This window comes from Talpa europaea (genome assembly GCF_964194135.1).
Source record: "Talpa europaea genome assembly, chromosome: 4".
NCBI lineage: Eukaryota > Metazoa > Chordata > Mammalia > Eulipotyphla > Talpidae > Talpa > Talpa europaea.
This window is the reverse complement of record NC_140070.1, coordinates 24669411-24741499: the sequence shown is the minus strand read 5'-3', so window position 1 is coordinate 24741499 and position 72089 is coordinate 24669411. Positions and strand designations below refer to the sequence as shown.

At 34.6% G+C, this 72089-nt stretch overlaps 1 protein-coding gene across 1 annotated transcript; it reads left to right on the top strand.

Moving 5' to 3' along the window:
- Positions 1-24592: 24592 nt before the first annotated feature.
- On the top strand, positions 24593-68114 carry GPR149 (G protein-coupled receptor 149; the record flags this gene model as incomplete). Its single annotated transcript, XM_084231239.1, has 4 exons — positions 24593-25606; positions 26359-26551; positions 32207-32664; positions 67412-68114. The coding sequence occupies 4 exons, from the start codon at positions 24593-24595 to the stop codon at positions 67982-67984; spliced, it is 2238 nt and encodes a 745-aa protein (XP_084087365.1). The 3' UTR covers positions 67985-68114.
- Between the last annotated feature and the right edge of the window lie 3975 nt (positions 68115-72089).

The following is a 72089-nucleotide window of genomic DNA, read 5'->3' as shown; positions in this document are numbered from 1 at the left end:
TCTTGGGTCCTTCTGCAGATACAATGTTAAGGGGAGGAAATTGAAGGGGAGAATCTGTAAATTAAAACCAAATAAAATTATAAAAGACAAAACTAAACCATATTTTCTTTTTTTAATATCTCAAATATACAAGAAAAATATAATTAGATGAATCAATATCCAACAAACTTTTTTTCTTTTTTTATATTAATTTTTTTAACGTTTTTACATCACTGTTCATTTGTAAACATTATTTGGTTCCCTCTACCCCCTCAGGAGTAGTGCCCATAGTTTCCTTTCCCAATGCACCCGTGCACCATCACCTCAGTCCCCTGTGCTCCGACCTCCCACCCTCCCTCTAATCCCTCTCCCTCCTCCTCCCCAGCAGTATGTCTCTGATTTATAATTGTCTGTTTTGCTTTGTTGTACTTTGTACTATTATTATTTTTTTTACACTGATGTCTTATTTGGTTCCCCTATATTCCTGCTATAAGTGATCCATACAATATTTTTCTTTTTCCTTCTGGCTTATTTCACTGAGCATATTTCCTTCTAGCTCCATCCACGTTGCTGTGAATGGCATGAGTTTATCTTTTTTAATTGCTGAGTAATAGTCCATCATGTATATGCACCACATCATCTTGATCCAGTCATTTATTTTTGGGCATTTGGGTTGTTTCCAGGACTAAACCATATTTTCTAAGGATTTCACACTTTGAAGCCACCAGAGGGGGATTTGGGGAGTGGGGACCAAAGGGAGGAGGGAGCAAGATGGACTATGTTGGAGGATTATGGGTGCTGTGCATGGTGTGGTAACATATACCTAAAAATGAGTGCTCCTATACCCCTAATTCATATGCAGTATTGCAAACCAATGTTACCTCAACATAAAATAGTGCCATTTAAAACATAAAATAATCTATAGAGGGAGGAAATGATCACTCTGGAGTTGGGACAGTGGTAATTTTGGGATGGCTTAATAAATGGAGGGACATCTGAGGGAACTGGCAAAGTTCTATGTCTTGATCAGCTGGTGACTATAGGAATGTTCAACTTCAATGTATCAATAAGCTATCCATCTATTTGTGAACATTTCCTATATATTTCACTTTTAAATACAATCATTTTATAAAAACTCAATATATGTAGCTGATCTAGGAGAAAATAACACTTGTTACTGTAAGCATTTAAATGACTTTTACAATGAAACCATGATTCATATGACTCAGAGACCTCTAAGATCTAGTTTTGAGATAACACATTATCTGACAGTTGATTACCACTTTAATGAGTCAGTACTTCCCCCTTTGGTGATATCCTACTTTGTAGTCCTACAAAATGATATTCCTACAGACTGGCATGTAGTAAACAGTCGATAATATTCATTGAAAGAGTAATGGCTCCTTTTCAGAGTGCACATTTAGTCATGAATTTTAAATCATCTTGAAATAGAGACTTGTTCATTTGCCAACATTCTTCAGAGAACACTAGTATGGTAACAGAAAGTCAGGTCATTCTCACCATTAATCTGGGGACAATTCTATTTTTGGTAAGAAATGCTAATAATTTGAATAAAAAGTGTTAAACTTGTTTTCCTAGAAAAACAAAAACACTTACGTTACTATTTCAAGCACTCCAGAAACATAAATAAATATGTGACTTTGCATGTTTCTCACAAGTACAATGTTCATGACACCAGATATTTAAAAAGTTAAATTTTAGTTGGAAAATAGGAAGTACAATAGGAGTAATTTTTCCATTTGTCACCAGAAAATATGCATTAAGAATTTATAAGGTAGAAAAATTATAACCAATATGAAGCTTTTAAGGAAAATGATGCATGTATATGGTGTTTTAGTTTGGTGATCAAACCTTAAGATCATTTCACATACAGATTCATTTTTAATTATGACCTCAGTTCCTCCTAGTAACTTTCATCACAGTTATTTAGCTGTTTTTCTACACTTTTTTCTCTCCCTTTGTTCTTTCTCTTTAGAACTCTTGATTTCATTTTTAAAAGTGAAAAATCTATCTCTAGTTCTAAAATGTAACAATTACATTAGCTTTCTCTTAAGGGAGAGCTATTTTGAGCTATTGAATTTACTTTCTAAAACCATTACCTTTGTCTTGGACAGAGAAACTTCAGAATAGTCAAGTACTTAGAAAGTAATTATCCTTGAATACTTTCCCTAAGCATTTAAAGTTAGTTTTATCCAATACCTTAGATAATGTCTCCCTGATCAATTTTACTTTGCTGTTTCTAGCACTAAGAATTGGGAAATTTAGGCTATTCTTTTCAGAAATAGCATGACATTACAAAAATACACAGGTAATTTCAGCTTAAGTTTTTAACCACAGTCTTTTTGTTTTGAGTGCAAATTTTGCCAATAAGATCGTTTTTCATACCCTTGTGTTTGTGATCTCAGAATATTATCCCATGCAGAACTCAATAAGCAGTGGTCAATTCAGAATAGGCAAGACATTTACTAACTTTGCAATTATTAGCTTTGAAAGTAAAGCTATTAATTATATTCAACCATGAAAATTACATAAATCTAGAATTTAGGAACACAGAATTTTTGTCTATTTAATATGTTTACTTTGTTTCAATATTTGGCATTATATAGATAAGGGTGATGGAGAGGAAGCAATTCTGTACATTAGAGCATATCAAATGGAAAAAAAAACTCAGAAGTTTTAGTGTTTCAATGCAAATGTAAACACTGATCAGAGGTACAAAGACCTTTAGTCAATGTTCACTTAAGGAGAGTATTTAGTACAATGGCAAGAGCGTCAGCAGTTTCCATGCTAACATTCAGTGCTGCTGTTTTGAACCCTGTGCAAGTGTCTAACCAAAGAGACAAAGAGAACTAAAGCCACCCCATACTCTGAATGAAAATATATAGTGATATAGGAGTATATCACTTTTTATTTTAAAAATTCCTCTAGTGATTCCTAATACTTCCCATGGCTAAGGGTAGTTTTAGACAAAGCACTATTGCACTATTTCTTGTACAACAGCCTTTCAATACACAGTAAACGGTGTAAGTTGTGAGGTGTTTTCCAAGTTGAGTGCTGCCTGTTATTACAAAGAAGCCCCTTGCACTTTGGTTGTCTTTATTGTCTTTGTTATTAAATGTCCCAGAAGGACAACATTGAGCCTGTCCTGCATTGAATCCACATTGCCTAGTATAGTGCTTGGCATGGATTCAGTAGGAAATTCTGAATGAGTGTATATGTGTAAGTAAATAGATGTATGAGTAGATAGATGGAGGAATGAATAAGGGAATGAATGAATATGTTCAGCTGAACCAGAGGTTTTATATTAAACTTTTATTGTCATAATTTAACTCATACAAGTTAAATCTAGGTAGCACAAAATCAACCCAATGAGAGTTTAAAAATCTATTTATTAGCTATACATATTAAACAGATAATTTGGTGTTCCTCTATAGTTTCATAATAAATTTGGCATTTTGATATCATATAGAAACAATTTAAGTTATAAGTTGACAGAAATTATAACATTCTGAGAGGAATGACAGAAAGGAAAGGAAGAAACAGATATCTTTAAAATACACTTAAGAGAGGGAAATTTGGGGTATATTTTATATAAATAGCCTCAAAATTACTTAAAACTAAGATTATTGGTTTAGGAAAGATAGACACAGAAATATTAAGTGTCAGCTGATTCAATCAACTGTGGCAAAATTAAATTATTTTATGTTTTCCTCTTATTTAACAACATAAGTGAACTTCTCCAGCAAGTCATCAACAATCACCATTAGACTTGTACATAAATATATCCTACAAAGGATGGTAAGATAGGACTTCTGGTTAAGGTAACAGCATGAGAAAATCAAGGATTTACAATCTAATCTTTTTTAAAATTCCAGCTCCATCAGACGCTACTTGAATTACATTAATCTTTTTGATTTCCTTCTTCAACTTCAGCTTATTATCTATATTTTATGAGATTATGTGTAAAATACACAAAACGTTGCCTAATAAAGCAGAACACATTGCTAACACAAAGTATATATTACTTCTCAGCCATTGGGTTACGAATTGGCTACTCCATAATAGCATGTCTAGAATACTGAAGAACAAACTGACTTTCCATCTTCACTGATAATCAGAGGGAGAGAAGATGATGAGAATGTGCCAGTAGGATCAGGTATGGACACTTCAGGAAAAGAGTGTCTAGAAAAGAGGTGGTGATTTTAGTGTCAAAATTTCAGTTATAAATTTAAAAACACCCCAAAATAATCACTTTATTCTCACTCCCTTGAAGTATAATTTGTGTTAATATGGGTTTTTCTTGGGTCTCCCCGGTGGTGCAGCGGTTGAGCGCTGGGTTGTGAAGCTGCCCACAGCCTCTGCAGCGCCGGTTCGATCCCCGGCTGCTCCCCGGCCACCAGAGGAGGGTCCCACATGGGGCGCAGACCTCTCCTGGCGCCCGCTGCTCCCCTCAGCAGTGTACTTTGGTCCTTCTGCCTGCTCTGCTCCCCTCTCTGGCTCTGCTGAATTCTCTCACCCTCCCGCGCTTCTGACTGTACCTAGTGCTTGTATGTATAAATAAATAAATAAATCTTTTAAAAAAAATGGGTTTTTCTTTTTCATTCTGTCGCAAATCAATGCCCTTCCTCTCCAGTTTATTTTCTGGAATGTCATCAACTACAACTTCATGCACTAAATCCCATCCATTGATTTTTACCACTGACCATTAAACCTGTTTGTGTTCTCACTTCCCTCTTTATCCAGATGAGCATTGGGACTCTGTCTCTAACAGTACTTCTCTGTAGAGATCATTCATTCCTTGCTCCTTACCCCTACCCCTATTTTGGGGGAAAATCCTAATTCTGATTAAATCAACTCTTTCCTCCTGAGATGAACAGAACAGGAGGATTCATGATTGAGATTTCCCTTTAAATTTGAAAATACAAGTGGACACTTAGCACTGCCCTGCAATCTAGCTACATTCTCCCAGTAAATTAACTTTCTTCTTCTCTTAGAAAACTAATTCACACCTCCTTTCTTATACTCAAATTTCGATTATCTCCTACTTCCTTTCTCACTCTTTACCAATGACCTTGACTCCTGTGTTATTTTTAAAATTAGAAGCAATTGCAAAAAAAAACACAAACCTCCAATACCAAATCTGCTAAACTACGTTTTTGTATCCATATATTCTGCTTTCCCTCCTGATACAATATGCTTTGTTAACCTTTATTTTTGTGCCACGAGACCCTTTAGCAGTCTGGTGAAATCTGTGGACTCTTTTCAGAATAATATTTGTTAAAAACATAAAATGAAATGTCTATGAATACAAAGAAATCAATTAACTATCAAAATGTTTAAAAACTCGTGACATAGGAATATGTGGCTCCTTATTAATGTGTTACATAAGATGATCTAGTAACTACCCTAATAACTAGCATATTTTAATGTAGGGAGGGAAGAAAATAATATTTGAAGATATTCTTAACAGTTCATATTTAATTTGAAAATATCTTCATTGCAGCCAACTCTGATTTGTTGATTACTTTCATTATTGAAGGAAATATTAAATTCCAATTACAGTTTGGTAAAAATAAGCATTCAGGTTTTTGCCTATTTAAGTTCACAGACTTTCTGAATTCTTAAAAGTAAATAGACACAAGATTTAAAAGTATTTTTAAAATGTAAGATAAAGCCAACCCCTCCACTTGTATAAAAATATGACCATATCCTGGAACAAAAAGCAATTTTTAAATTTTGTTGAAACTTTTTTGCTTCACTATATCAAGAAGCCTGTGTAGCTCAAAATTAAGGCCCCAAACCATGGGGGTTTCCTTTCAAATTTAGCATTTTTGTGTTCTTTTGGTAGATTCCTAGGAGATGAATAGCTGGGTCATATGGCAGATCCATTTTTAGTGTTTTAAGGACCTTCTGCATAACTTTTCATAGTGAAGCCAGCATTTGATCTCACAATTTTCAGTTCCCAAAACTATTTTGAACTCAGAACATAAATATGAGCAAAGCTGGAATAGTGGGTTAATAGGTGACCCCCAAATGACATGTCTACATCTTAAATCTTGGAGTCTGTGTAGATCATTTTTTTGTGAAAAGTGTCTTTGCAGAAAGTAATAAATTAAGGATATCAAAATGCAATTATCCTGGATGATCCAGGTAGGCCCTAAACCCAGTAACAATTCTTCTAAGAGACAAACAGGAAAAATAGGAGAAAGCCATGTGAAGATGGAGCCATGTGTCAATATGCATGTTTTCATTGATAGGCCACCAAAGATAATACAGGTTCTTTCCCGAAAGTATCTTATAGGCATCACTGTACTCATTCACCAAATTCATAAAGGATTAATGATACTGCATTGTATATATAACTTAATTTCCTTTCATATTTGACATTATGACACATCCTGATTTTAAGCACCATAATTCACTCAACATAATTATGCCATATTTGATAGCTTGTTACATTATATTTGAAAATTACATTATTCAGTGTGGTCTGAAGACATTCTTGGGGTTAATGTGAATGTATTCATTTACTTACCAATGCTTCAAGCGAAGTACACATAATATTAAAATTGATGTTTTGACTGCTAGCAACACATATATTATGGAAAATACAAAAGAAATTATTTATTTTGGAATTAGTCATGTTATATTAGTGCCCAAAAAGTAGTGAGAGAAATATCAGAAATGCAATTTTATTTTAATGCAAACTAAACTAAAAAAGAATAAGAGATGGGTTTAGCACTTGAAAAATAAGTATATTTCTACCTTCTTAAGGCAATTTTAAGATAGTGTAGTGGCAAGAGTAAGACTATAAACCCTATACTCAAGCAGATTTGATTTTCAGCTTCTGTTCTACTACTAAGTAGCTGAGTGATGCAGTTTATAGTAATTTACTTTGATGAGACTTTGTTATCTGCATAATGGGAGAGTAGCTATTAAATCTGGAAATTGTGAAAAATACTAATTAAGTGAGCAAGATATCATATAGTGACTAACAGTGACTTATCATTACATGTCTGATGTTTTTGCTACTGTTGAATCTACATTTAGAATTTGAAGTATTGAAAAGACAACTGCAAAATTTGTAAATCTTCCTAGAGATGATATCACTCATTGTATCAACATCTCAAATTCTGCTACAATTTATTTGTAAATTGACTCCATGGCTTATGAGTCTGCATCCTAATAATACCTGAAATTTCTCTCAAAATAATATGGAAGAACATGGTGAGGGCAAAGATCAAAAAAATTTGGCCATGAGTTGGTCTTTACCAAAGCTACGAGTGTTGGGGATTGCATTGTCTCTAATTTTTATGTATAAAATTCTCTAAAAAATGACTGAAAAAAATTCTTGACCATAATGACATTCTTTTTGGATGAATTTTTGTGGTTAGAATCTCATTAAATTATGTTAAAAGTTATTAAAAGGAAGTATGTTGCTTTGACCCCCACTTTTCAGTTTTGATATGAGGTTACAGATTATTATTATTATTAATTCATTTATTTTTTACATCATACATCATGGCTCTTTTTTTTAAAGATTTATTTATTTATTTATTTATGCATACAAGAACCAGGGTACAGACCAGAGGTATGGGGGAACAGTGAGAGGATTCACCAGAGACAGAGTGGGGAACAGAACAGGCAGACTGACTAAAGTACACTGCTGAGGGGAGCAGCAGGAGAGTCAGGAAAGGTCTGCTGTGCCATGTGGATTTCTCCCTGGCTGGCCAGGGGATCGAACTCGTGCTCCAGTGTCTGTGGACAGCTTCGTAGGTTGTGTCTTAACCCCTTGCACCACCAGGGAGGCCCACATCATTGTTCATTTTTAAACAATATTTGCTTCCCCCCAACCCCAGGTGTAGTCCCCATAGAATTTCCTTCACCAATGCACCCATGCACCATCACCACAGTACTCTGTGCTCTAACACACAAAAAGTGCCTTGCAAATCAGCTATCAATAAATAATGGTTACTATAATTATCATCTTTATTGTGATCATTATCCTTATTATTTTTTTTAAGATTTATTCAATTATACATACAAGAACTGGGGCACAGGCCAGAGGTGTGGGGAGTGAGAGGATTCACCAGAGACAGAGTGGGGAAAAGAACAGGCAGATTAACTGAAGTACACTGCTGAGGGGAGCAATGGGCGAGTCAGGAGAGGTCTGCTATGCCATGTGGGCTGCTCCCTGGCAGGCCGGGGATAGAACTCATGCTGCAGTGGCTGCGGATAGCTTCATAGGTTGTGTCTTAACCCCTTGCGCCAAGAGGGAGGCCATATCCTTATTATTATTATATGCTTGACTACTCTAGCATCTAAAATGATTACTGCTGAAAAAACAGTGGAATCTTCCAGGAAACTTGGTAAATGGAGATCACTCCAGAAGCTCTACTCTCTGCTCCCACCTCTGCCATAGCTAAGAAAGCTTGTCAATATGTCCTGAGAGTTTAATCTGTGCCAGAAACTGTTCTAAATACTTTCCATACATTTATTCATATTACCTGGTCAAGAAAACTGTGAGTTAGTACAATTATGATACCCTATCTACAGAGTAGGTAAAATTAAGTTGTGTTAACAAATGCAGAGTGAGGATATGGACAAAGAGTTTGTGTTATTCACCTCAGGGTACATTGTTTCACCTAGGAGAATAAAACTAAAAAAAAAAAAACCCTATAAAATAGCTGAATTAAAAAATAAATTATTTTATCAGTGTGTGATAAATTTGAATATTTTCCCAACAAAGAAGATACATAACAAAACATGCTGAGACTATGGTAGAATCATGTGTTGGGTGATGTCAAATGAAGCCTATAATGGCAATCCCCCTAGTGTTTCCTATGACTGATTTAGAAATAAACCTATAAGGCAATTCTGGCCATAAAATGGGAGGGGAAAAAAATCAAATGGTATGACTCTGTGAAAGGTGTTCTTTGGTCTTATAAAAAAAACTTCACATTTCTGTATTTAGACATTACTTGTGATACCTGAATGTCTGACATCTACCTTGAGACCATGAGAGTAATCTGGCTACATGGAGAAGCCTACACATTGTTAATGATAGAGGTAATACAAGAATGATCTAGATCCTTGATGATATTGTTAAACCACTGATTAACCAACTCTAGATGTGGTCATTGCCATAAATTAGCAATGAAACAGAATTCAACCATTTTTTCCTCATTTTGTATTACTCAGGTTTCAGAATCATAGCAGAGAGTAGTCAATGGACTTAGGTTAGCCCATGTGGCCACCCTTTGGGTGATGGAGAGCGGTGTACCTTGATAATAATACTACCATCATCACTGCACTTTGTAAAAGAGAAATAATTCCATAATAGGAAAAAGAAAACTGAGTGTTTCATCACAGTTAGGAGGACAGATTCTGGAGAGCATATCAACAATTGTCTATAATATGGAAAAAACAGGAAGCTTCTGTTTTAAGTCTAGTATGTGGTCTTATATACAATAAGGATTCAGTATTGATAGGTAACATTGAACTTTACAAATTTGTTATATCCTAAGAGTATACGTAGTAGTGATTAATTTTAGTTAGATTTCACAACTATTAGAGTTTTAAGGTAAGTCTTAAAAATATACATCATTTTCTTCCTTCCAATGTCAATTCCAGAATATGTTGATTCCTCACAATAATATAAACTGAATAAAATTTCACCATCAAAATTACAGGATTTTTTTAAATTATGTACCTAATATTATCATAAATATATCCCATTTGTGAAAGATCAAATTTACTCTCCTATGTGAATATAAAATTTGTCTGACTACAGTGAAGAAAATCAAAACATAAATATTTTAACATCATGGTCGATTATGCTCCCTCCACCTCTCCCCTCTTAACTCCCTCTGGTAGCTTCAGTTCTACAGTCAGATTCCTAGAGTATGTTAATATTTTGGCTATATCTGACCATTTGTTTTGTTTCTCTATATTCCACATATAAGTGACACCATTGGTATTTGTCTTTTTTCCTTTTGATTTATTTCACTCAGTATAATCTCCTCCAGTTCCACCCATGTTGATGTAAATGCAAGATTTATATTTCTAATAGCTGATAAATATTCCATTTTGTATATATATATACCACAACTTTCTGGTCCATTTATCTGTTTTGGAGTACTTAGGCTGTTTCCATTGTTTGGCTATTGTCAGTAGTGCTTGAATACACAGACGAATGCATAGTTCCCTTTGAATTAATGTGTCGGTATTCTTTGGGTAGATACCTAGGAGTGGAATTGCTTGTTCATGTGGTAGACCCATTTTTAATATTTTGAGAAATCTTCATACTTTTTTGCATAAGGACTGGCCAACACTTGTTGTTTCTGGTCTTTTTGATATGGACCATACTTACAGGCATGAAGTGGTATTTCATTGTGGTTTTGTTTTGTTGTTTTTTTTTAAAGATTTATTTATTTTATTTGTACAAGCACCAGATACAGTCAGAAGCGCGGAAGGGTGAGAAAATTCACCAGAGTCAGAGCGGGGAACAGAACAGGCAGACTGACAAAGTACACTACTGAGGGGAGCAGCGGCAAGTCAGGAGAGGTCTGCGCGCCATGTGGGACCCTCTCCAGTGGCCGGGGATCGAACCGGCACTGCAGAGGCTGCGGGCAACTTCACAACCCAGTGCTCAACCGCTGCACCACCAGGGAGGCCCTCATTGTGATTTTGATTTGCACCTTCCATTTGTCTATTTTATAGCATTCTCCAAAATTTTTTATCTACTCTATTGAAGTTTTTACATCCTCCATCTCATTATTTTCTTATTTAAAGCCTCAATTTCCATTAATTTTATTTCTCAGAAGATTCATTTATCTGAGTTTTCTTGCATAACTTTGATCAACTTCTGTGTTTTCTTCCACTTCTTTGAATTTCTTTATCATGGTAATTTGAAATCTTGTATCTGACTGGGAGAAAAGATCTTCCATGTCTTTGTGGCTGGGTTATGGAGATTTGTTCTCTCTGTGTGGTGTAGTATTCCTCTATGGACTTGGATTGCTGTGGGTTATTTTTGTTGTTGTTTGTTTTTTCATCTCCCCAATATTTTCCTTCTGAATATTAAGGGTGCAGAGTTTGCATTTTTCCAGAAGGGGGTGCTGTATGTCTGGGAGAACTAATCTATAGCCAGATCTTTAGTGGATTGGAGAGAGTTTGGAGGGGTCTGTTGCTGCTGTATGCAGTAAGTGTTGACACTGCTCATGCCTGTGTTATCACTTCTAGCCCTCCTCTGTGGACTTCAGACCCTTACCTCTAAAGTTAGTTGGGCTTTTAGCGGAGCCTTTACACAGTCCAGCACTGCATCCTCTTGGTCCCTGTATCTGCCTGTTCCTGGGGGAAATTAGTGGGGTGAGTCATGCCTCTCAGAGATTTATCTTCCAACACTGGGCCCCCACCTTTGCTTGGCTTTCCACAGCACACTCACCCACATCGCCATGGTTAGATCAACAACAAGCAGTTTCACCCTCCCAGGATACAGAAACTCTAGAACTGCATTTTCTGCCCTAGTGGAAGCCTCTCCCTAATCATTTCCCTTCCTCAAATTTCTTCAGTGTCCCTTTAATCATGCGCAGTCAGTGTTGGTCCCTGATTTTGCCCCAAGTCACTGATGCCTAAGTTCATTGTCCCTGGTGAAAAGTAGGGCACTTCCTCTGAAGCTGTCTTTCCCAAATCAAATATCAGGAATTTTTCAGTCCCCCAGATGACACCAATGTGTGTCCAATTGCTTCAGAGCACTGGTTCTTGATCTCCAGCAATGGAGATAATGCTGTTATTCACCAAGAAAAGGGAGAAGGTTTAAGAGAAAATTTAGTCCCATTTTCGCAGGCTGTTTATTGTTTAATCCAAAAATAAGCACACCCAAACTTTAACTGGTTTTTCTACAGTGTACTATAGGCAGCAGCAAAAAAGTAACACTAATATCAAAACATGGGCATATTACAAAGGCATCAAATCTTCAAAAGTTCTCATAATACCATTCCTGAATATTTTTAAATCCAATATCTAGAATCTCTAATGTTCTTGTGCTACCATATCCCTTTTTATTAATAAAAATGGAGTTCATCAGTCCTTCTTTTTCACTTAGTCTAAATCCTTACACAATAGTTAAGCACACCAGCATAAATCCTAGCTTCGTCACTTGCCAGCTCTAGAGCTTATACAATTTACTTGACTTCTCTGTGCCTCAGTTTCCTCACCTTTAAGTGGGAATTACAATAAAATCTACATGTTAGGGTTGACTGAGAAAATAATTAGTTGTAAAATTCTTGGAACAGTGTTTGACATGTGATACATGCCATATGAGTTTATTAAATAAAAAAATTTAGATTAACATAGAACATTTGAAATGATCGAAGGGTCATTCAAGGGCCCCCTAGTATGAAGGAGGTAATTTGCATCAGGTCAACTTCATGTGCATTTCTAGGGGTAGCATAAAACATTATAAACCCTGCAACTAGATTGCCAAGTTCTTGAAGCAATGAACCATGTTTACTCATCTTTATATCCCTACTCCCAGTGCAAATGAACTTATGACGGATTATTCATTTGATTCACTGATTTTTACTATATATGAAAATAATTTCTCATGTGATATCTTCAAGGGGAAATAAACAGTTTGGGGATGATAATTCAAGCCAAAGTACCCCTAGATAGAAGGAGAAGATAAACAGGATTATACTGCACATTTTACCTCACTCAATTCTAGCCAGAAAATTGGTGGGTCTGGACCTATCAGAGAAGCTGGGAGAGGCAGAAACAGGAATATAAGGTTAGTACTGACACTATAAGGAGAAAAAGACTTAAGTACACCGGAAAGTTATTTCTGAAGCCATTTCCATTAGTCTAGCAGAAGAATAAGAAAATTTCATAATCTCAAAAATGCTGCCAAATAAAATAAAGCATTTAAGGCTTGAAGGACTTAGAATTCAGGGCCAGCTCTGCCATTAGCTATCTCCTGACCTTCAGTAAGGCACCTAATCTCTCTGAGCCTCAGTTTCCTCCTCTCCAAAATAAGTCATTGACTAATGATCTGAAGGGTCATTTGCATGCCTTTAGTTCTTTGATTCTAACAGCAAATTGAGAATTTAAGCTTTGCTAAGGAAAAATAAAATACCTTATTTTTAATTCATGGAGCTATAGCAGGGACCTTATATTAAGTTCTGTGTACAACAATATTGTCTATTCTTTTTTAAAAAAGATTTATTCATTTATGCATACAGGGACTAAGGTACAGGCCAGAGGTGTGGGAGGAGAGGATTCACCAGAGACAGAGTGGGGAACAGAACAGGTGGAGTGACTGAAATACACTGCTGAGGGGCACAGGAGAGGTCTGCTGTGCCATGTGGGTAGCTCCCTGGCCAGGGGTTGAACTCATGCTTCAGTGGCTGTGGGTAGCTTCATAGGTTGTGTTTTAACCCGTTGCACCACCAGGGAGGCCCCAATATTGTCTATTCTTAAAACTCAACATGTGTTTTTGACTTTTATTTGAAATTATATGGACTGAGATCCAGTTTAGGATAATTACCAAAACACAGAATTTAATTCATTAAACCAAATTTATAACTTTGTTTCACCCACCACAACTCTGTAATAGAAAAAGTGCTATAAAAATCCAGCAGCCTAGGGCCGCCCCGGTGGCGCAGTGGTAGAGCGCTGGGTTGCAAAGCTGTCTGCAGCCTCTGAGGCACCGGTTCGATCCCCGGCCTCTGGGCGGGGGTCCCACATGGCGTGCAGACCTCTCCGGCCGCCCGCTGCTCCCCTCAGCAGTGTACTTCATCAATCTGCCTGTTCTACTCTCCGCTCTGACTCTGGTGAATTCTCACCCTCCCGAGCTTCTGACTGTACCCAGTGCTTGTATGAATAAATAAATAAATCTTAAAAAAAAAAATCCAGCAGCCTCAAAATAATCTTTAAAAAAGGGAACCTGAAAATATTTCTGTATGTGTCTTGTTTTGAACAATTTGTGGGTAAAACTTAAAAAGCTGTACCCATCATACAGGTTATAGTTGTTTTCTAGATTTGCAAAAACAAACAAACAAAAATTCAACAGCTAACTCAGGTGAGTCACAATTCTAATACTTCATGTTTAGATGCAAATTGTACACAGCACACCTAGGTATTTGTGTCAAATTCAGGTTTAAGTGGTGGAAACTGCTTTATTTATTTACTTGGTTCACAAGAGCTCAATGCTTCTAGGCAATGAATCTAGCTCTTTGCAGTACTTGAAATCAGTTACTTGAAATTTTTACCATCAAATTAACTACATTTCCAATATGCTATCTCTGATTGTTCTTTTTTTTTTTTAAGATTTATTTACTTATGTATACAAGAACTGGGGTATAAGCCAGAGATGTGGGAAATGAGATGAATCACCAGAGACAGAGTGGGGAACAGAACAGGCAGATTGACTGAAATACACTGTTGAAGGTAGCAGCAGGCAAGTCAGGAGAGGTCTGCTGCGCCATGTGGTACCTTCCTGGCTGGGGATCGAACTAGTGCTGTAGTGGCTGTGGATAGCTTCATAGGTTGCATCTTAACCCTTTGCACTACCAGGGAGGCTTTATCTCTGATTGTTCCTAAATGAAATCTCAGTTGGCAGAAAAGACCACCATGTTAGAACTCTTGATAACTTCAAAGAAACACTTTATTAGACTCAAACTACTCAAGCCATCTCTCCAATGCACAGGCAAATGTCTAGAGTTTTCAAAATTTACTCACAGCCTAGCTGTAATGGGACTATAAAAGGCATAGACTCAGAACCAGAGCTAAGGCAGAAACTAGTTCTTTATTCTACTAATTCAATAAGAAGTATTTTCCATATTATTAAGCTCTGTAAAGCCCCATAAAATACCATGTTTCTGTCAACATCAACTTAAAATAAACACTCCAAATATGAAAGTAGTTCCTAGGAATTTTAAATTAGTTACTTATATGACACACCTAGGGCAATGCAATATTTATATTGCTGAGTATTTCTAGGAAATCCATAAGGTTCATACCATGTATTAATTTATCAACAATTTTGCCCAATTTGTACATGATAAATATTTAGCATCAGAATGAGCCACAGCTAGTGAATAAATCTAGCTGAATACAGAGCATCTCAAATTCCACAAGTTTTGCTTTATACTTATAATCATAAAAACTTTGTTCTTTATGAAAAATATCTTCTGAAAGAAGGCCAAATACTTATAATGGTGATTAAAATGCAGAGAATCATAAACTCTTCCAAAAGAGATAATTCCTGACCATAAAAAATTATATGGGGAAAATTATATACCATAGTAAATTATTTTACTGTATACAACAAAAATTTTGAAATACAGCTATATAGATATTAAAGGTCTATTATCATATGTGAGAATGCATACTGGTATTTATTAAACCAAATAAGCTGTAATGAGAAAAGAAATCACAAAGTAGGTGAACTTGCTTAGTAAACTTTAAATCACTTAAACTATGAATCTTATTAAGAACTATATAGAGAAAAATACTGAAATGCATCATCATTTATTTCTGGTTTTTAATAAAAGACAGAGACTGTTTCTGTAATCCTACGTAAATAAAAATTTCAAGTTATATTTTGCCTCTATGCCATTTATTTTCTTACAAATCCCACAAAGGAAAATTCTGTTTGTTTGGAAGAACTATGTGAAAATTCTGTTTGTTTGGAAGAACTATGTGAGAAATAGAAAAGAGATAGAGACAGGAAGAGGGAAGAATAGAGATAGAATCTAAAAAGCTAGGAGATTTTTATTTTGCATGTATTTTTCATTGACAAGTAGAACTATAAAAGAACATTTTATAGTTTTGTAGCTTGTTTATTGTCTTTTCAATAAATTGGTAGGAGTCGTATGTTGATTATTGGCTAAGTTAGCAATAGCTTGAAACTCCTGGGGACATATTAAAAAGAAACAAGTATATTTTGTTGACTTTATTAAATAAATAGTAAGTTGTCTACAATGGTATCCCAAAGTCTTACTATATTAAATTTAAGATAGGATAACTCAGTATCTCAATATTTAGTCTACATTTTTATTTCTAAAATTACATCACTTTATTTAATGAGATCCCAGAAGTAGATTCCAGAATCATGAACCTTCTTTAGAAGATGCTTTCTATGACATTCAGTCTAACCTTGATTTAAAATTATGAATTATCTCTAAAACTTCCCAGTTCTGTAGAAACCCAGGTGCTCTTGAACATTTTCAATGATAGAGAATCATTACTTCAGATCTTTATTTGAATTTCAAAGGGTTCAGTAGGTTCCTTTTAAAATTCATGTATTCACTTTAAATCTGTCTCTTTCTAATTTCAACAATTTAGACCTAATTTCTCCATTTGGAGAATCAAAGAATAAATCTAATTCCACTACTATTTGAAAACCTCATAAATGTTCAGAGATGGGTATCTTAAAAAGCACTTGGAAGAGACTCTAGCATGTAATACTTAATAATGCAAGCTGGTAATATATTATCAGCAAAATCCTAAAACAATTTCTTTCTCAGACTTTTCATGCCACGTTTCTTCAAGATCCCTTTATTTAGAATGTTTTAAAGACTCTCTCTGTCTCAACTTCAAGTGATATGTTCAGGCCACTCACATTCTTTTGAAGTGGGAATAGGGTGCAGAAATAAGGGGAGGGGGGAAACAAGAAAAATTCACTTTGTCTCAGTTTCTATGTATTTTTTACATATTCAGTTGTCTATGTATTTGCATAGAACTGAGCAAACCATTTTCTAATCAACATTGCACTTTTCCTGTATTCTGGTTATTTTTCTCTCTAAGTTCCATTCTGAATGTTTGTGTTTTGGCGTTTTTCTTTCTTGGTTAGGTCTTAGTGGGTAGTCTATTTCATTGCTTTGTTCAAATATCAGCTTCTAAGTTTATTTACCAATGTACTGCTTTTATTCTTTTAAACTCATTTATTTAAAAAAATTAATTTAGGGACTCCCTGGGACCCAAGGGGTTAGTCTCAGCACTAAGAAGCTATCGGCAGCCACTGCAACACAAGTTCCATCCAGCCAGGGAGCTAACCCACATGGCGCAGACGTCTCCTGTTTCACCAGCCTGCTGATCCCCTCAGCAGCATCTTTCTTTCTTTCTTTTTTGTTTTTTTAAAGATTTATTTATTTATTTATACAAGCACTGGGTACAGTCAGAAACATGGGAGGGTGAGAGAATTCACCAGAGCCAGAGTGGGGAGCAGAACAAACAGAAGAACCGAAGTGCACTGCTGAGGGGAGCAGCTGGCGGCAGAAGAGGTCTGCGCGCCATGTGGGACCCTTGCCCAGCGGCTCAGGATCGAACCCGTGCTGCAGAGGCTGCTGTGGGCAGCTTTACAACCCAGCGCTCAACCGCTGTGCCACTGGAGAGGCCCAGCATCTTTCAATAGATCGGCCTGTTCTGCTCCCCACTCTGTCTCTGGAGAATCCAGTTGTGAATATATTGCTGTCTATGGGAGAACAGTTCTGGAGTAAAGTAGCATCTTCTCTTTGGAGCTCAGATGAATTTTACTCCTTGGTTTCTTACTGTATAGATGTGTTTATTTCATTGAATGACTGACCATCAAATTAGAATTGTATTCTACTCTCAGTAACAAGTGCTGCCAAACAACAGAATTTGCTTGTTGCTTGAAAATGTATAACTTTATGACATTGGTTTTATTTCCTTGGGTTTCCCCTTGCAATGGTAACACCTAGAATCTCAGAATCGTCTTTGTGAAATACATTTACAATGAATGAGCAACACAGGAACAGGAAGTTTAAAGAGAAATTAAGGATGTCATACTGCTTTCATTATTGGTTTCTTTTTTTGAGAATGAAATAATTTTTATTATAATTTTAAACAAAAAATATAGCCTCTAGAGAAAGCTCTGTGTGTGTAGGTTTCGATTATTTTTCTAAGCTCTTATACTGTTTGTCATCTGAGCTTTTAAAGTCCTTTAGGATCTGTACCATTATCATCTTGTCTATGAAGATAGAGGAATGGAGTCATAGCTGAGATTAAGTATTTTGTTGAATGATTCAAAGCAAGACCAATAGGAATTAGAAATCACCTTCAGGTTGTCAGGTTTTGACTTCCCCACCACAGTGACCAGAGAATCAGGATCACTTTTCACCTCTAAGGGACTTATTTCTAAGCCCGTACCACGTCCTCTTTCATTCAGGATTTTAAAAATCCTTCATAAATAAATAACCTTTTCATTTCAAATAGACCCCAAACCGTGGGTTATTTCTCACTCTACAGCCCAGAAACACCTCTGCCCTTGTGAACAGACAACAAATGAGGAAACAGAAAGGTTGATTTCATTTCCACCTCAGTCAAAGACTGCAGTATCATCTTGAACAAGTGATTTTATTTGTAAGCCTAAATTTTGCAGCTGTATAGTTTGGGTGAAATTTCACATCTCCTTAGGAAAGAAAGAGCTATGTTGATAATTTCTTTAAAATCCTTGGAATTCAATGACACTTAATAAAAGGTAAGAACAGGTGACCATCTGCATCATTCTATTACTAATTTAGGACCTCAAAAATTGGTATTGCTTCAAGAAGTTTCTTCCACAGCAATCTCTGATTTATTGACACTCATAAGATGTTTGCAAGACAACAAATCTAGAGAATAAGAATAATAAAGTACATACAATCCTGCCTTGAATGCCAGAGTTCTGACTCTGGATAACCTGGATTCAAATCTTAATATCCCCTCACTTACTAGCACTAGTAACTAGTGTTACTTTAGGTGAGTTATGTACTCTCTGTATCTCAGTTCCTTTGTCTGGAAAATGGGGCTAAATCTAATACTCGATCATAGGATTGTGAAATTAAATTAGTTAATATAAAACCCCTTTATCTGAGGTTTTCATTCCTAGGTTTCAGTTCCTGTGGTCAACCATGGTCTGAAAAATAATAAGTAGAACAGAATATTTAGAAAGAGAGAGACCACATTCACACAACTTTTATTTAGTACATTGCTGTGATTGTTCTATTTTATCATTAGTTACTGTGGTTAATCACTTACTGTGCTTAATTTATAAATTAAACTTTATGACAGGTATTTATGTATGGAAAACAAAACACATTTGTATATTTACAATTTGCCACTAGTTACAATTTCGGGCTTCCATTGTGGATATTGGAACATATCCCCTGCAGATAAGAGGAGACTGCTGTACATAAATAACTTAGAAAAATGTTCATCATATTAAGACATATTAAGAAAACTAAATAAATGTAATAGTATTATTATTGATATTTTATTTATAAACATAATTTATATTTGTTATATAAAAATAGTTTACAAAAGTATATAATTACATGTTAGAGTACATAAGATGTGGATGTGTCTAAATCCCATAAATGACCCAACATTCTACAAATCAGAGATTATTTTGCTTTGATATTTTCCTCTTTTAGATAAAGGATCAACAATTTTTTCTATAAAGCATTAGATAATAAATATCTTTGGTGTTGTTGGTTACATAATCTCACAAGTACTCAGGGTTCAACTGTGTTATTGAAGCTTGAAAGCAACCATAAATAACAACCATAAATACAGAAAATACTTAAACTTAAAAATAAACCAATAAAACTTTATTTACAAAAACAGTTAATAGTTTCCCAAACCCTGAAATAATCCAAGAAATCTTGCAGTCATTGTTTTCATCTTGGTTATAGTCCCCATACAATTCGCACCCCCCTTGTTTTGATCCTACTCCCACCTCCCCTTCCCCCCATAATGTGTCTCTGGCTTATAGTTGCTTGTTGATTTTGATTTTTACTTTATTATAATTAGTAAAAGAGGCAATCATTTTGCAAAGGATTAGAAAGAGCAAACCACATCTGCTTATAACATATAGTTATGCTTTAAATAGTTACATATTATTTATATTTTTATTTTATGGGATGAGTTGTCATTCTTAATCCATTCAATAGCTTCACACAACTCTATGTGAAAAAAATTCCCTCCAGATATTTCCTTTACTACATGGTTAGGTGGAACTTTCATAGCTACCATAATCAAGACCCTAGCCCAGAATAAGTAAAGTTGAATAAGCTGTGATCTTAAAAATAAACCTATTTCCCTTTGTGGTTGTTCTGTATTTATATGTATGCACATACATACATACATACCCACCTCCAGCTTTTTGTCTCTTATCCATGTAATAGGTAAAAAAAAAAATTGGAAATTTCCATTTGAGAGACCCCTGAAAGAACCTCTCACAAATATCAAGGGTGTCTTTGAGTTAACAGTATACTTAGCAGGTTTCTAAACATTAGATACCTGGAAGTTAGTGTTTCTGATTTGAAGTCAAGTTAAATTGTGTTCTCACTTGGAGTTACAAAACAGTATTAAATAATGCAGTTTTCTCATGAGACATTAATAAAGAAGAAAATAAACCATTGGGCTTGGGCTCTCCCATTTTCTAATTGTCACTTTTTTTGAAAACCATCAGAAGAAGTAGAGTATAGGGCCTCCCCAGCGGCACAGCATGTTGAGCGCAGCGCTGTGAAGCTGTCCATAGCCTCTGCAGTGCCGGTTCGATTCCTGGCTGGCCACGGAGATCCCCACATGGTACAGCAGACCTCTTCTGACTCACCTGCTGCTCCCCTCAGAAGTGTATTTTGGTCCTTCTGCCTGTTCTGCTCCCTGCTCTGTCTCTGGTGAATTCTCTCACACTCCCACACCTTGGGCCTGTACCCCAGTGCTTGTATAAATTAATAAGTCTTTAAAAAAAAAAAAGAAGCAGAGTATACACGCATTCCATACAATCTGGGTGTTATACATATACAGTCTGATAAATTTACATATACTCTATATTTATATTTATAAAATCTGTATTTTATATGTACTTATATATATATATATATATATATATATATATATATACAGAGAGAGAGAGTAATTTATCAGCTTTTTCACTTGCTAAGTTGGTAAGAGTCTCAAGCAGGGTCAATATATAAATGCTTTGACTACTAAACACTGTATTGATACAAAGAGTTTTTTTATCTTCATGATTAATGTTGACTATGATATTTTTAAAAATATCTTTTAGAAATAAGAGTAAATGTTTCCATTTGGTCCCGTGGTTACTACTCAATTGCCGAAATTCCACATTGCTAGGAATGCTATTTTACCATATTCAAATAGGTCTTAAATTGTTTTCTAGTCTTTGAGGATTTTCAGATACAATATAGACTTTCAAAGAAATGAATTGTCTGCAATGCTTTTCAAAGGTATAACTACATCAAAAACTTCATAAACTATAAGCCAAATTAAATTATAGCAATGTATTTCTCTGTAGTTTGTTTTATAGTCTTCAATGCTATGTTCAGAATATATTTTAAAGTAACAAAGGAGCAAAGGAACAAAAATAATCTTTCCCCTAATCTGGTCTGACATAATCTTAACTTCCATTTAAATCTATATAAATTTTCATTACTAATTTTAATAATTGACAATATAAAGCTTTATCATAGGTGAAAGAGAGGAATGAGTTGCTCTCAAAAGAACCAAGTACATTTTAAAGCACAAAGGGGCTTTTTAACTTCTTAAAAATCTTTCTCCCTGGTTTCCTAAATGTTTTCTGGTTATTTAAAAGGTATTTAGAGTAATTTCTCATCTGCTTAGGTTTCTTTTAGCTCAGGAAGAAATTGTAAAGGAAATGAGATTACAGCTAAATGGAAGAGATTTACAACACTCAAGAAACTCATATATATATATATATATTATATTATATGCATTCATATCATATAATACAACAAAGTTTGGAAGGTTTGCTTATAATTTAAAATATTTATAAATGAGATCTTTCATGTATGCTTTCTGAGAAAAGAAAGCAGACACAAAATTCTGTGACCATCAATTGCCACTGGAAGTGTTCCCAAGGATGAGTTTATCAGAAAGTGCTTGTCTATTTTGATTAAGAATGCAGATCCAGACTAACATTTTAAAATCTGGCTCTACCATTTAGTAAATATGTGAGAGCAATAGTATACCTAACAATGCGAAAATGAACTAGGTTACCACCCAGTAATAACTCCAAAACTCAATGACAAAACAAATCTTAAGTCTCATTCCTGCAAAGCTCACTATAGGTTCACAAGGATCTCCAGGGCATCTGTGATCCTTCATTTGGCTCAACATTCCAGGCTGCTTGAATATTATTCTCTCTTCCTATTGGTAAGGCCTCCATGCTATAATGCAGGGATAGAGAAAGCTTGGAGAATCCAAGCATCAGTTCTTATAGACTTCTGTCTTTTCTTTGATGCCAATATTGATTAGTAGGCAGAAAAGAAAGCAGGTAGCACAAAAATTAAGATGAAGTTAATTTAAACTATTAAAAAATTATAACATCTAATTTTAAACTTTGAAAGTTTTAATTTGAAAATTTGTAGTAATCCAATCAAGCACCTTATAATTGTGTAAGAGACTCCCAGGGAAAGTATAAACATTTTTACACATGGTTATACAACCAACTATAGCATATTCTGGAGTCAAATTCATCTCTTTATAACTCCCTGCTGGCAACAATTCCACCACCAGCCTTTCCTAGAGTGCTGGATACTCTGGTCTCTTCCCTCATATCATAGTGCCTACAGTAACATGGTGGTTAGAAGTTCCTTTTCCAAATTTGTATTTATGGAGAACCCAGAAAGTCCTCAAGTCTTAAATAGTATTGCAAAAGTTTTTATTAATTTCTATTCATTGTATTTTAACAGGATGATATTTATTGTCCAACCAAATGAAAAATTCAGGGTTAAATACCGTATTAAAAAATACTGTTTGCTTATGGCAGGAAAAAAATAAAGTCTGAGACGAGAGGCAGGATGGCATGTCCCAAAACTTTGAATATAATAAAAAATCACGTGTGCTTATTATTTTGTATTTCCTGATGCAATATTATTTCAAAGTAAATTTACTTCAGACCCTTCTTATATCCTACTGCAAGTTTTTGATGGTCTATTACTATCAATAGGGAGAGTTGGAATACTGAACTAGTCATCACACGTGGGTGATGTTTTTATTTACTGAGTGAAGGGGAAACCAAACATACTGAGATTAGCAAAGCACCTATTGTATTTATGGAGGTATATTATTGAAATGATAATGTGATTATTTTCCACTTGAACAGATTCAGGTTCAAAATGTAGCTTCAGTTATTTCTAAAATGAATGGAATGATCAGAGTTATTATCACTTCCACTATCTTAGATTATTACCATATCAACTTTCTCCTTCCCTTCCCTTGCTTCCATGCAGACCCCAGCACTGTGTGGGGAAGGCAACCTGGTGCTGTGCTTGCACTGAGGAGGACTGCCACCCCAAAATATTCAGAAAGTGCTGGATCAGACTTCTGCTGCCTGTTACTTCTTTGCTAAACCACTCACCTTGCAAAACTGACAATTCTTAAAATGTGTTCAGAGATGCCATCATTGCGCACAACACTGAACATAGCCTCCCTTTTAGGCCCTTTACAGTTTCATCTGACTCATTAACAAGAAATATTACTTATCTAGACAGCCGTTCATTTACTTGATGGCACTGACAGAAAGTAGTTATATGCCTAAAGCTAGAATGGCTCTACCCAGATTCTGCAAAATACTATTCTGTGCAATGAAGACCATAATGACATCTTTGTTATTAAGCGCCATGCATGTTTTTTACAATGAAGCTGGCACATCCTTACTTTTATAAAAGGATTGATAACATCCTTCCTCCAATGGATGATGAATCAGAGAAGTCTAGATAAGAACAAAAGAAGCTCCCTAGTGAAGTGACTTAGACCTCTCAGAGGTATTTGACATTCACAGCAAGACTCAGTAAATATACAGGTTAGTTTTTAATGCTAAAACCAAAGGGGAAGGCTGTGCAAGGACATTGTTTCTTGCTTCAAATGAGGAAAGCTGCAAAGATGTACATCATTTCCCTCTACACTGAACTCCCCTCCCTTTCCGTTCCTGCCTCTCTCTTGCTGGGAGCTGACTCCTCCTTCCTGCAGTTGGGAGGATCACAGCTGACAGAACACAGTGCATCCAAAGAGAGCCTGTGTTCAGCCTCTCTCTCTCTCTCTCTCTCTCTCTCTCTCTCTCTCTCTCTCTCTCTCTCTCTCTCTCCTGCAAAGCTGAAACCTACCTGACAATCTCTCCTTTTGAATCCAGCTCTGGAACCAAATGCATCATTTTTACTGCACTTAAAAAGTGAACAGAGTTTGATTACCTCCAGGTACACGCTTCTTTGCTCCAAAAGAAGAACCCAAGAATCCTTATCAAACTACCTGAGAAGCTTTTGCTTTTGTGCCTGAAACTTGACAGTTTCAGAAGGGAGTCTTTGGTCTGTTTTTATTTGGAATGTTGAAAAGTTTCTTACTAATGCTGCAAATGAAACCTAATTTTTAAAAATGGGTTGAGTCGGATCTCATGGAGAAGTGCCTATTTTCTGCAAGATCAATGGGACATCATCTGTATCTGTCTACAGGGCAACTTGGTAGGAGAAAATGGGATCTGATTTGCATACTTTATTTTAAGAATACTTACAGACTCATTGAAAGAAAAATTAAATACTGACCAAGGACAATGCCTGTACTTTCCAGTAACTTATCAACAAATGACTCTACCTTGTGGAAAGAAAATCACAATTCGACGGACCTTTTTAATCCACCAGGAACTTTGAATATTTATCTTTTTTGCCTGACAGGCTTAATGACTCTTGCAGCCCTGGCAGGCAGCATTTATTCGCTAGTTTCCCTGCTGAGAATGCGGAACAGAACTGTTGTGTCCCTGCTTGTGGCTTCCTGGTCTGGGGATGATCTCATGAGCGTCCTGTCTGTGACTATCTTCATGCTTTTGCAGTGGCCAGACCAGGTCCCTGTCTACTTTCAGCCTCTGTGCACCACCTCTGCCTTATTATATTTATGCCAGGGTCTCTCGAGCAACTTGAAGGCGACTCTCCTAGTCTCATACAACTTTTACACGATGCACAGGGTTGTGGGAAGCCAGGCAGCCTCCAGAAGATCCGGTCAGGTACTCGCGGCCGCGCTGCTGGTGTGGGCAGCCTGTCTGCTGCTGTCTGCGCTCCCGCTTTGCGGCTGGGGGGCCTTCGTGCGCACGCCCTGGGGCTGCCTGGCCGACTGCTCCAGCTCCTATGTGCTGCTCCTGTTCGCCGTGTACACTTCGGCCTTCGGGCTCCTCGCGGGTCTCTCCGTCCCGCTCATTCACCAGTTGCTGTGTTCCGAGCAGCCGCCGAGACTCCACACCAACTACCAGGAAATTTCTCGCGGAGCTTCCACTCCCGGGACTCCCCCAAGTGCGGGGACAGTGCTTTCCCAGTCTCCCGGCGACGCTCCGAGCCCCGCCCCGCGGTGCTCTGCGACCTGCTCTCCGAGCTCGGACCCGGGGTTTGGACCCGGTCTGCCCTCTTTGGCCGGGCGAGGTTCTGGGCGCGGCGCTGCTGTTGGAACCGGAGCCTGCGGGCGTGAGAACCCGAAGAGGACTCTCTTTGGCACCAGGAGCCTCGCAGCGACCATAGCGCAGAAGCGCTTCTCCTTCATCCTAGCGCTGACAAAAGTCATCCTTTGGCTGCCTATGATGGTAAAAGTGCAGTTACTCGCAGTGCGCGGGTGTGTGTGCCAGACCGTGTGAATGCGTGTTGGGACAAGAGTCTGGTTTGAGAGTCACCGGAGATGGGCCGTTAAGTGCGTCTCTAAAAGTCAGCCAGATAACATTTGGAAGCGGACTGAGCAGCGCATCCCCTGGTGACTCCCCAAACCAGGCAGAGTATTTTGGTGTATGGTGGGGCAGGAGGTGGTGGAAGGGAAGTAGTAAGAAGATTAAAGGATTCCCCCCTCCCCCGCCCCAACACGTTAGGAGAGAAGGGGAGGAAGGGCAAGCAGATGTTAATTAGAGGCAGAGAGAACAGGCTTTTGTTCACTCCAGTTGAGAGGTGGCCAGGTGGCACCCTGCTATGACAAGTAGGCCTGGCAGGAGGTGAGGGCCAAGGGATGTGACAAAGGTCATTGCTTTCCTGGGCACCATCAACACCTTGTGGTCTTCGCTTTCCTGTTGGAAACGTGGGTGATAAACCCGCACAGATCTGGTACTCAAAAGCCAACCTTGCCTCGCCTCCCCACTCCCATCCCCAAATCCCAAAGTCCTTCCAGTTTCCTCCAGTAGCTCCCAGTAGTCCACTACCCAAGCCAAAGGCGCTGTAGTCTAGGACCAGAGTTTCTGGCTCTCCAGCAGGAAAGGTCCTGGAGAAGGACGGGGGCAGGTTGCTTTGGGAAGAGCTGGGGGAAGTGAAAAATGTGAGCCTGGGATAGGTCTGAAGTTCTCTGCCTTTGCAGATCCACATGTTAGTACAGCACATGGTGGGGCTTCAGAGTCTTCCCTTCGAGACGTTCAGCTTTCTACTAACCCTGCTGGCCACGACTGTAACCCCGGTATTTGTCTTGTCCAAACACTGGACCCACTTGCCCTGTGGCTGCATCATCAACTGCAAACAGAACGCCTACACAGTGGCATCTGATGGGGAAAAAAGTAAGTCCTAGATGTTGCAACAGTTGGAAGCAATAAGCACGCAGTCAAATAAAGAAAATAGTCTATTGAGAAAGTTGACTGAGTGGAGGATGAAGAGTCCAAGAACAAATATAAATGGTAAATAAGGGACACTGTATTTCTTAACAAAGTGTTGGAGTAAGTTTTAAATAATGTATATTTAAAACAATTGTGTGAAGTGCTTCTACAGCAAATAATCATCCTTTAGGTAAAAGAGGAAGAAACAATTCATTCAACACAAGGAGGTCAACGAAGCCCCTTAGATGTTTTAGCCACCAAGGCTTTTAGCAAGGAGTAGAAAATAAATGCCCCTCCCAAGTTCACATATAAGAAACTGCACCTGAAAGAGCTTAACTCTCTCAAGAGTTAAAATCTCCAGTTATATTATAGTCAATTAGTATTTCATGAAACAGTAAGGAAAAGCATTTTCATTATTTGCATACTTGTATTCTTACAGAATTTTGAAAATCTTTCAGAATAAACAATAGAAATGCCTGAAAAAAGTTTCAAGATACTATGAAGTCTCTGCTTTTGCTTTTAGAAACACACACATACACAACTACCCCTCAGTTTCAAGAAAGGACAAAGGTAGCAAGGATTTTCAATGTAGATTGGTGTATGAATCTAGTTATGCTGTTTACTAAAAATAAAAAGAAAGCATTTTCTAGATCACACCTAGTGCAGGCATGGGTCAATTACAAAACTCACTAGAGTTTGTTTCCTTCTTGAGAAGAAAAGTTGAGGAATGACCTATGTTTTGACTGCCAAGAAAGAAAGAATATCATTTTGCCATTCCAGACAAAAGATAGTATGCTTTACCATTTAATAAATCTAAAAATGCATTAGTGCATGCTGTTGCATTAATTGTACTTTGCTACAAATAACCAGGTACGTTATGTTTTAAGAGAAAATGAAGAGTAAATAAAAATGATTCATCTGAGATTATTTTAGGGAGAGAAATATCAAAGTATGCTCTGGAGAATACGAAAATATGTTTTGCAAGCAACTTATAACAGATATATTTTATAAATATCAGTCATGAACTGTCATTTTTCAATTATTGATAACATTTAAAATTTAGTATGCCTAGACATTTTTCAAATGATCAGAAGATATTTTAGTGTTAAAGATGCCTTAAAGTTTTATTGTTAATAGATGCCAAATTCACCTATATCTTAAAAATAAAATAACCATGGAATTTATAATTTTAGTAATAAATCTTTGGAGCCACATATAACATAAAAGAAATCATTTGCAAGACTGAAAATTTGGATATTCTAACAAATATTAATATTTTGCCACTAAATCAACCTGGTCTTGTAGTAGTTAAGGCTGTGATGGATGTAAGCAAAGTCTAGTGACAGTAAAACGAAATGTGTTAGTGAAGTAGTCTAGGGTGTCAGTTTTAAGAAGTGAAGGCAGACCTATCGTGGCAAATGGCTTGGGAAATATTCTATCTTCTGTACAGCACAAGCTAGAAGAGCCTACAAAGGCTAGCTGATTTAATAACCATATTAATATCTCAGTTTGAAATTTTAAAAAGTCTTTCAAGATCAGAATAATATTTTCCTCTAAAATTATCCTTACTTGTATTTAGTCCAAAAAAGGCATTGAAATATGGAGGTTGATTAAAAAAAGACATGGCTTCAAAAATAAAACATTGTAAAAAAGAAACATTAATTTAAGATGTCCACAGTTCAAATGACCTCGTCACTTTTATGATCCCAGGTTCTGCTATAGGAAAAACCTGAGAATAAGAATGATGTGTTGTCACAGTCTGAGAACTTACCATCAATTTTCTTATTGCTAGGATGATGTAGAAACTGAATTTCAAAACCCCATAAGATGGTATCTTCAAGTGGGCTTGGTACTTGACAGGCTATAATACTTTGATTCTCTATAATATTTTTGATACTATGGCTCAAGTTTCACATTTAAGCTTTTTTTCCTCACACCAAGTACTTTACATTCTTTGCTAGTGAGCTTCAGGTGCAAAGAAAGGAAAATATTTTTCATAAAGGTTCATTTTGCAAATGTAAATATAATTCTACAAGTCAGCTTCCTTGAGTAAAAACTAAAAAGAATGCAACCAGAAAATAAATGTCAATAATGGAAACTAATTTTCAGTAAAAATAATTCTGATTTCCAACAATCATCACATCACATTACTAGTGTCTTAAAATAAAAATGTTTTATTTTTAAAGATGATTTTAACACAGGTATCTCAGATGATACACATTAGGGTTGGCTATGACTTTCAGGCTCTTTAAGTTACATGTGATGATGTTTTGATTTTAATTAAATAGTTAAAATACTTTATATAAAAATAAGATTTTCAGCTTTTATCTTTTGACCAAGTCCAAGTATCTGGAGACAGTACATAGAAAAAATTTATTTTTATAAGCTGATATAATTTATTCTGCCTATAGTTTTTATTAGCAAAATGTGATTAAAAGCAAAAGACTAGAGCTAATTCATGTTTTATCCAGGGTTTTGTGCCAGTGAAGTTTTACTTTTCAGAACAAATACAGTATTGTATTTTTTTCATAAATGTAATGTAGTCTTCAAAAGATCTTGGGCTTCAAAACTTTCTTATGGTCTTTAAGTTTCTCTTATTAGTCAATTAAACATATCTGATTATGCACAAAAAAGGTTTTTAAAGAAATTAAATTGTTTTCTCAATGGCATATAAACTGGAATCAGGAACTCTCATGCCTTTGAGGCCTTCCTCCCATAAATAAGTCATTTTTAAAGTTATCACTTCTCTTGAAATCGTATTCTATTCAGCTAGCATCATTATGTCTAGGGTAAGCTGACACAAACTTTCCCTATCAGGCATAATAAATCAGGCATAATTTCCATAGCTTGCTTCATTCACGTACTCACTCACTCAACAAATATTACGGAAATGGTCACTATATGTCTAGCACTGTACCCACTATGCTCAATATGGAAACGAAGTTCATAACTCAGGGCTCATGAGGTGAATTTGACTCAAAATGTGGTTTTATAATTCTCATTATTTTTAAAGGAATTTATGTATCCAAAATTTTAAATGTGGAGGTTTTATACCAAAATCCATGAATTTGGATTGTCTTAAGTAATCAAGAGTTGATAACATAGCCCCCATGCCTTCTGAAATAATAGCTACTGACAAGCACCCTACTCTAAAAAAAGGACTTTCCCATATGTTATATACCTAGACTTTATTATTATTAATGTCCTCAACTGGCTCTGATGGATATTTAAGTTATTTTATCTTTGGTTCATAACAAAACAAGACATAGTCTTTGCCCACAAGGAACTTGAAGATGATCAGTCGTTGATTCTGATACTAACATTGTGCCTCAACATAGTTATGATTATTAATTGTACTATTTAAAAATACTGTATAGAGGATTTCCCCTTATAGTCAGTCTCTACTTACACAGTGTTATCTCGGTTATACTATTAGAACCTATTATCTCTATTAGTTATCTTAGTCAGAATTTACCTTTAGTGTTAAGGAAAGTCATTAGCAAGAAATCTTTTTATTAATTATCATTTCATAATTAATGTACTTCTCCAAAGTTAAAGATAATATATCTGGGATACTGTGCTTCTATCAACATTTCTCTCATGGTTCTCATTAACAGGAAGTAATTTCACATAGACTAAGTCCAATATTGGAGTCAGTTAGCTTTACATTCTAATCTCTACCAGCTAAGAAATCTTAGGAAGGTTTTTTTTTAAGCAGCCTCAGTATTCTCATCTACAAAACAAGACCAATAAACTTTTTATTATGTATGGTATTGCTGATTTAAGTTACATAACCTATCTGTGTACTTTGGCCCAGGAATGTTCTATTTCCTTAAGGATTCATGCACAAATAGAAAATCAGTTCTTTGTATATCTGAGACAATATATGCCTTCATCATTACTCCCTATATTCTGTCAACTCTGCCTCTATATGCCTGTCTATTCTTTCTTGTTTACACAGTTACTTTCACGGTACCTGTAAGGTCCATCACAATCCCACTTTCTTCTCATAGTCTACTTCTGACTGCCTCCTGCATCTCATGACAAGGAGGCAGATTCTCCATTGACACATTCTGCACACTCCTTCAAAACCATTATTCATTTTTGCTTTACATATTTCATAGTTACAATATTCAGCTAAGAAAATATATATCCACATATATCAATTATATCATGTTATGTGCTAAAATTGGGATTTTATGAAAGTTTTTATTTAATATCCCCGAACTGACAATTTTTTTGATGGAAACCCATCAATAATTAAAACATCTTTTTAGTTCCTCTGGTTTTCACACTGTTAAAGTAAGTTGAAATCCTAATTTTATTTTAGTAGACTATTTTACTAGAAAAAGTAAATAGAATTATAAATAAGAAGTGTATAAAATGTTAATATTTGTTTCCACTTTTTCATTTTCTTTGAATAGATGTTACTTTCTATGTTCTGGCTTGAACAATGAATGCTTTGACTCAAATCATGAATTATATCTGCAAATTCTATTTTTAAGTCATCCCAATTTGTTTGTAAATCTTCAGTTCTGGGTAAATTTCAGAAATAGAATCAGTGTGTATATGACACTAGGACATATTATTAAATAACTCAAATTAATTCTGATGTCCCCATAGAAATTTTATCATTTTTCAAAATTTCCCACCTAGGGTACATAAATATGTGCTATAAAACATATACCTATCAAAGTAGAAAAAAATCTGAAATGAGCCATGTATTCAAAGATGAAAATCCAAGCATTAAATTGTAATTTATCTACCATCTTGATATAATTTCATTCTTAATACATTTTTTAAATTCGAGTACTCAATGACATTCACAAACAAAATTGTATAAATATCTGTCATATTCTCCTTTGTTATTCTAAGACCAGAGACTAGTGTTTAGATACCATCATACATCACCTCATTTAAACCCTAAAATGTTTTGTGCCTTCCTGTTAAATTTATCTTGTAATTAATCAGGATTATAGGCATGTTGTAAAATGCTTCTGCTCACAGAAATTGCAATCTATCACTTTTATTTACAATTTCCTTCAAATTCATATCAGAATGTACATGCTATTGTAGAAAGTTTAAAAACTGCATTGCAGTACTGTCTAATTTTAATGTATGAATTTATAAACATAAATATCAGGAATAGCATGCATCAAAATACTTAAAAAGGTTTGTCTGTTGGTGGTATTGCCAGATGAATAACTCAAATAATATAAAGGGTTACTAATAACTAATTTAGAGTAACAAAATTTATAAACAACATATTTTATCTCCAAATCAAGGAATGTACAGGTAGTTGATATACTGAAAAGCTAAAATTAAGGCAGTGTAGTTGAGCCTTTTAATTTATAATTAAGTTTTTAACACACATAACTGCTTTAAAGACAGAAGGGTTCTTGGCGTTGTATGAATTTCAAACCCCTTTTCAACTGAAAAACATTAGGCCAGATTGATAAGATGACTTGAGTTTGTGAGGAATAATTGTTTTGCATAATTGAAAGAATAAATGAAGACAGCATTTAAATTCTTATCAGTCAGATTGAATGCACTCTGCTATTTTATTCACTGTGTGTGTGTGTATATATCAGGAACTTTTTGTTTGTTTATTTTACTTAGCCAAGAGGAGAGGCTTTGAATTCAATCTATCATTCCAAGAAAGTTATGGAATTTATAAAATTACACATGAAGATTACTTTGATGATGATGAGAATTCTACATCCTACCACAATCTCATGAACTATGAGCGCAAAACGACAAAAAACACTCAGAGCGACACTTGTAATATCTTCAATGCCATAAAAGTGGAAATCAGCACCACACCATCTCTGGACAGCTCCACTCTAAAAGGCATCAACAAATGCACAAATACTGATATTACAGGAGCTAAACAGGATTTCCACTTTGAAAGGGGTGTTGACCCATTGCTTTCTGAAAATACAGGCAGTGATATTAACTATGAAGAAACCACCTATTTGGAAGGACCAGAAAGAAGACTTTCTCATGAGGCAAATCAGAAACCAGACATTTCAGACTGGGAGTGGTGTAGGAGTAAATCAGAAAGAACCCCCCGTCAGGTACAGTAAAAGTTGTTCTTCCTGTGAAACTAAAAGTGAGATCAAATATTATAGGAATGAAAAAAATATCAGTTGCTTATTTCATTCAGTCAAGGTTAATTTCACTTGCCTCAATTTTCATAATACTAATTTTAATTTCAAGGTGTCTTTTGAAGGACTTTTCATTTTGCTTGATTAACTATATTTTTTCAAAATATATGTATTTTGAATTGCAGATTTATATAGATTCTTTGAGAAAGGTAGAGCTACTATTTTAACCTCAAGCAATCAATTTAAATTCAGACTAGACTTGTTACATATTACTTAATTTGTAGTTTTTATTATTCTCTCTCTCACTCAAACAGCACTCCACAAGTCCCCAAGAAATGTTTTATTTTTTATATAAAGGTAGAACTATTTTTACAACTAGTGAGAAGAGTAGTCCTACTGAAACTATACTAGACAGTTTTGCCTATTAGTCTTGCTATAGCTAGTTCTTCCATTACTTAGCAAGGGGGTTGGGGGATCTAATCCAGGATACACTCAAATGAGACTTTGCAAACCCTGCTGAATGTACCATACCTTTAAGGATGTTAAGGATGGTTTTATGAAACTGAAAGAATTAATCTAAACTTCTACAGTCCAGTCTGCTTAGAATGGTGAGGGATATTTATTTTTATGAAATTTCATTGTAACATGATGAGATAATTCTTTCCTCTAAACTCTCATATCTGATGACTAATGTTGCTCTTGTTTTCCACACTATTGATTTATTAGGAAATGGAGTCTTTTCTGTAAGATTTTATGGATATCAAAGTCCACTTGCACATAGTCTCTGGAATTCGGAAATATTTGGAAATTCCAGAAATATCTGCTAGAGATAATGCATTCATTGACCAAAACTATGACCATATAGCCCCTACTATGAATATAAACAGAATAATCTGATATTTCCTTTATTTTCATTGATTAATTTAAACTACTAGATTACTCTGTATATAATAATAGAACAAAATATATGTATTATAACAAGAAAAGATGATTGTGCATATTATTTAAAAATTAGGTATCCCAGGAAAATATTACCAAGTATTTGCTTTAAATTGAACAATATAAAGTGTATTACTGAAAGAACATGATACCTTAGCTGAGAGGGGAGTGGCAGTACTTCATCATCAATTAGTTTCTGAATTATAGAAACCTCACAGTTTTCTTGCATTAAAAAATTAATTAATATTCATGATGAAGTCTGTGTATGTGTGTATGTAACCCAATAATATGCAACTACCTATGTGCTATTCCCCTATCCTATTCTCAATCATAAGCCTTAATAGGTTACAGTTATTGTGACTCTTATTCATGCATTTTTGTTTTTTTATAAATTAATGTACTTCTAATACAGTATATTGTTTAGTTTTGCTTATTTTTAGTTTCTAAAGATAGCATCATACTGTTACATTCTTCTGAGATATTGTTTTTTTTTCCACTAGACATTACTTTGACTCCATTTTCTTGTATTTTCTCAAAACATTGGAAATTACCATCTAAAATATGAGAAAACATCACAGGTAGCCCAAATTTAAAAGTCTCAGTTGAAGTTTGGAATGTATAATCAATCAACTATATGTACAAATACGAAAAAGGTTTAAATCCTTTATATATATAAGTATAGTACCCTATGATACTTATGAAGCAAAACTTATGCAAAAAATCTTTAAATCAAAAAAATATATGTATAGAAAGCACAAAATTTGATGAATACATATATCTTTCAAAGATTTGCTTATTGAATAGTATTAATATTTTAATATCTGTGGGGAGCAAATAGCTTAGGAAACTGAAAATAGTAGTTGTGAAAAAATGCTTGGTGGTAAAGTAATACAATATTAAGGAAATATAAAACTTTATGTTTAAAGAATAGCTGAAATTAAATGAAATTTTATGGAATTTTACTACATTTGATCTTAGCCAAAAGGCCTCTATCAGGAATTTTAAAATAACACTAAACAATCCTTAAGCCATAGGCTTAAGCTATTGGTTTGATCTTCCATTTACAACTAAATTACACTTAGGGTTGAAAGGCCTATGAGAACTTTTCCAGACCAAAGACAGATTTGAGCTCTTACCCAATTCTTCAGCAGCAGATATTTCAGGGGAGTAGATGGTAACTTAAAAAGAAAGCACTTTCTTTTTCACCCTTTTCTTCCCAATGCCACCTTTGCTTTGAGGCAATTTTAACTTATGTTTTAATTTTCCGTTTTAGCGAAACATTGAACTGGGATACACATTGCAGTTTATACTATGAAAACACTGTCTCTGATTTTCTATGGCTGTACTTTCAAATATTTATCAATTCAAATCTAATAGTACTACAGTGAATAACATGTGTTCTTTGTTCTCAGGCTTTAAAGGAAAGTGGGTTTAACTTTATTGGTAAATGTCATGTAGTACACATATATTTAATTTGTAGGTTATATGCACAACTGATGCTTATATGATGTTATAATGCAATGTTACTTCAATTTAAGAAAGAATAAAAAATAATCTAAATATATAAATATGTATTCCAATAACAGGTCTACGGAATCAGAATCCCCCAGTTGGCTCATACGCATATTAAAATTTAAGAAGTATTGCTTTAGATTCTAATCACTAGAAGATGGATATTAGTTTAAAGGTCAGAACAAAATTAACCCTTACCACTTAAATATGTCCCATAATGTACAATAAGGCTGGAAGAAATATCCAAATACATCTCTTTCCTTTCCCTAAAAAATGCATTTTTCTCTTTTCATTTTTAAAAATACATTACAAAAAAGTTAAATCAGTCAGCCAATGTTGGTGTTTCCTGTGACACTGTTAGCTTGTTATAGATACTTAAAATGTTCTCTGAGTAATTTTTGACATTTTTAACTGAAGGGCTATAGGAAACAAAATTCACTTATTACCTTCTATTTGTAGCCTCCAGCCAGTCATCCTAACACGAGTGACTCTCTAGAGTACAGAAGCTTTATTGTGGGCTACATGCATTTGTTTGGTATTACTGTTTAGAGACCTGAAAAATTGTCACACTACTCTCTTTTATATGTATATATAGGCATCAAAACAGTTATGAGTTCTATTGTTTTATTATTACAAAAGTAATATAGAATTATTATAGAAAATTTGAAACTGCTGATAAGCAAAGAAAAAACACCCACTACCAACAACCCAAAATTAACCTCTGTTTACATTTTGTCCTATAAAACTTTAGACTCTTTTCTATGTACTTATTTTTACTTTGACAAAAATAAGATCATACTTCATGTACTATTTTGGAATCTGATTTCCTTAAGAGTATAATTTTTATCTGATTTAAATTGTTCAATCCCTTGTGTGACTACCTACTATAGAATGGCAATTTTGAATGTGACTGAAAACTCTTCCATGAATGTAAATTTGTTAAGAAGGGGTTTGAAGTCTTTGAAAGTTGAAGTTAATGGAATTTTATTGTAAACTAATTTGAATTTTTCATGACACATTTTTGTGATCCTCACAGCATGTATTATTTGCTGACATGAAGTAAAGTCGAACTGTTCATTTTTTACAAATTCAAGGATTAGCATTGGATCAAAGCTTGTTGGAATACTTTAACTCAACTTTTAAGCTAAGAATTCTATTAATGTTCTCAAAAACATTCTCATGGCTTAAGGAGACCTAAAAAGGCTATCTATTAAAACCACCTAGCTATGCTTGAATCTCTTCTACAATCTCTTACTGGACTATTATCCTTTACTTTAACTCAAGTAGCTGGAAACTCACTACATTTTTTAAATGTGTTATTGTGAACTTATTTTTAATTTACAAAAAGGTTTCAAAAACAGTACATAGTCTTCTAATATACCCTTCATCCAGCTTTCACTAATGTTTATATATTACACAGTGATGATGCAATTAATAGGAAATTAATAACTAATTTAATCCTTATTTCAGTTCTACCAGTTGCCCTGATGATGACTCTTTCTGGTTCAGGACTAATTCCTGAAGCCATATTGCATTTGTTGATTCTCTTCAGTTTCCTCCAGTCTGCATCAGTTTCTCAATCTTTCTTTGTTTTACATATTTTTGACATTCTGAAGGCTACTGACCTGTTTGTTTTGCTTCTGGAATATCCTTCAATTTGTAATTGCTTTATGTTTTCTATTGATTAAATTGAGGTTAGGCATTTTGGCAAGGCTAACACGGAAGTAATGTTTGCCCTTCCCAGTGCCTTATAACCTCAGGTACATGATGTTGATACGTCCTAGAATGTTGATATAAAATTTCATCACTTCATAAAAATTCTCCTTTAAGGAAAAGCTGTCTTTTCTCCTCCATTTACCTTTATATCAGCTCACAGAGAGGCTCGTCATCCTTTTTTATAGCCATATAGTAATTCATGATATGGATACAAATAGTTAATGCCACCACTATGTATATGGGTCATTAAATTGTTTCTAATATTTTTATATTGTGTCCTACCAACATGAGATGTGACATTAGGAAGCATATTACAATGAATATTATGCATATATATTTTCATATTGTTGGAGGTATATCTTCAGGATAAGCTCCTAGAATTAGTATTTTAGAGTCAAAAGATAACTGTTCTTTTGATTGGAATTGCCACATTCCACCACAGAAGGTTTATAACAGTTTGTACTGCAATCAACAATGTATAACAGAGGATCCTTTCACCCCTATTTCGGTAACAGATTATCACACTTTTCAATTTTTGCCAGTATGATAAGAAGGAAATATTTCATCTTATTTGAAGTCAAATAAAATAAAATCATAGGAGATGTTTTCATTTGCTTTGAGAGATAAGTAAATTGAATTGAGGTTAACATTTCAGTAATGCAAGTAAAACACACCTATATACATATTTAGTTCTCAGGTAATGACATAGTTGGAGATCTGAGTTTATAGAACTTGGAAAATTCAGACATAAGAAATGGAGTGCAGTGGAAAACTGGAGAAAGGGAAAACCAAGTAGAACTTTCTTGAAATTTCCTGATACACAGGAAAAATCAAAAGTAACATTAGATTCCAAATTAGTACTTTTCTCACAAATTACAGTTGATGAGAGTACACATAATTTGGAACGTTGATATTACTCAGCAATTTATAGCTAATTTTCTGCAATGCATTTTATAGATGAGAACAACTAAATATAAAGGTACTGTAAATGTAAAATAACAGAATCATTGGGATTTTCCAAGTAAGTTACTGACTAAAGCATAATTTTCCAAAACAAGTTGGAAGAGCAGTAGTATTTTTTAAATGCATTTTATTAAAAACTGCGTATGATTCACACATCAGTATGCTTTCTACAACTCAAATTAGGCAAAAAAAAAATTCTTTCATTTTTCAAAACCTCTGTATCTGAGGTAAGTAATGAAAATCAGTGTTCCTTCACAAAAACAATGCTTAAGCTTATTTTCCTCATTGTTTGTCTTATCCTTTGCTCATTTTTCTTGAATTCTACCATCAGTGTTGATAGGATATGGCCTGTTTAACAATAGAAAACAGACTAGGTGAAAAGAGTGAAATGTTTCCAGGTTGTTCTTTCTCAGCACAGATTTTTCAGCACTCTGGAGAATGCTGGGAGCTTGTCTATTTGATGATAATAACTTACTCTTTAATAGGAAACCTGGTTCTTTAGATGTCGTCTCATTTATTTTCCACCATTCCCATGAAGTAGGACAGGGGCAGTTTTTTGATGTTTAATATGATATCCAGAGCTAGGCGATGATTAAACTAGGGAAATAATTCATACTTATTGACTCCCACTCTACCTAAATTAAAAGAAACATGAGATCTGATCTGTGGTTGGGTACTGTCAGATTCAGGTTAGGTTGCTGCATTCTGATTTCTATAGTATTGGGAGAATGTGAGAGCCATTCTGAGGGTTGCTCACTCAACAAATGTTCATTGAGTCCAGGCTTAAGCACTAATAGTTAAAGGCAGTGAGATGGAGCCCTTGCTCTCAAATACCTCAGAAGTCAGGCAGGAGGCCCTTCTAATATCTCAAGATAAAGGATTACATTGCTTTGTGCACAGTTAACTCTGCTGAAGAGAGGGAACTTATCACAGCTTTCACTGAGTCTTGAAAGGAGTAACAGTTTCCTGTAGATGGAGGAAAAGAGCACTTTTCTACACCCAGAAGCAAGAAAAGCTCAGGAACTTTCCATTTTTCATTTTACTATAAAATTTCTGTTAAAAAATTACAGATATAGATATTGGTTTTATAGATTCAGTTACATATTTTAAAATTTAACCTATATTGATAAGCACAATCCTGAGATTCTCTGGGAGGTAAGAGGAAAAAAATACTTCAATCCTTTTTCCAAAAGAGAAAAACTGAATTTATCCCAGATGAATAGAAGGAAATACATAGATTTTTTAAATAATATTTTAAAAAATATTGACTCCTATTAAGACATTTCTAGCTTTGTTAATTAGAAATGGCTTTGCAAGGAAAATGTATGAATTCTTAGATCAAATCTTAATGTTGGCTCCCAAAGAATTACATCTATAGTGACTATTCCTTTTCTGCCCTTCATCCTGTATTTCTTCAGCCACCTTTCACATAGATTTCTTATCCATATGAAGTTCCTCTAAGTCAAACCTTAGGTGGAATCTACCAGTAAGAGGTGATATCTCCTGTGAGTATATTAAATATTGCCTTAAGGAGCTGGTTTACACTACAAAGGGCTTCCTGTGGAGTCAGAGAGATAAATTCAAGTTCTACCACACAACACTGATCTTTTTTACATTAAGTACAAATAGCTCTTATGAAGATTATGAGACCATAGGACACTTTAGCCATCATCCTCCCTTGAGGTTAGAGCTGAATCTTTTTGATGGGAAATCATCTGGCTCAGCCATACTACTGCAAACAAAGATAGACAGGCATTCTTGGGACTACACAAGGATAGCCATTATAGATCTTTGCAGATACGTCAATTGTAATTTTGGGTCTCAAGTCAGGGTGAGGGGCTTCCAAGCTGGCACTTTCTGATTCTGATCCACAACTACTGTTTGACTGCCTTTTGACCCTTCATTCCTTCAACTGTGAAGGGCAATAAAAATACTTCACAGGGTATTGAGGCAAAACAAGTTAAAAGTGAGAGGCATCTGTCAAATATAAAATGTTTGTTTTGTTCATTAAATATGTATTTATTCATGTGTTCATTCAACTAATATTTGTTATGAACTGTTAGTCATTCCCCTTATTTGCATTAAAAAGTCAGAAAGTTATAGAAATTTGTGAGTTATTGCACTGGAGATGCATTAGAATATTTGGATTCATGCCTGTCCTTCAAGCAGTTCCTAAGGATAGAGTCTTTATGTATAGACTTAATAGCAAATATACAAAACAGAAAAGAGTCCTCCCTCCCTTATCACATAGATGCTAGGTAACCTGGTCAAACTTCTACTAATGTGTCAGACTCCAGGATCCATTTTTATCTCTCTTCTCACCCTACTCACTACTGTCTCCAGCTGTGAGATGACCAGGAATAATTCACAAAGATGACAATGATTGGTTTACTGAGATTTACTAAAAGTTTGTACCCAAGGGTATTATATCTATGGTAATAGTTTCTCTTTTGAGTCTTAAAGTTCTTAGAATATACACCCAGTACGAAGAATACTAGTGTTTACTCTGAAACTTCCATCTCATTGGGTCTTTCAGGATTGGGGATAATAACCAGGCAGAATATCCTCCAAACTCATCCTTGCTCTGCCCTGTAATTGACAACTTTCATATTTCTTTTCAGCAAATAAACTTCTTTACCAAAAACATATAAACACCAAGTTCCCAGAGCAGCTTGGCACATACACAACCCGTAAGCTCAGATATCTCTACACACTCAAATTAGTTAAGAAGCACATTTATATGCTTTCTGAAATATTTTCAAAAAACATAAGCATGTGTACAGTCACTCATAAAACAAATATACATTTAAGGATGTAGCTTATTTACATGTCCCTGAGGAGGGTTAGTTACAAAAATTTATAAGAGCAGTTAGGGGGAGAGAAAATGAAGAGCCAGTCATTACTCACACATTACCCTCTTCTGCTTAGGAGAAGCACTAATAACTATTTTAATGATATTCAGGGTAAAGTGGAGTACTCGTCCTACAGATGGAATTCCACACACAGACTCTAAGTTAGCTTTGCCCCAACAAAGAATATTGATAATTATACATGAAAGAACATAAGTCCCAGAATTATGGATGGCTTCCTTGTAGCTGGGGAGAATTTAGACTCTAGCTCTGGTTCTGAGACTATGTGGCATTGAGTAAACTCTCTTCCTCTCATCTAAAAATAACAAATAAAATAACATTTGAAAAATGGAAAGATTGGAAATAGATAACTTCAGGTTTTTCCTTCCCTAAAACACAATATTCTATAATTGTAGTGTCCAAATTTCAGTTCAAAAAGCTTCTTTCTCCAGAGTATTAGAGTTTTCCTTATTCCAGTTACATACACCCAACTTTTAGGCTCCATGGCAACTCCATAATTGCTTAGCTGATATTTGTTGTTTATATCGACTCTGAGCTATGTACCACGAGGCAGTATTGATGAGGCAAACACACTTTGGTTTTGAATAATTTTTTTGTGCTTGAGCTGTTCTTAGTTGCTTTGTATAATAAGAGTCTGAAAGTGTTTCCACATGAGAAAAGGCTAGACCTTTGCTTTTCTAATAACAAAAATGTATAACGTAGCTTTTTTTAAGTTTAATTTTCCTGGAATAAAAATCTCACCTGAAGCTTCAAGAAAATGTCTAGAGCTTTTTAATCTTCACAATTTCCTAACCCTCCTCTGAACTTTCAACTCTCCTTTCAGTACTCTACATGCAAAGAAGATGGTTTCAATCCGATATTTTGTATGGAAATTTCATTCCTCCTCAAGGTCAAGATATGACTGTGGCACCTCTGTTTCTTAAATACATGCCGTGGGATGTGGTACTCTGAATACTAGGAAGTTTGCCATACAAAACATAAGTCATAACTTTATTACGAGAGACCATAAATGACAAGAGTTATCAAGGGTCCATGTATAACTACATCAAGGCAACAAGTATTTTTAAACCTACTTTAGTGTGCCCAGTACTGTACTGTACTCTGTTTTCACTGCCAGAGACTGAAGCAAAATAAGAACTGAGAAAACTGCTTTCTTTCAAGGAAGAAACCCTTCTTTAATTGTCTCCTAACATTAGAACCACCTCTGAATCAAAGAAGCCAGCATGGCAGTATGTCATCTGAGAAACTTCTCAGTTCCATGGCCATTTCCTGAGCTTCCATCTTCCTGTCTTCCTCAGTTCTCCCACAGTTGGGTCAAGTAATTTCATCTTTTATAGATTCAGCCTTACTATATAAGAGTCATTTGGATTTTAGTAGGCTATAAATAAGCAGCATTAGTCCCAGTTTCTCAATTCATCAGGCTTATTATTGTATCCTCTTTCTGGTAGGCTGGACTCAGTGTGGGGCACAGACACTGTGTCCTGGCTTGCCCTTACTATGATTTAAACTAGAGTCATTTTATACCCTTTCCAGATCCCTATACTCCCATTTCAGCCCTAATCCTACCACCCCAATTCCAGCCAAAACAGAAGAGAAATTCACCAAAAATCAATTTCCTAAAGAAGCAATTTCCTAAATGAGAAATTCACTGAATTCAATAATATCAGTATACCAATAATCTGTTGGAAAACATTCTTTTTTAATACATTAGACAAATTTAATATTTCCTTATTGAGAATATATTCAAGAATTTTTATTTGAATATGATTAACAATGTATTTTCCTTGACTATATTAAATATGAATGTTCTTATGAGACTGATCTTCATATACAGATTCATAAGAAGACAATGATTCCTATGACCCTCAGGATTTAATAAACAGAACACTATTTAAAATTCAGCTACAGTAAAACAAGTTCATTGAATATATTCAAGAGGACTATTTCTCAGAATAAGTTCTTGACTATTGGTAAATTTGCTCAAATGGTCATTGACAAATTAATCTTTAATGAATTGGTTTTATGCAAAGTGATTTTTGGAAAAGTGATCTAGAGTCACCTGGAGGCTGTGCCTATGCTCCCATGGAAAAACCTCCTATACTGACGGCCAATCTCCCTGGTCTTCTGAACATTTCCTATACCACCAACCCAGCCTGAGCTTTGCTACACCTGGCCTCTAGTGTTGATGGGTGAATTTCATTCTCTGAATCTCTAGGGTCTTATCTAATGACTGAAATGTCACTGCAGGTCTTTTCCTTACTCAAATGGAATAATATAGTGCTGAGATTTCACTTTCCTATATACTCCCTACTGCTCAGTCCCACTGACAAATCTCAAGGTACAGCAAAGATCTGTCCTCTACTTCTTTCAAGCACCCAGCTTTTAAATGTTGTCTAGTCACTTGCAATAATGCCAACTATAAGAAATCTTGAAAACTCATAGGGAAATATATTAACTCAGTATGTTAAAAATAATTTTTCAGGTTCTTAGCAGAATAACCTTTGTTGGAAGATTTCATATTGTTAAGAGTATGATACAGGTAGCTGGGCAGCAAAATAGACAATTTTAGTAATTTGTAGAATAATAAAGACAATTTGTAGAATAATAAAAGGCAATTTGTAGAATAATATTCCATTCATTTGGGTGAAAAATACTACTTCCCTTTACTTCTTTATAAAGACAAATGCATATTCTTAAGAACTTCATGTTAGGAAGTAATCGTATCTTTTTAAAAAATTGTACATACCAACAAATTCAATTTTGAGGGCTATTACCTAACACATGGCTTGCCTACTCTTGCATAAATGAACTTCAAAGCATTACCTTTACTTCTCTCATTAGATGTTAGCAAGTTATATTATTTTCATGACATACATCTTAAAGCAGTTGCTTACCCCTCCCACCACCAAATATAATGATTTTATGCTAAGTATCTTAAAGCAATCAGACATTTCTGATTTGGATATGAAATATTTCAAAGTAATTATTAGTTATAAGAAAGACTAAAACTCTAAATATTCAGAGAATAACAGAACTGAATTAAGTTCTAAATATGGCAATTCAAACAGTAAAACTCTATCTGTTGGCAGTAAAGAATAATGTTGACTGAAAAAAGCTCAGTTTCTCAAATCAAAATGATGTAGCAATAATTAATCCAAACATATGTAATAATCTGAAAAGCAAGTATATGATGATACCAATTCTACAGATTATTTTTCATTATATTTGGCACATGAGTGGCACACCAAAGTTCACATGAATGACAATAGGTGTTAAGGTACTGTGACTACACCTTTGATGTTCCACAGGTACCTTCTCCCAGGGCCACCTAACTTGTTTTTAGTGTATTTTAACTTGGAAAATTATCTCATTTGTACCAATTTTGATGTCATACTTAGCTATCTTTGTGAGGTTTTATTTAAAGTAGTGTTTCTTAAACCTAAAATTTAAACGTTTAAAATTAAACATTAAAACTTAATGATACTCATTCTCCACCTAGAGTAATTTAAACAAAATTTCTGACTGTGGTAGTCTTGTATTTATATTTTTTTAAAGTTTTCCTGAGGAGATTCTGATGACTATCAAGATTTGGAACCACTGATTTAGAACATAATAACTGCCAGACTCAAAAAAAAAAACAAAATAGCTGTAGGAGTTTGTCTTCTGCTTTTATAACCCCTGAGACTTGTTCATAGGCTTTAATGTTCCTGCTTTTAAAATGCCATATCTAACTTTGACTTAACTATGAATATGTTGGGCTTCAGTATGCTTAGGATTTATCTGTGTATTTGACTTTACAGCAGGTGGTTAATCAGGTTTTTAAAAAGCTCTATATGAATAACCCAGCCCTTAAATGCTCTTGTAGAATTGGATATCATCAGTTTGGATTTAATTTGTGTAGGCACAACACCTTGACCTTGAGATAATTTGTGTCAAGTATTAGTTCATAATATTAAATATGAAATATATTCATCTCTAAATAAAGGATGGGAAAGAGAGAAATTGATCTGGGGAGGCATAAAAAGGCAATTTGTAGAATAAAAGCATCTATTTGCAAAAGCACTCGATGAAGAAATGAACCCTATTTTTCTCAGTCATGCTAGGATTCACATGATTCTCACCAGTATAAATGTTGTTTTTATGTTAAAGAGCAACTGTCTCTACATTTAACTTAAGTTAATGAAAAAAAAGAGAACCACAGTTGTTTCAAGATGGTTCAGCAAATAGATTTGTCATAGTCCCTTGGGCACACCTGGCATTAATAATAAAGACAAGTTTCTAGATAATAAAATCCTTCATTATGAGTTATCTCAAGCAGGGCCCATATTTCCATTCTGCGAGAGCAGCACTATGCTTATGTTTGATCTTTTGAAACTGAACTGAGCATGGCATATTGTAGATGAAACTTTGAGGTGAGAGGAGTAGAACACAATAATTAAGTCAAAAAATGTGTCATAATAATCTCTTAATTATTTTTTTTTCATTAAAGGGGGAGTTTAAATGAGGCATGAGATGAAATAATATTTTTCCTGTGAACCACATAAATAAGCAGCTGTATGTAATCATATTAATGTAGGAATGGAGGAAGCAGTTCCCCTACAAAAAGGACAGCTCTCCTACTTAATTTTATTTTGTTTTGTGCCCTATTGTGTTAAATGACTGTGACAAAAGAAAAGTTGGGGATACTGGCATCAGTTCAAATAGTAGAAAAACCTTTCCATTAAATATCATTTTGTAATTATTTGTTTCTGCAGCATAATATAGAGCATGCAGTGAACTCCCTGAAAGCAGACTTCAGAATATAAATTCAGTTCCATAAGGAACAGCGTACCTCTGATACTTGCAACCTTAATCCCCTCCCCCCCACACACACACTTTATCAAAGGTGTTAATGAGTAAGAATTAGCTAATGTAAACTGCATACCAAGACAGAAACACTTATATGAATTTACAATGTGTGCCTAATCCTTGGATTTTCTAGAAATAAGTCAGGGGTGGGAAGAGTGGTATATAGTTTTTGTTACTACTAAAAAGATCAACAGAAAACACAACTGCATTTTCTTAATGTTAAGAATGCTACAAACAGCAGCACTAAAGGAAGAACAACAGAGTTGGAGGACTTATATTTTCTAATTTCAAAACTTATATACACAGTAATCAAGACAATGTGGCACCAGCAAAAAGACAGACACAACTAGTAGCAGCCTTCTGCCCATCTATGACTATGCAGACCTCTCTTTCAGCAAAACCTCTCTTTTGGGGCAGCTGTTTCTGCCCACTAGTGTCTTTGTAAGTGTCCTTTCCTCTCCCTTTTTATAATAAACTGCACCTTTGAATATCGGGAAAAAAAGGGACAGACATAGATAAATTAAACAGAACTGAGAGCCCAGAAGAATCCTTACAGTAATGTATAATTGATTTTTGAAAAAGAAAGCAAACAATTCATTGTGTAAAGGATAAACTTTTTAAGAAATGTTGCTGACAATTTGGTTTCAAATACAAAAAATAAAATAAATTTTGATCCTTACTGCATATTATACACAAAAGTTAACTCAAACTACATCAAATATATAAGTGCAAAAACCAAAACTACAAACTTGTAGAAGAAAAGATAGGAAAAAATAAAAAGAAATAGGAAAAAGTCTTTATGATCTTAGGTTAGGGAAAGAATTCTTGAATATGATAACAAAAATGAATTCATAGAAAAGTAAACCTATGATAAAGTTGAATGTCAAGAGAAATAACTTTAATTTATAAATAAATGAGTAACTTTTGTATTTCAAGACAACATTAAATAAATAAATAAGATACAGACTGGGAAAAATATTTGCAGATCATGTAAAAGACAATAATGTGTATCCATAATATCTTAAAAACTTAATAATTTTAAGAAGAAAAATAACCCAATTTTTAAAATAAGCATAATATTTGAATAGAAACTTAATAAAAATACAGAGTGTCTAATAAGCACATGAATGGATTCTCAATATCATTAAGAGGAACACAAAGCCTTGAGACAACACTACTCACCCATTGAAATAGCTGCAATCAAAAAGACAGCAATAATATCGGTGAGGATATAAAGAAACTGCAACACTCATACATTGCTGGTGGGTATGTAAAATTGTACTCCCACTTTGGAGAAAAGTTTGGTGATTTCCAAAAATATAAACTTGTAGAACCCAGCAATTCCACTCTAGGATTACACGCAAGAGAAATGAAAACACACGTCCCTGCGAAGATGTTTATAGAAGTATTGTTCATAATAATAACAAAAAACTGCAAACAATTCAAATGTTCATCAAATAGAGAATGGATGAAAGATGTAATATGCCTATATAATAATGTGATTATTTAGCAATATAAAGAGATCCAGTAACAGTACAGGGACCATATGAAAATACTTTAAAAATATGTGCAAAATGAGAGAAACCAAACCCAAAAGACTCACTTCAGAATGATTCCATGTATATGGAAAGTCCATAAAATTCAAATCTATGTAGTCAAAAACACATCAGTGGTATCTAAGGACTAGGAGGCAGGAGAAAGAGCTGCTGCAAATGGGCATGAAAAAATTTGGAAAGGGGATTGACGGAAATGTTCTAATCTGTATTAATCTGGATGGTGGTAATGGTTGCACAACTATAAATTTATTAGAACACACTGCATTGTACCTTTACAATTGGTGATTTATTAGCAATATATAAACTATACCTTAAAAAAGGTGTTTGTAAAAAAAAAAAATTGTAGAGTAGAGCAAAGATGTTTTAACCCAGAGCATATTGCCTGTGTTGGCATACAGATATGCTTTATAACTTTTTTTTGGCTTTCTAATTTAAAATTGACATTCTTTACTTGAAATTTCTTTTTTTCCCCAATACTTTGCTTTTGTTCTGTGGCCATACTATCAAATATTCATTAAGTAATTATACAATGCATTTTCTTCCCATTCACTTTAAAATTATGTTCTAGTGCCTATTAGCATCTTTCTAAATGCCTGCCACAATTATTAATCACCACTACCCCATACATTCTGTTGATTGTTATTGTTAAACTTAGAAATTCAAAAATACTAGTACTTAGAATAGTAATTAATATTTCTTGAAATATATATTCTTTTAAATACTTTACACATCTGCTTAATTTACTTCTTACCTTATTTTATTTAATTCTAAAACCAGTGGGCATTAATCTTATCTATACATTATGTTATAGGAAACAGAGACACAGAAAAATTGCCCAAGATCACCCACATCTAAAATGGCGGAGCCTAGGTATGACTCAGAAGCCTAACTTCTTAACCATCTAGCTGAAAGGCCTCTTAGGAGCACTGCAAGAGAGGAAGTATATTGCATATCTTCCATTTCTATTACAATAACCTTATTGTCTTGGGTATTTTTATATAAAGCTCTCAAATGGCAATACCCTGCTAAGTATATAGTGCTTCTTTCCTCTGGCTTCTCTAAGCAAACAATGAAATATGTAGACATATTATATGTATTTGTCATCTGTATATCTCCAAAATAACATTTTTTGGTATCAGTAATTGTAAAAAAAATAAATACACATACACATAATATGAATGTGTGCGTAGACACACATTTTTTATTAGACTTTTGGTAAAACTTTGAATTTAACATCAATAAGTATTCTCTTTATACATATCACTATCTGGACATGTGATACAGCAACGAAGGACTTTCTCTTTTTGTCCCACCAGGAAAGCATTTGTCTCTTTCTGTCCCAATTGTTGATAGATAAAGCAACTTGTGCCAATCTAAATTTCTCCCCTCCAAAATCTCCAGAGACTTCTGTCACAAGGATGAGGTGCAGGCCCTTGCCCATTCTCCTTCCATTTCTTTACTCTCTTGTAACTCAGGATAAATACCCCTGTACTCTGCCAAAAAGCAGGATAGGGGTCTGTCAGACATGACTCTGCTGCCCTCCTCAATTTGTCAACAAATTAAACTATTTTCCTTCTCCTCAAACTCTGTTTCCTTTTATTGGCTAAGAAAACCATGATACATTTGGTGTCACATGTAACATGTATTGAAGGAGAAGAAACTGGAATAAGGTGAATTGCAATTGCTTTTGATTTACAAAAGCACAAGGTAACTGTAGATGAATTTTAGAAACTTTGATTATAGTGGAAGAAATGAGTCTTATGCTCAGCGAAGTAAGTCAGAAAGAGAAAGACAAATACCATAAGATTTCACTCACAAAGAAACCAACCAAACAAATGAACTAAAGAAAACTGTATATAAACTCTTGGACTTTAAAACTAATTAGTGGTTATCAGAAGGGAAGGGGGAAGAAGGGTGTGTAAAAAAGCAAAAAACAAATAAAAACAACACATGACAATATGACTTCTTTGCAAAAAAATGAGATGGGTGTTGTTAAGAAATTCCTTTTCCTGCAACTAAAGGCTGAATAATAAAAAAGCAAATGATAAAACCTGGACAATGTTTGATACTTTTCATACTCAGGGATATGATATGAACATAAATCAATTTCAACATAACTCATCTTTTATAATTTTTTTAAAGTAACTGCTACTATAGATTGTGACTATGAGAAAATATAATTTGAATCATGATAACTTTCAGTATTAGGATCTGTTCAACATGTTAAAAATTAAAGTTCTAGTACATCTAGTCTCTGGAGGAAATAATGTCCTACTTTCAAGTTCACAAAATTGCCTAGAGGTATTTTAAACAGAAATTCATATTGATTGGACCCCTACAAAGATGCCCTGTGATGAGCTTTGATAATGGTATTGAAGAGAGTTCTATGGGGAGAAAAAACTTTAAAAGATGAAAGTCATTTGAAAAAGTACAATATTTACACACTGTAATATTTTGGCATGAACTACTGAGGACCAAATGTTCTGAAATAATGTGTTAAATTTTTTAAAGGAACAGTTCCTACTTAATACAAATAAAATTGCTTAATAACATGGATAATATACCATTACTAGGAAAAGGAAGGAAATTTTAAAAACTGGCTATTGCGTGAACACTTGGATTAAAGTTTCACATTAACTATCTCCTAAGGAGCACAGCATATTAGAATTCCCACAAACTTCTAGCAAAAGCTGATAAATATTTCCCTTTGTTGAGACTGTAACACATCATGTAAGACTTGGTAGGCTAGCTGGAGAGAACACGCTATGAAGCATCCCAGCACTAAATAGCGTTCCATTAGAAAGGATATTGGACGTACCAGTAAGTTTGCTCTGTCCTTTCCAAGTATTTCTCTGAGGCCCAAAGCCTGCATTTCTAATGATGGTATGCATCACAAAAGCAAGATACAGACCAATAGTAAACTATAGTTAACTGCTTTACAATCTTTCCTTACTTCCTGAGATTTGCCAAGAAGGATTTTTTTTTCCTACTGAAGCATCCCTCCCTGGGTGATATGTATTAATCCAAACAAACTTGATTTGTTAGTGTTTCTCTCCTTTGTTATTAAAAATATCAGGATATTCATTTTTGTGCATTTTGACCAAGATTGATTTAAGCCTGGAACACCAAATCCCATATCCTTTATGTCTTCTATACCCAAATCTCTTGATCGCCACTGTTTCTCCCCTAAATTAAATCACCATTCTCTCTCAGTGCCTGATTATTAATCCTTTTACTTTTAGATTTGAACCTCTCCAATCTATTTTATTGATAAAATAAATAATTTTGCAAAATATAATTTTCAATAGGTTGACTTCTTGTTTAGTACACTTTCCTGGTCCTATTTCACTCAGGACTGGGTTGACTATCTTTAAGGTGGCACAGGGGATTGATTCTTGTGGCTTCATCTCTCCTCAATCTCCTCTTGAACTCTTTGCTCCAACTCTTCTAACTATTAATTACTTTACTTCCTTGAATACGTCATGCTTTTTCTTTCTATCATCGAAGTTCCAACTTGAGGATTCTTTAAAAAATTGTTGCTATGTCTTATCAAGTAATTTCATATTTAATACTTCTCCAATGATATGTGCCTAAATAAGATGTTCTTACTATGATTTCTTAATACACCTTGAGACATGTGTACCCAGTTTATCTGAGATTTAAATTTTATATTGTTTTTAAAGTATAAAAATCATTAATACAAAATTAGGAATGAAGGTGAGTATTTATAACAAGAAAAGAAATCACAATAAATGCATTGGTGCCTTGGAGATTCAGGCATCTTTCTTCTGAGATCTCCTTAGGTCATTTACCAGATACAATCACCTAGAAATGCTTTCTGATTGCAACCTGGCTTATTGTCCCCACTCAAGACACTACAACTTTCAATCATAATCAGTACTTAGAATACACACATAAAAGTCTCATGGCAAGTTTATCTCCTCCTGAGGTTCTGATATTTTAAAGTAATTTTTAAGCATCCCAGCTAATACAAATGCCCATTTGCTTTTCTTTTGTTGTAATTCGAGTAAAGCTTGTATGAACAAATAGCCTGCCATTTCTTGTCCTTTTTTGAGTTGTTTACTAAATTAGCTATGAAATTGTTTACTTCTTGACAAAACAGTTCTTTCACTTTTTAGTGTCTCCAATGTCAGTGATTCCCAAATCATCTACTAATAAGAATCATCTATAGAGCTCTTTACAAATATAAATTTAGGTCCAATTTTAAACTGACTTAGAATTTCTCATGGTGAGAACCAAAATCTATATTTTTAAAAGCTCTGCTGTTGATTCTTATGTCAGTTTAGCACCAATCTAAGACCGGTATTCAGAAACAACTCACTAAAAGAATTCAAGAAACTGTAGTATAGGACTAACTCATTGAGGGAGAAATAGTCTCAAAGAGTAGAATTAATTTTCTTGCAACACTTTTATAATACAGAGAAAGATTGCCTTCAAGAAAAGATGCCCTATTGCAGTTTCCCAGGACAGTAACCAAGGACAGCTTATTCTGAAACATTTATACTGAGAGGGAAAAAAAAAAAAACTACTATTTACTGGCCCAAATTTAAAGAGGAAAGACAGTGGTGCATCACCAGTTTTCTCGATATGAAGTCAAAATATGCATTTGTGCATATAACTGTCCTTTCCACTTCACAAACAACTGAATTAAAACCAAAATCCAGAAAAAAATTAAATGCAAATATTTTAGTAATTCTATCAACTAAAATCACTAACAGGCATGTTATATATGTGTAAATTTTATTAGGACAGAACTTTTATTTACATCTGATTTTATCTTTGTTATTCTCACCCCAAGAATAAGACATGCAATTTCACTTTCACAGGACTCTTTCTCTAATTTCTGAAGAGTGTGCATATTGGTGATGTTCTATGTATAACTGCATCATTAGCATTCTCCTTTTTTTGACATCCAATAATATCACTGAGATTTTTAGTTAATTTTTTCTAAAGAACCTTGGTAATAATGTTCTTAAAAAGAACTGCTTTAGTATTTGCTGTGTGGGATGGGAAGATGTTGGAGAGCATGCCTTCTAAATAAGTCTTAGAAAACAATATTACACATAATCTTCTATTGCTTTGTAAGTACAGAGAAGAAAGAAAATTTAAGTGTGTGAAGAAATAACAGAGCAGTCTTTTCATACTCCTTTAAGATTTGAAATTTTACTTTGCATTTTCTTCAAAAGAGAAATGCAACTCATTTGTTTTATGAATAATGACTTTATTATTTTTATAAAAATAACATATACTTGCTATTTTTAAAATTTAAGCAATACCAAGTACCAAGAAGAAAGACAACTAACCCAATATCATACTACCCAGAAAGAAGAATAGCTTTCTAAGTAATTATAGAAAGAGAAGGATGGGTAGATGGATGGGTGGGTGGGTGGGTGGATGGATGGATCGGTGGATGGGAAATCATTTTATACATCCAGCTTTTGCAACAGTATCTAGCTTATATTAAGTACTAAATAAAAGTATAGTGAATGAATAAACTGGATTGTATAATCTTTTTTTCTGGAGTGGTATTGCCCACATTAAAATCTTAGTTCTATTACCTCATATATTTTTGACCTTGAAAACTGTACCAAAGATGTCTGCATCTCAGTTAACTCTTCTATAAAAAGGGGATAATAATAATTCTCACCTTCACCACGGATATTCTTAACTGAAACTGGATTATGTATGTGTGTGCATACATGCAGTGGTGAAGCATACAATGCCTACTGCTACAATTTGGTGCCCTTGGTTGATTTAGATCAAAGTATGTGCAGTTTTACCCATCACTGCTTCTACACCATCAGTGAACATGTCAATGTAGTGAAGATGGCAAAGTTTTAGTATTACATATAATTCTCCATTTTAAGTGTACACTTCAATGACTCCTAGTAAATTTACCAGGTTGTACAAAATTATCATCATAAATAAGATTTAGACCATTTTCATATCAATTACGAAATACCAACCCATCACTAGACCCTGGTCTTATAAAAAATATTGTATTATCCATTGAAAAGTCATACAAATGAAAATGTACTTTCATTACTCACATAATTCTGATTAAGGAGATATGAAATTCATGTTATTTCTTGTAAGCATTAATAGAATATTTCTAACTGATACACCACCCAATTGAAAGTGCTTAACATAAGAGAAAAACTATTTCATTTCAGAGCTCATTTATTCATTATAAAATCTTATTTGTTTTAAACAGAATTAATGCATGCTTCTTTTCAATTTATAGTTTATTTTCTATTTTGCTAGAAAAACAGAATTTATAATACATGGAGATAAATTTGGATACCTGAGACATACCTGATATGATATTTCATTATTAAGAAATTAAAAAAAGAGATTTTGTTTCTATTAGACCAGAAAATAGAAAAACCTATCCAATAATGCCAGAGCAACAACACATTTAAATTCAAATTCCCACAGGATTTCTTAAACCTGTGATGGTCATGCTCATGGAGTCCGATAAAGCTAACAAGTACAAATTGAAAATACAAGTATACCAATTTCCATAAACAAAAAATAATTTTAATGCAATGTTATATATTTATTTCAGAAACTCATTTTGGCCATAGATGAATGTAATTTGAAGATTCATGCTGAAACATGATCATTTTTCATCAGAATAGTTCATTAGTAATATGTGTCATTTGAATAAAGCATTAGAATATATTAAAGGCATGTAACAAGATAAGGTTGTGTTTTTCATTCTGTTCAGCTATAAAGTTGACTTTTTAAAAAATTATTCCTTCAACTGAAATTGAAATCTCTCTTTTACTTCTCTAAATTGCAAACACTATAAAATAACAATATGTATTTACCCATGGAATTATGTAATTTCAGGACTGTAAGTAGCATTACAAATTATATATCCTTTGCTATTTAAAGTGTGATCCATGGACCAGCCACCTCAGCATCAGATGAGAGCTTTTAGTAGACACAGAATATATTTGCCTTGGCCCTGATCTTCAGTAAAAACCCTTATGGAAAATTAGTATAACATTAATTTTAGGGTTTTTAAAAATGACCCTCAAAAATTAAGGAATTCCCTCTCTATTTCAAATTTTATCAACAATGGATATTGATTTGTGATTTTTTTTTCTTTAGCCTGTTAATATGGATCACATCATATGACTTCTGAATATAAGCTATAGTTGAATTTCTGGAATAAATCCCACTTGGCTATGGTGTGTAATTCTTTTATAGACTGCTGAATTCTATTTGATAATGCCCATTAAAGATGTTTGTATGCATATTAATACTTATTATCAATCTGTAGTTTTTATTTTTGTATTGTCTCTGGTTTTAGTATCAGGTAAGGGCAAAACTATCTTCGAAAGATGAAGTGTTTTACCCTCTTGTATTTTCAGGAAGTGATTGTGTAGAACCTTCGATATATTCATTCTTCTTTAAATGCCTGGTAGGTTTCTCCAGTGAAACCATCTGGGCCTGGAGATTCATTTCAGGGAGTTTTAAAATCATGAGTTTAACTAGCCAATAGTTGTAGTTGTATTCAAATTACCTATTTCATACTGGGCTTATTGTTGTAGTTTTTTTTTTTTCCTTCAAGGAATTGACCCATTTCACCTAATTTGTTGAATTTAAATGTGTAAAGTTTTTTGTAGTATTCCATTATTATCCTTTTGATACCTATACAGCCTACAGTGTTATTCCTGTTTCATTCTTAATATTGGTTACTTGTATCTTCTTTTTTTCTTTGTCAATATTGTTAGAGGTTTGTTAATTTGATCAATATGTTCAAAAGTCATCTCTTTTTTTCAATGATTTTCTATATTGGCTTGTTTTCAATTTTATTGATTATTGCTTTACTCTTTTTTAATTCTTCCCTTACACATTTTTGGAATTTATTTTACTCTTCTTTTTTTTACATTATTGAGGTAAGAGCTTACATTGTTGACTTGAGAGGACTTGCCAATGTATGAGTTTACCACTTTCAGTAAGCTTTAAGTAAAACTCCTTTAAGTAAAACAATCAGCACTGTTTTACCTGCATCCCACATTTTGGTATGTTCATGGTCAGTCAGTTCAATATATTTTCTATTTCCCTTGAGGCATTCTCTTGGACTTAGATTATTTTGAAGTGTTTTGCTTAGTTTACAAGAGATTAGAAACATTCCTGATATCTTTCTATTATTTATTGTTACCTTGATTCCATGTGACTGGAGACTAAAATTTATTGAGGTTTTTTCAGGACCCAGATATGATCTGTCTTGGTATATGTTCCATGGACATTTGAAAATAATGTGTATCCTGTTGTTCTTGAATAGAGTTTTTGATAAATATGGTTTTCTTTCTATTTTTATACATGCTGATTGCATCCTGTTAGTTGAAAGTGTTCTTCTGTAGCCTTGCTGATTTTCTAATTGTCCTATCAATTTTTCAGAGAAGGGTGTTGAAATCTCCAACTGTAATTGTGAATTTGACTAATTCTTCTGGCAATTCTATCAGTTTGCTTTACATATTTTGCAGCTGTTTTTTGAAGTATACACAGTTAGGAATGCAATGTCTTCTTGGTGGATTGATGATTTTTTTTTTTTATCATCATATGATAATCCTCCCTGTCTCTGGTCACTTTCTTTGCTCTAAAGTCTATTTAATCTGATATTAATATAGAAATTTTTGCTTTCCTTTAATTGTTGTTTACATACCATGTTTCTATTCTTTTACTTTCAGTGTACCATTATATTTGAAGTGAGTTTCTTGTAGGCAGAATGAACTTGAGCCACACTTTTAATCCACTCTGGTAATAGCTGGCTTTTATTTTACATGTTTAGACCATTAGAATAAAATACCAGAGTGGAATATGCTGCCTGACGAGGAGATGAAGTTGGTAGAAAGCTCGGTAAATTATTTCCTCTAAAGTTCCTTATTTCAACTACTGGTTCCACATACTAGGACTAGAAATATCTAAAACATGTTGGATTCTCTCTCTTACTTCTGGAACACTTACATGTGAAGCATTTTGCTAAGCATTTTACATAAGTTAAACTCAAACTCCATATTTTACAAATGAGGCTGAAATAAGAATTACAGACAGTAATTCAACAGATCAAAGCCAGTAGTATTTCAGTGTGACCATCCATCTCAAGAGTGCTACACCTACAATATCTCTACAGTCCAGCCCACATTTGCAATTCCCATAACCAGGTTCAGTCCTTTTTTCTTTTGAACACATTAACTTTGAAAACCTCTTGATTGGTGCCTGCCACCACACTCCACTCCATCTTCCACAGGGTCCCCGATTTCTTAGACCTTATTAATAGAGTGAAAAGTGAACTTCTTATGTAACCTAAGTGGGTTAGTTAATTTCACATCTCAGCTTACTTATCTATAATTTACCTTAACTATGGATCATCATATTAAATTATCATATTAAATTTCACATGCCAAGTGTGAAGTGCATTGACTGTCCATAGTAGAAACTCCATATAACTAACGTCCTTTCATCCCATAAATGGAAAACCAAAATTCAGTGGTTGTCCTTTGCTATCAAAACTTATCTTGGTATACAGAGTCTTAGCCAGCAGGCTCAACCTCTGTTTCTGGTCTTATATCCCTCTGCTATATCATTTCTGCCAAATTCCATTTGTCTTATTGTTCACTCATCCTGAAACATATTTTTTTCCATTTTTTGGCAATTATCTTTTATGTTCCTATTTAGAAGCCATTTTTATAATACTTTCTCTAAATACTCCCTTCACTTTCTAAAATAAATCCCTTCTCTCTCCTTATTCTCATGGGACAGTGCACAGTTCTAGTGAATGAGTGTTATTCATATTTCATCCTCTTAACACTTTACCTTGATGTAGCAGAATGGCTAAAAGCAGGTTTGAGACAGATAATCTTGGATTTGGATTTGATGATGCCATTTATTAAGTTGCGTTACCTCCCAATGATTCAGTTGTACCATTTATAAAGTAGGGGTAGTGTGTCTATATGAGATTGATGTAAATATTACATAAGGAAATGTACATAGAATGCTATGGAATAAGTATGACATATAGCTGATCTGGATCAAGATCAGTAAATATTTTTTATGATGAATATCAATTAGTAAATTGTGAGACTTTCACCATTAAAATCAAAATGCTTAATTTATAGCTTGAAGGTTTGTGAAGATTAAATGGGAAATGTGTTAAAATACCTAAAATTGCTGGGCCTCCGTGGTGGCACAGGCAGTTGAGCACAGCATTGTGAAGCTGTCCAAAGCCTCTGCAGTGCCAGTTCGATCCCCGCTGGCAGCAGCGGAGATGCCCACATGGCAAGGCAGACCTCTCCTGTCTCACCAGCTACTCCCCTCTCTTCCCCACTACTCCCCTCAGCAGTGTATTTCATCAGTCTGCCTGTTTTGTTCTCAGCTCTGTCTCTGGTGAATCCTCTCACCCTCCCACACATCTGGCCTGTACCCCAGTCCTTGTATAAATAAATAAGTCTTTAAAAAAATACCTAATATTGCTTATCCCATACAAAATTTTATTTTCTTGCCCCTACTTAATTTTCCTTAAGCGATTCATGTCTTCTCTTATTTTGGTTTACATTTGAATGAAGGTGACTGGATGACACAAGGAATATTTTGGGAGTTGAAGATATAAGTATAGTAATCAAATAATTTTAAAATTTCCAAAAATGATTAAAAATCACTTAATGTTTTTCTCACTAAGCTCTCATTATCCCTTCCTTTTTTATCCAGTGTTCCTGTCACTTCCCCAAACCATTTTAGGTCTGCTTGATTTCTCAATGTCTATGCTTTAAGATATTAGAAGTCATCTGAATCGCCTAAACTCATTGTATGCTTTTATTTTAGATTACAAATTTTAGTTATTTGGGTTATTCATGAATTAGTGACCAGAATTCTAACTCCCAGGGCTAAACTCCATGATCCACTCCTGGCTAAAGCAGATTTTTTTTACAGTAACAACATAGCATAGTAAAAAGAGCACTTAATAGGAATTAAGAAACCTGAATCCCAGTGCTGGTCCTATTGCTAGTACCTTTGTGACCTTGGAGAGCAGTTTCACCTCTCTGCTTGTCAGTTCTCCCCTCATAAAGTAAGAAATTACAACTCTATGACCTTTGGCAAGTACTATGATCCTGTGTGCTGTACCATGTCTTTCTTAAGTGAATGGTTCAGCTAATCAACAGAATGCTGTCTTGTAAGGAAAGAAGTTTGAAACAACTGTTTTGTTTTGTTTTTAAGATTTATTTATTTATTCATACAAGAGCTGGGGTACAGGCCAGAGATGCAGGGGGTGAGAGGACTCACCAGAGACAGAGCAGGGAACAGAACAGGTAGACTGACTGAAATACACTGCTGAGGGGAGCAGCAGGCAAGACAGGAGAGGTCTGCTGTGCCATATGGGTTTCTCCCTGGCTGGTTGGGGATCAAACTCATGTTGCAGAGGCTGTGGATGGCTTCATAATGTGGTGCTTAACCCCTTGCGCCACCAGGGATGCCCTGTTTTTTTTTATTATTATTATTATAATTTCACCCTGAATTCACCTAGAGACTTATGGTGAAGAAATAAAAAGTTCAATATGCCCAAGGTCAGTAAGTCTAAATCAATTATCACAGCAGATTATTTGTGCTAATGTGTTTACATAGCACGCTCTCTCCTTTTGTAGTAATTGTGAGGTTTAGAGACTGCTTTTCATTTCCAAATAAAAAAGCTCCCAGCCACCTACGCTCAGGAATATAGCAATAATGGATTATCATTATTCCTGACAGCATATGCTAATTCATAGACTTTTAAATGGAAAGAAAGCAGAGACTACAAAATGAGTAGTTTTATGTGCTCTCAATCTATCATTTTTTATCATGCAATAAGCTTTCACATTCAATTTAGTCCCATAACATTCTATTTTATTTTTATGAAAAGAATATGTTCTAATATGACCTTCTGATACACTTGTAACTAGCATTTATTATGTAGTTGTTAAAATATACATTAAAAAATAAACAGCAATCTTTTAAAAAGATGATCTTATGTTTTATGCTTTAGAAAGTTAAAATATGGAATCTAAAAAGCCTATATGGTAATACCAAAGATACTTTCATCAATGCACACATTTCTTTATGCAACAAATATTCTTTTAGGGCCTGTCATGTGTCAGACACTGTTAAAGATGGCAGAGAAAATGAAAGTCAACAAGCAAATGTTTCCTTCCCTTGAGACCCCACATTTTACGTAGATTTGACAGAAATGCCTTATAGTTCTAGCATTCAGAAGAAAATGAGCATTTACAGGAATTTGCAAAATGTTTACTTATATATGTATTTTTGTACCGTTTGCATAAACCACTGTTTTCAGTTTCTGAGGGCTACTGTAACAAATTACCACAGACTCAGATAGCTTAAGACAACAGAAATCTAGGGCCTCCCCTGGTGGCACAGCGGTTGGTGGCACAGCGGTTGAGTGCTGGGCTGTCAGGCTGTGGCAGTTCCTGCACTGCCAGTTCCTTCCCTGCCTGCCGGCGAGGGTCCCACAAAAAAAAAATAAATAAATTAGAAAAAATAAAAAAGACAACAGAAATCTATTGATTCACATTTCGGGAGGCCACCAGTTCAAAATCAAGGTGTCTAGCAAGGCCATGCTACATCCTTTTTTCTTTGCTTAGGACAGCTTAATTCCAATTGCTGCCTCCTTCACATGGTCATCTTCCCTCTGTGTAAATCTGTGTTCAAATTTATCTTTTCTTAAAAGAACAGCAGTCATTGGATTGAGGCCCAGCCTAATCCAGCATGCCCTTACCTTAACTTGATTACATCTGCAAAGTTCCTACTTTTATAAAGACCACATTCACAGGTTACTGGCAGATATGAACTTTGGAGAGGATACTACTCAACTCAGGACAAAGATGAAGATAAAGTTAACCAAAAAACAGCTATTCTTTCCTTCTTAAAATTAATGCTTATTTTCCTCTTCTTTTTACTGTAGTCTCATTTTGAAATTGTGCATGAACTTTTTGAATGTTCTGCAAGTTTATGGGCTACTCAAGTTCCATAGAGGTTTTGTTTTCACTCAAGTAGGTCTGTTTATTTCAACTTTACATTTATAGTGACAGCTTATCAAAAGCAAATGTTTATAACAGCTTTTGCAGCAAAATTAGGAGGAAGATCAAACTCATTACAGTGATCATATCTTTGACCTTTCTAATTATTACAAATTTTATTTTTCTTACAGTAAGTGCCATTCTCTCCTCTTTCAAAATTTGAATGAAAACAAACTAACTTCCAATGAGGACTCTCATTTATTCAACCAAATCACTAAGGGCAAAATTTTGATATAATGCCTTCTATCCACTTGTCTCCTCTTTTAAATGAAAAAAAAAAAAATAGCACAAACCCCAAATGCAGATTATTGATTCGCAAACCCCAAATGCAACACAGACTCCAAATGGAGCACAAACCCCAAATGGAGCACAAACCTGATATATAACACAGTTTGCAAAATGACTACCAAACTGAACTCTAAGACTGGTTACCATCAGACAACCCATATTCACTACCCAGCCCATACATCCTGAATACACTTCTAATATTTTGCACTCTGTGCTTCCTATATTACCAAATAAATTTCATGAGCAAAATCATCAAACCATTTAGAAACAAAAAACATGAAAGTTAAAATCCTCCCTCCATTCATTCCCAGAGAAAACAATTTGTACATAGTATTAACAAACCTTTTTCTATGCCTATAATATAATGTGTGCTTGTGTGTATATGTATCTATTTTTTTATTTATTCCTATAATGTATAATTTGCTGGATTGATTTCTGGTGTATGTTTTTCTACAAGAAAATTGAATTACATTATATATGTTATTTTGCAATTTTCTTTTATAATTTAAAATGTTTTGAAACTATTCTACCCAGACAGAACTTAAAAGCTTTACCTTTCTCATTTAAGATAGCTTTTTAGTACAGCAGGTCCGTGAATAACATTAGTTCATTCAGTGTAGTTTCATAACATTGTTGAGTTAAAAAAGAATGCCATTGAATACTGAATGAAACCATGGTGATTCAAGGACCAGGTTTCATTATATGTCAATTAGGTTAAGGCAAAGTTTCCAAGAATCTATCAACAATGTGAATTTATTCAACTATTTTCCTAATGCTGGATATTTAGGTTATTTTTAATTTAAAGATTTATGAGAATGTTGAAATAAACAATGCTATGTGTCACTATTTGGTGGTGGAACTGACTCAGAAAGAGGATTGCTCGTAAGTATATGTAGCTTTTATTTTATAGACAAGTACAATCAAAATGCACTTTAAAGATGGCATCTCTTTTTATTTCTTCATCATCTTTTTCTTTGGTGAATGGCAATCTGAGATGCTAATTATGATCCATTGTTTTTACTTGCATTTTTTTTGACTATGGGTAGAATTGAGTATCTTTTCATAAGCTTATTTTCCATTTATGTATCTTCCTTTCATTGCCTTGCCTAGTTCCCTTTTCCACCTTTTGCTGTAATGTTTATTTCATTGATTTGGAGAAAACTCATTATACTAAGTATATTAAGCTGATTTTATGTATACTGACAAAATTTTCTCCTAGACTGTCTTTTGTCTTTTTCCTTTATTTTTAACATATATTCTATGCAGACATTTTACATTTATTGGTAATCAAGAACATATTATCAGGAGATAATATATCTGTCCATCTTTTACTTTATTGTATCTGATTTTCATTCTCAATTTGAAAAGTTCTCCTTTACCCAGGATTTTAAAGAAATTGTTAAGAATTAAAAAGTTTTTTTGCATATAAACATAAAAGGAATATAACTGTATAATATATAGCCAATAATATGTAAAAGGTCATTTGAATCTGTATGTTGAAATACTAACTTTGTGATATAACTAGTTTCTTGACTACTTCATCAAATCTTGTCATTAACACTTTATATTAATTAATGCAGCTTCATATTATGTATGCAAATCCACCTTATCAGTTCACAAAATTTCCTGGTTACCTACCAGCATTTACTCTTGAAAATAAGTTTTGGGAGGAAGTTTTCAAGTTCCAAAATAAAATTCCACTGTGATTTCTTTGGGATATTTTACTAAAATTATATTAAATCAATAAGGTAAAATAAAATTCACATTTACAAGATAGAGTTTTCACATGAAGAAACAGCTTCTTTTGTGTCCTATTTATTCAAGACTTCTGCTATTACAGCTTTCCTCATATAGCTCTTACATTTTTATAGTCTTCGTGCTATTCTGAATGGAAACTTTATAAAATACATTTTGACTGGTGACTGCTATTGATTTTTTTCTAAAGACTTATTTTTATTTATTTATGCATACAAGAACTGGGGTGTAAGCCAGAGGTGCAGGGGGTGAGAGGATTCACCAGAGACAAAGTGGGAGCAGAACAGGCAGACTGACTGAAATACATTGCTGAGGGGAGCAGTGGGCCAGACAGGAGAGATCTGCTGCGCCATGTGGGTTCTCTCTCTGGCCAGAATTAAAATCAGGTTGCAGTGGCTGGCAATTGCTTGATAGTGCTGAGTTTTAACCCCTTGAGCCACCAGGGAGGCCCTTGTTATTGATTTTTTAATGGGTATCTAGAATTCAGTCACACTGCTAAATCTACAAATTAGTTTTTTTAAATATACTTTTCTAAAATTTCCCAGTAAACATTATTTTCATCTGTGAATTATAATTTTGTAACTTCCTACTCAAAATTCATATTTTATTCTCTTTTCTTGATATTTGCATAGCTAGGAACTAAAGAACAGTGCTAAACAATGCCACTAAGTATTTATCCTCATCTATAAAATTGAAGCCCTGTGCTAGGAACAATTCACACATGTCATCTTTGCCCTCACTCCGTATAGATTAGGTGCTGCCATCCCATATCTCATAAAACCCCAGTCTGGGTCTGTTGTAGCATGAATCACATGATGTGAAATTGTTTATGAGCTTCAGTAGTCTATGGGTTCTTAAGATAATGTCTTTTCACTCTATTGTATATAAATAAATGTACCAGCTAACCAAGTCCAACCATTTCATTAATGGTTCAATTAATCTGTTCTCTTTTCCAATCTCTATTTTAGTCTTTCCTCCATGTCCCAAAAATGAGTAGAAAATTATGCCAATTTTACTTAAATTTTATCAGCTTCCTGCCTGATTCTCTATCCATATTACTAATTCCTTAGTTCAAGTTCCCATTTTTCCTCAATGAAAGCAACATCATTCTAACTTAAATATTAGACAGTCCCCATTTTAAGGAAAAAAATTCTGAGAAACTTGCCATCAAATAAAATTTTTATGACGTTGCTTAAAAATATACAAGCAAAAGTTGATATAAACTCCATATATTTGGGCCTCCCCGGTGGCGCAGCGGTTGAGCGCTGGGTTGCGAAGCTGCCCGCGGCCTCTGCGGCGCCGGTTCGATCCCCGGCTGCTCCCCGGCCCCGGAGGAGGATCCCACATGGTGCGCAGACCTCTCCTGCCACCCGCTGCTCCCCTCAGCAGTGTACCTCAGTCCTTCTGCCTGCTCTGCTCCCCACTCTGGCTCTGGTGAATTCTCTCACCCTCCCGCGCTTCTGACTGTACCCAGTGCTTGTACAAATAAATAAATAAACAAACAAATAAATAAATAAATCTTTTAAAAAAAAAATCTACAAAAAAAAAAAACTCCATATATTTAACGTTTGTACATAAATCTAAAACTAAAACAATTTATGCATTAGATATTTTCACGACCATTTTAGCAACAGTTTAATCACTAAATTAGTTAAAGTAACAGTACCCTTTGCTAAAAATAATATGCCAATTTTGTATTAATAGTATACAAAGATACACATCCAAATCTATTTTTATATAATCTATCTCTGCTTTTACATCTGAGACCTCAAATGGAAGCTATCCTTTTGAATAAGGATGCTTCACAAAATAATTTTGATAACTTGAGATGTGTGCAGAATAATCAGACTTCATATCTAGCTAAACTCTGGGGCTGTATAATTTTCAAATGCCAATTTTAATGAGCTGTCATTTGATAATTCAGCAAAGCCTGTTTTTATTTGAAGATAAGGTTAGCATGGGGGAATTATTGAAATCCATGTTATTTGGATGTATAAAATCAAATGCAAAAACATTCTTTATCACATTTGGTTTTATATTAACTGCTCCTTAGTGATGCAAATTGGTACATATAAGGACATGGTTATGCTAATGATGCTCTGTGAAGTTTCTTTTAAAATAGATATGCCATACTCCTGGGCACTGTTTTTATCCATCATATTTTAAAACTAGTGTCAAGGGCCTCCCCGGTGGCGCAGCGGTTGAGCGCTGGGTTGCGAAGCTGCCCGCAGCCTCTGCGGCGCCGGTTCGATCCTTGGCTTCTCCCCAGCCACCAGTGGAGGGTCCCACATGGCGCGCAGACCTCTCCTGCCGCCCGCTGCTCCCCTCAGCGGTGTACTTTGGTCCTTCTGCCTGCTCTGCTCCCCGCTCTGGCTCTGGTGAATTCTCTCACCCTCCCGTGCTTCTGACTGTGCCCAGTGCTTGTATAAATAAATAAATAAATCTAAAAAAAAAAAAAAAAGAAATAAATCTCTTTAAAAAAAAAATAAAACTAGTGTCAAAAAGAAAAGTTGTAAATAATTTGTTTAGCGCTGATGTAAGGATTTTTTTTCCTTCTTGCAATAAAGTATAAGGAAGTTTAATTTTAGATTAACTAGTTCTCAAAATAAAAATTGAAAGTTTTTGGCTCTTTAGCATGCAAGTTCCTAAAGTCAGGTCTAACCATAGTTTATGTTATTAAATGACAGTCAAGCTTTCTAATTAAATAATGTTTCAGTCAATTTGACTATAAAAAGAAACATTTCTGATTTTGATAACAAATATAGTTTTTCAAGGTGGAAAAGTTTTAGATTTGCTCTTTAACTCTTGACATTACTCAGAGAGCAAGGTTTTTTATACTGTAAATCTCTTTATACTTAAACTCAATTTCAAGTGCCACACCATGTGAAATCTACTAGAGATAGTCATTTCTTGGTTCCTATATCTATCCCGACAGGTGATTTTTTTTTTCGTTGTTTCTTTACACTCATCAAATGCAAAAACATTCTTTATCTGTGTGAACGTATCTGTATTTTTTTCACTCATTTATCTGTGTGGATATATCTGCACATCCCACACAAACTTGAGTCCTGCACCATAGCAGGTAACCAGTAAGTATTTAATGAATGGATGAATAGAAAATAAATTAAGGTCACTTCCCCTCTCCCGAAGTGGCCATTACTCAAACAGTACAGAATGTGAGCCGAAATATTGGCCTCTGTCTTTCCTGCTTCTGTCAACATATCACACATGAAGTTGAAGTACTTTGCCTCAGCAGAAGGGCAAACTAGCCTTTATTGTATAGTTAAGTTTTCAGAGTTTCTGCCCCTTTAGGATGCAAGGTCCTAAAGTCAGGTCTACATATTCCCGTAAGGATAGACAGAACTCAAGACCTCCCTATAGGAACAAGGGAAAGGCTGGTGTCAGGTCTCACATATCTCAGACTAAATTCAAGGAGTGGGGCATAAAGGCACCTTGAATGAAACTCTTGATGTATCCTCCCTAACAGATGTCTCTACATAGAAGACAATCCAAACTGTTCTTCAACAGTGGGACCTTCATCCTGGGCTTCCTCTTGCCACCCAGGCCCAAATATTTAATGCCCATTGTAAATAGAGTTACCAACCATCCTAATTTCCCTGGACCTAAGAGATTTCTGGAGATGCAAAATTTCAGTGATAATTGGGATACTCACAGGCAAACTGGAAAGGCCCATCACCCTAAATAGGCAAAACACCATGAATCCTCACCCCAATTCACTTGGTGGAAAGATATATTTAAGCTAGGTTGTTACTCCAGGCTTTAAAGGTATGTACATGTATAAGATATTGTTAACCCACCCTCTTCTTTTTCTGTGCTGCATTTGTTAACTTGCAGCAGTGGATCTCAAACCTTACTAAGCAACAGAATCATGCAGAGGGTTTGTTAAAATACAGATTGCTGGAACTCAACCTCACAGTATAGAAGTCAGAATATCTAAGTCAGAATTTAAGTCTAAATCAGTAAGTCTGGGGCTCAAAATCTATATTTTTAGGAGGTTACCAGATGATGCTGATGATGATGGTCTGGGCATCTCATTTTTTTTAAAGATTTATTTATGCATATTAGAACTGGGGTACAGGCCAGAGGTGTGGGGGGGAGAGAATTCACCAGAGACAGAGTGTGGAACAGAACAGGCAGATCAACTTAAATATACTGCTGAGGGGAGCAGCGGGCAAGTCAGGAGAGGTCTGCTGTGCCATGTGGGTATCTCCCTGGCTGGGGATCAAACTCGTGCTGCAGTGGATGTGGATAGCTTCGTAGGTTGTGTCTTAACCCCTTGCGCCACCAGGGAGGCCCTGGGCATCTAATTTTAAGAACAACTGCTCTTCTGAGACTAACATGTAATCAACAAAGGCGTCAACTGCAAGTATGAAGGTATTCATCAACAATACACAGTACAGATTATCATAAGATTCGTGTTTTTTCATTCATTTTTTAAATACTTCTCAGTGGTGACTATATACAGTATTTTTTAATCTTAATATACAGAGTTTTAAGTCTAATATAAATGTTTTAAACTTTCTGACAAGTGTTCACAGAGATGTGGGGAGTTCTCCATTATTGGGTTTATGTTAATGCCCAATAGTAGTGATTTTTCTATGGAAAAGTAAGCACAATGCAGCACAGTTCTGGTGACATTTGGTTCCTCTCTATGTGCTCAAACCTAACTGTTCAAATAATCTTCGTATATATACTGAATCATAGTTTCACAATTAACATTCCCTCTGGCATATTAAACTGGAAAAAAGTATAGTTTTGATAATACAGTCTGCATTTCTTTCAATCTATGGAAACTTTTTAATGTAGCAAAACTGTAAAGCAATTCAAAATTATAAATATGCATGAGATTTTGTGCCCAAATTTACTGTTGCCCATCGATAGACAAATTGGTTTTAACAGTAGAAATATGTCTCTTATCTCCAAGGAAAGATTCCGGACTGCCTGCATTTAGATGTTGTATTTGACCTATGAGAAACTAAGCTTAGAGTACTTGGATGACAGAGATTCAATCCCATATCTGTAAAAGGTTTCTGGAAAATGGGTATGGAATAGAAATGCTTTACCACTTTGAAGAAGAAAATGAATTTCTAAATGGTCCAATCTCAAAAACTAGTTTTCAATAATCACCATTTGTTTTTGTCCCCAGCGTTCCGGTGGTGGCCTTGCCATTCCCTTGTGTGCATTCCAGGGGACAGTGTCTCTCCATGCACCTACAGGGAAAACCCTATCTCTTTCTACCTATGAAGTAAGTGCAGAAGGGCAAAAAATAACCCCTGCCTCTAAGAAAATAGAAGTCTATCGATCTAAAAGTGTTGGCCATGAACCAAACCCAGAGGACTCTCCCTCCACATTTGTGGACACCAATGTGAAAATACACTTGGAAGTTCTTGAAATATGTGACAATGAAGAGGCCTTGGACACTGTGTCAATCATTAGCAACATCAGTCAATCCTCTACGCAGGTCAGATCTCCATCCCTACGCTACTCAAGGAAGGAAAACAGATTTGTTTCATGTGATTTAGGTGAGACAGCCTCATACTCTCTCTTTTTACCCACAAGTAATCCCGATGGCGATATCAATATCTCCATCCCGGACACAGTTGAAGCACACAGGCAAAACAGTAAAAGGCAGCATGAAGAGAGAGATGGCTACCAGGAGGAAATCCAGTTGTTAAATAAAGCTTACAGGAAAAAAGAGGAAGAAAACAAGGGTAACTAGTGATCATTTAAATAATCTAATGAGGCAAGAATGGCTCTGTAACTCCAAATTGCTAAATTAACACCTTCGTTCTGAGGCTATTTGAGTTCCTTTTCTATTAGTTGGTTTACATAAACTTTACAGATTTGCTAGTTTATTACATTTAGTGCTAACTTTTAGTGCTAACAGCTGAAACTAGTGCAAACACTTAAGTGCTTCTGATGTGTTACCTATAGATCACACACTGTGGTAATTTAAAGATATTGTTTCTTACTCAATTTCTAAAAAATCTTTTCTAAATGAGATCTTGGCTTAGTTTACAAATGTTTTGTCTATGTTTATCAACCACAGAGTAAACAGAAAATTGCATAAATTCAATGAATATACTATTCACATACACATGTTTCCACACATAATGTTGGCATTTACTGCAAAGGAATAAAAGACATTTTGGGAATGGAAAAAATGTAACAAAATTCCAAGTTGTATTTAAAGAGTTTGTGTCTACATGGGGCCAGCAAAACAAGTTTATTACAGTTACTGCTTTAACTTTACACCTATATCTAGGAAATATATTTTTGTGTAAAATGACAAATTAGTCTCCAGCTTCAAAACAAGCATGTCCCTAGTCTGTAAATAGTTGTTTCCTTAATTTCTACTAACTACAGTGTTTATTGAATGCCTTTTTTCCCTCACTTAAATATGTGTTTCTCTTTCATCTTTAGTATGTTAAGACTGCCTTTAAAACAAATATGTTTTGTGTTACAAGTGGAATTAGAAGTAGTCCTTAATTCAAGTATTACTGGAAAAGATTGTAAATGTACATGTCACCATTTAAAGAACTGTATTTATTTGAATGGAAATTATGGAAAACACTGCCAGATAAGCTTTGTGAGATACATCCAACTCAAGGGAGGAACATTTGGGTAAAGGAGAGGAAAATCCTCTAAATCCAAAACGGAGTTTTGTTTCTAAAGTTGCAGATTTGGTAAATTTTCTTAGCCATTCTTGAAGCATAGAATAGTTCAAATATTATTCTAAGTTTAGGTGCTTCTTAGTCTTTTCCCCAAAGACATGAGTATCTCAAGCAATGTATTTTATTAAATGATTATTGGGTATGCATTTCAAGATTAATTTTAAACATGTTACATTGCAAAAAATGTAGGAATCACATTGTCAGAATGTTTGTTATGTGTATTTCAAAAATGATAGTGATTTTTCTTCAAATTGCTTTATTTTTATCTTTCTGTAAGCATACATTAAACAAATTCCTTAAATGTTTATTTTCCAAAGTTATTAAGGGTTGACATTTTACTGGTTTTAAACTTTGTACACCTTCACCTCATTTAATATTTACAGACTGAGTGAATTTTTTTAAAATGGTTTACTCTGGGTTTTATTTCATAATATTAAATCAGAATTGTAAATTACTTGACATAAGCTTTCAAATTGAGAACTTAGTTTGGCTTAGCCAGATGTCATTTTCTTTTTTAAATTTATATTTATTCTATAGAAGAACTGGAGTGTAGGCCAAAGGTAATGGGGGGAGGTAAGAGGAAGACAGAGTAGGTAGCAGAACAAGCAGATTTACTGCAATACACTGCTAAAGGGATCAGCAGGCAAGACAGGAGAGGTCCGCTGCACCAAATGTGGGTTACCTTCCTGGATGGGGGTTGAATTCAGGCCATAGCAGTGATAGCACTGAGACTTAAGCCCTAGGCCACCAGGGAGGACCCCAGATGTCACTTTCAAAGTAATTCTCAATGGATTTTCCCTTTCTTTCATTTAACTTTTCAATATCTCATTACCTAAGCTTGGGAAGCAAATGCAACATCATTATCAATGTTTGCAAAGGAAGCCTCAAATAATGCGTAACATACACATTCAAATTCAAATGTATTCTCATAATAAATATATTTTATATAGAGACTTCTTATTCCCCAAATTGAGGGCTCTTTCAACACACAAAAATGGTCAGAGTTAATGTTATAAATCAATAGCATTAAATGTCCATTATAAAGCAAAAATTGAATTAAACATTCTTACTAAAAGAAGTTTTGATATGTATAAAATTTAGATATATGATTTTATCAATGAAAAAGATGATTTTGCTGCTTTCATGTGTAATTTCTGGCAGTAAGGGAATTAGAAACAATAATAAAACTGGAAAAATAATAAAACTGGAAAAAAAATAATAAATACAAACAAATCCACTATAAATAAGTACATAGCACTTTGAATGAGAAGATGATGGAAGTCATAATTTAGAGAACACAAGAACTGGGTTGGAACACAATAATACCAATTTTCTTTTTCTTTTTTCCATTTTCTTTTCATCATATTTGCTCTATTACACTTGTTCTAGGAACTCAGCTGGCATGCTATGAGGAGGCTGAAATGGGCCACAAGAGAAACCAAGTGGAAAGACAACATGTAGATCTTCCAATCCATAGCCATGCTAAGTTCTAGCCCAAATCTAACATCAGTTACCAAATGTTTGAGTGAAAATGCCGCCAATAATTCCAGCACCCCACTATCTAGTCTCCCATAAGAGAGGAAAGAGAGAAAAATGCCTAGAGAGTGGAACTTTCTAATTATCTGAAACAAGAAAATTTAGCTGGCAATTTTAAGATGGTCCCACTATTTTCTTGTCGCCTAACAAGAAAGGAGTTTAGAAATATTATCAGTAATAAACAAAGATAAAAAAAACCCTACATTTTCTTTGTCCATCTGAATTGTATTTTAAATTGTACTTTTACCATAAGTTACATATCAAGAGTTATTTCTACAGATTCATTCTGCATGTAACTAAATTTCACAATTCCAATTCCACAATTTTATGTGACAAGTTACTCTATAGTTATTTTAATAAGTTCTTTCATCTTCCTGATACAAAGAGAAATAAATATTAATACTGTCTGTATTTTCCTTCCTTTCCCACTCAACATAAATGTAAACACCCTAACCTTTGAAATATTACATGACCAAATGCTCAAATGACAAGCTGCTTTCTGGACATTTCAATTTCTATTTTTCCTAGCCTCAAACTGTATATGGAGAAAATGAACACATTAACTCAATACTCCCTCCAACCCCCCCAGCCCCCCAAAAGAATCTAACAGGACTGGTTTTGAACAATAAGAAGCAGCAAAACACTGAGCTAGGGCCTGTACCTCTCCTGTGTGATGCTACAGAGCAGGATGACTTCTGGGGCTGAATCGTCTTCCTTGCAATTCATCCTCATCTATTTCTTCCTGGGGTTGTGCTGAAATGTTTTGATTTGTGAGAAATGTATTCCTTATTCCTTAAATAATAGTATATTTATTATATTTCACAACTATTGTAACTCTCCAAAATCACCATATAAATCATTAATTAAACCTTTAAAAATTCCTCTTCATTATATAGTCTTCATCTCAGGAAATGGACCTCTTCATTTGGTGGTCATTCAACTTTAAACTTGGGCATTACCTGACCCTTTCTTTAATTTCACACATCCAACGCATCATTATATTTTAAAAACGTTATCACCCAATAATGACAAATCTTTAAAAGAGGCGGGGGCATTTTTTGTTTAATTATATATTTGAAACAGGTGCCAGACTGCTCTCAAGAAGTGGCTACTGTAGACGACTGGCCTCGGGAAAGTTGTGTCAGCAACAACTTAAAATTGTCTCTGAGTCAATCAGTAACTTAAAAAAATGGCACTGGTAAAACTCCCAGGGTTCAAAAGATCAGCCTCTAAATAGAGTAAAATAACATGCTCCTCAATACATAGACACCATCAAAGAGATATATTAACTGGCCTCCTCCCTGCAACTTCTCAGTACAAATCCTTGAAAATGCAAAAAGATATCCTTGAAGACTCTAAGTTTCTCATCGTGGGGCTCACAATCTAGACAGCTTTCCCAGAGCTATCTAGCAGCTGTACCCCGACTTGAGTCCTCAGTCTAATTCATCAATAAACTCATTTACTTTTTCTGGACTCAATTTATATGTCAGCGTACTAAAAACGAAAAAAAACACAAATTCATTTCATTTCTTGAGAGACCGCTAGAAGGCAGTGCATCGCCTTCTAACTTAAGTTATCTAACTTGTGTCAACCCACGTTTGCTACCCAGGGTGT